Source organism: Lissotriton helveticus, chromosome 2_1, assembly GCF_964261635.1.
Source record: "Lissotriton helveticus chromosome 2_1, aLisHel1.1, whole genome shotgun sequence".
In the NCBI taxonomy this organism is placed as follows: Eukaryota; Metazoa; Chordata; class Amphibia; order Caudata; family Salamandridae; genus Lissotriton; species Lissotriton helveticus.
This window is the reverse complement of record NC_136059.1, coordinates 1724873281-1724945369: the sequence shown is the minus strand read 5'-3', so window position 1 is coordinate 1724945369 and position 72089 is coordinate 1724873281.

Genomic DNA, 72089 nt, shown 5'->3' with positions numbered 1-72089 from the left:
TGTCAGGAGGCACAGTAGTGCACATAGAAAACAATGTGATGATCAGTCAACTGTGTAGTGTACAAACAGTGAATGACACACAGCTAACACAAAGCTTGCGGGGTGCACCATAACGACCATTTCCCAATTGACCCACAGGTGACCAAGAACTGACTGCAGAGGACAACACCAGCAACCTGCAGAATTAGTCTCCCCCTCCGGAACATCGACTCTCGGATGTGGATTCCCAGGATTCTTTGGACGAGGAGCTCGAAGCCGGTCCATCTGGTGTTCCATGGCGCAACAGGTCCAAGGACCCCATCGTCCCACCCACCACATCTGCTGCTATAACAACCTCCATGCAGACCCCTGCTGTTACGGCTGGTGTGTCCTCCACCACCACCACCAGAGCTGCCTGCAACAGTCTCCATGCCCCACAGGACAACCACCCCATCCCACCGACTAAGGAGAGCAGGGAGAGGATGCGGGTGCCTACAGTGGAGAGGCAACAGGACCGTGGCAGAATGGCAGGTGGGAGGGGCAGGATCACCCATAGATGTCCAGAGCCTTGCGCCGAATCCCTGGAGCACATACACAGAGTCCTTGGGGGATATGAACGGGCCCAGGGACGAATGGGCCGGTCAGAACAAGATTCCTGTGAGCTCCTCCTGCTGATGAGGTCCATGGACACCCTCATGGGCCAAACTGTGGACCTCTTGGGCCAGCTAGTGGCGTTACTGAGGGACAGGACTGCGCCACAACCAACACCTCCCCCTCCCACTGGTGGTCCACAGGATGACAGTTCACCATCATCCCCTGCGGCCACAGAGAGGGGTGAGTACTCAGACCCCCATAGCCCCAAGCAGAGGCCCCCCTGCCAAGCAGCGAAGGAGCCATCTGAACAAAACCCTGGGAGTATCTATTGGCAAAGCACCTACCAAACGCCAGTCACAGAGCCAGCCATGATGGCAACCCTCTTCCCCACTGCTTTGACCTTTTGGACTGTCCTTCCCACACTGCCTTGTGAATGGCATCTGTCTGTTAGACTGGGTCACCACATCTTTGTGGCGACTACTCGATTATCTAATTTACCATAACTGTCAACTCATTGCTTCACTAATCGCCTCACTGTAAATGTTCACCCCCTCACATGTCACTATTGTAAATAAACAACTTCTTACACACATGTTGTTGTACCTGCTCTGTCTTTATTCCAGGATGTACAGTCTTCACCATGATTACAATGTACCAGGAGTCTGGAGTGTATGTAGACAAGAAGAGGTTTAAGGCACCTAGGATAACACAACAGAACAACATTCACTAGTCTGGGTGTGGCATCACAGACATCACACAACACTTCACAACAATAGAATCCCACATGCACACATCACAATGGGCAACTAGTGCCAACATACACATCCTGTAGATGTTCCTAAATGAACTGTCCCAGAAACATTGTCAGCCACCACTGAGTCTACAACCGGCTGTTGTCACAAATCTCACATATACCTTCACAACAACAGCAACATCATCTGACAGTGGGTATATTGTACATTGTCACCCACCTTCAAGTAAAGTAGCGGGTGATGAGCTGTTAACGCAGGTCAACACCTTCCTCCTCTCCACTGTCCTCATCACTGAACACAAGTGGTTTGCAGGCGGGGGCCTTGGCTGCTCATCATCATCCAGGATCAGGGGAATCGGTTTGTGAATGGCTAGGTTGTGGAGCATGCAGCATGCCACTACAATCTGACACACCTTCCTGGGCGAGTACATCAGTGCACCTTCCGTCTTGTCCAGTCAGGAGAAACGTGACTTCAACAGACCAAAAGTACACTCCACCACACGACATGTCCTCCCATGGGCATCATTGTAGCGGACATCAGCTGATGTCCTGGGATTCCGCAGTGGGCTCAGCAACCAAGGACGGTTGGGATATACAGAGTCACCTAGGTGTGACAAACACAAATATACATTGCAATGTCGCTGAGGCAGAGGACAACCGGTCACTCACACAGCACACCATAAGACTAGGTATACTCACCCACAATCCATGGACACTCAGGAAGCAGATTAGACATCAGTGGGGGTCCAATGCTGTTACGCAGGATGTATGAGTCATGGGCCGAGCTGGGGAATTTTGCACACATGTGGGAGATGATAATATCTGCCTGGCACACCACTTGCACATTTATGGAGTGCTAATGTTTATGATTCCTGTAGATGTGCTCATGTGCCTGTGGGGGCACAAGGCCAACATGGGTGCAATCACTGGTACCAACAACATGGAGGATGTGTCCTGGGGGATAGAAATCTCCCTTCACAGCTGCCAATTCTAGCCCCATGGGGAAATGGATATATCTGTCCTTGTAGATTATCATGGCAGACAGTACATCACGCAGCACCATGCTGAACCTAGGTTGTGACATCCCACCTGCACTGGACACTGTGTGCTGAAATTATCCAGTGGCAAAAGAATGCAGGGCCGCCATCTACTTATACGATGGGATAAAAGCTGTTGGATATGTTCTGCAAGGCTGCAGGTGGGGCTTCAACATCTCACAAAGGGATTGTAGGGTGGCTCTAGCCAGACGGTATTTCCAGATGATCGCCCCATCCTTCCTGTCTGCCAGCACTGTCAAGTGATGAAGCAGATTTGGTCTCCTCCTAGTTGAGATGAAAGTGGACACATGTCAATGCAATACATCATGAGAGGGCCACAGCATCTCAGGTTCTGGCTGACACAACGCCAACAATGACTGTCATCAAAATTGAGTTACAGACCAGCTCACATGTAGTTTTACCTGCTTTCAGCTGGAGGAAGTTATTTAACATCTAGCCAGTAAAGGCCTTCATACCAGCCATAGAACGAGTCTTCACTTTGTCAATTCTCCCTCGAAAGAAATGACCAGCTGATTGTCATCTGTGTAGGACACAGGGTCAAACCTGTAAGCTCTAATAACTTTATCCAGGGGTGCCATGTAAATGTGAAATACATTGGGGCTCAAACAGGACCCCTGCGATACTCCTTTACCAACAAGCCTGGTTTTCGGATTTAAAGGTTCACAGTGAGATGCATTGCCTTCCGTCTTTCAAAAAGTCCTGGAGCCAAGCTAGAGCCAACCCCGGAATTCCAATCTCTTGTACTTGTATGAGTAACTTGGCATGGGACACAGTGTCAAATGCAGTAGATAGTTTTAAGAACACAAGCATGTCTGAATCCAGTGAACACCTGATGATATCAGTTACGGCAGCCAAGACTGATTCGGTTCAATGCTCGGTTCTGAAACCAGATTGTGAGCGGACCAAGATCTTATTAGCTTCAAGATACTTTGCATGCTGTTTGCTGATTAAACCTTTGAGTAGCTTACCTAAGAGAGGGAAATTGGTCTGTAATTTGAAAGGGTTAATGGGTCCACGTTGTTCTTCTCTTGAATTGGGATAATCTGTGCTGATATCCATGCTGGAGGAATAGTACCTGATTCTATTGAAGTATTGAATAGCAGACTTACAGCAGGGGAGAGCTGAATGGCCAATAAAGCTATAATCCTGGGCAGACACGGGTCGGTTGGAGATCCAGATTTGGCTCTTACAAGCACTTGCTGAATTTACTCCAAGGTAAAGGGTTGGAAACTGTCCAGCCTACAGTCTCTTGACTCAGGAAAAAGGCAGTCATTAAGCTCTGCACTGATGTAGGGTGGACTAGTAGGAAATGCTTGATAGATTAGTTTGATAGTCTCAAAATAATCTGCAAGCGAGTCATATAGTTCCTGCAATGCTAAATGTGGTGATGAGCAGGCAGGAGGATGGATGAATTCCTTTAGAGGTTTAAACAATAATTTTGTGGAGTTGCTCGCTAGCTCAATTTGCTCACTGATGCACTGTTTACACGCCTGTTTGATATTTCAATGATATGTCGTCAGAGCTGCCTTCAATTCAATTTTGCTTACTGAGCCATGGCTCTGGTGCCACTGTCTCTCCAATTTTTTGCATGCGACTTTTCCAGCGTTAAGCTGTACCAAGGAGCAAGCCATCTATGCATAGTATTGAGCTAGATCCTTAGAGGCACAGCACTATCATAGGTGGAATTTAGAGCAGATTGAAACTCTGTCAACATTTGACTGACTTCTAGGTCCTGTTTGGGCTGAGAAAAATCAAAAACATGTAGAAGGAGACAAAATGTCATTGCCTCATAGTTCTCCTATTCCTAGGCTAGAATGCCTGTTTGTGTTCCTTGTAAGCGCATTAGACACAAGGAGGTGCCTGGCTCCCCTCCTGGTCAGCGACCATTATAGGTTCAGGGCCCACCAGTTTTTAATACGTTTATGCCTTCTCTTATTCACTTTTTCTTTGCCTTATTTGTTTTAATTATTTGACTGTTATTTTTCTGGCGCTTCACCTGGGAGCGTAGCCTGCCAGGCTGATGGAGAGCTCTGGAGCTCCAGTTGCTTCTGGTTGCCCACCATCTCTTTGTGTTTCATCAGCCATTCCCTCTGAGAGACCAGCTATTTAACCCTGGCAGAAGCGTGGCCATCAGCAGGCGCACGCAGTGGGTGGCACCAGGGGTCTGTCCCCCTGTGAGTTTAAAACCAGGGTATATGCATTATACGATGGAAGAATTTCTCCAATTGGCTACTAATACTGTTACATGCCGTAACCACTCCATCAACATTTCTGAGTCTGATAAGAGCTGCAGTAGATACGGTTTTGTATTTACAACCCAAGTCTGTCCCACAATGTTAACTATTAACATTTATTTTCCTCCTTGCCTCTCTACCTCTGCTCAGTGCGGCCTGCTTAACGAAGGCCATTCCAGAAAACTATAAGAATGGATAAATGTGACGAAAGGGGTGGTGGTATTGCAGTAGTTTTTAAATTACATATTTCTTGCACTTTGGAAGTAGTGGAGATCACTGTCTGTGAGGCAGCTTTCTTTTCAGTGACCATTTCTAGCTAGTTTGCTGGTTTATCGCCCACTTGGCCATGCAGCACCTTTTGCCACTATCCTGGCAGACTATGTGCTGTCTCATGTCTTACGCTACTCTAATTTCCTTATTCTAGGTGATCTGAGTTTGCACTTTGAAGACCCCACATGTAATGTGGCAGTGTCTCTTATCGAAGATCCAAGGATGCTTCAGTGTTTGCAACCGGTTCAGACTAAGACACATAAATGCGGTCATATTCTGGATCCTATCTTTTCTAATTCTTCAGTATCACACAAAACATAAGACAAAATCCTAATTTAAGACAAAATCCTAACTTAAGACAAAATCCCAACTTAAGACAAAATCCTAACATAAGACAAAATCCTAACTAAGACAAAATCCTAACTTAAGAAAAAATACTAACTTTACTCCTACTAAATGCCTTCTGTGAATACCAAAAGTAGTAAGTTTAGGATTTTGTCTCAGATTAGTTCTGTGAAGCGGCCCCCATGTGTATTAATAATGGACTGTTTAAAGGAACCTGGACAAGCTGGATAGGATGATGAAGAATTTATAATTGAAACATTAGGGGGTTGGATATTTTGACATTTGGGGTATAACTGTTACTGAAAGAAAGAATTTGGTAGTAGCTGTTTCTGTGAGAAGAGAGGCCCTTGGTGTTGTACTCTCTATTCTACTCTGGCTGGCTCTCCTTTCGATTTCCTGAAACAGACTGTCCTGAGAACTTTGCACTTGATCAGCTGGTGGTGTTGCTCTAGCTAGACCCATTTGGCCAAAGGGTTAGCTATTTTTTTACTTTTGCACACTGTGCTTTAGTAATTCTTGATCTAGGTTCGTATGAAATCAAAATTGCGTTTTTATATTGCAAAAAGTTTTCTTTTGGCTCTCTCTCTCTCTCCTCATTTGTTATTGATCTAATGTATTTTGAATTTTACATTGTTTACATATTGTGAATTGCCTGTATTAATGTATAACAGAGTATGAAAATACTAATGTACTGAAGAAAGTGACCATTCGGACAATTTGGTATAATAGATAAAGGTAACTTGAGAAGTAATTCTGAGTCTGTCATTACTAAAGTACATTTACACAATATGTATGATGACAAAACAGTTTAATTAGGCTATTTCTTCATAGTAGACCCTCATGAGGGAAATAGCATCTGTTTCATATTTGCCTAGTTCCTATTAGCTCTACTAAAAGATCTATCAGAGGACAGAATGTCTATGTGGGCCCAATCCTTGTAATTAGGTAAATAGTAAACCAACCATTGCTAATAAAGATTGCACCGCTTCCTTTGGGTCACTTTCTAGTAGCAGAGGATGGTTAGTTTTGGACTGAATTATATTGTGTTAGTTTGAGACGGAATTTAGGGACAGATGTTTGTTAACTATGTACCTTTATGTTTTATGTTGTGGTCCGCCGTTGAACTTTCATGGAAGAAACGGATCCGCCGCTGGCTTAAGATCCCGGGATAAGCCAAAGGGCAATCTTAGAGTGGCATACAGTAAGTAAATGTGCGTTATCTGCCGTTGATTCAGTATTGAAAAAACAATTGATGGACCGAATGTTGCACAATGGCAAAACATTCACCCCCAGTCACAGATCTGGGTTTAATCCATCTTTATTTTGCTCAACACACCACCCCAGTTCAGACATGGCCATATGCAAATCAGTCTTGACCCAGTGCCTCATGGGAACATTCCAGCCCGAACTGCCAAGCCATGTCTTCCCTGGACCGGAATCAAGCATCCTAGGACCGGTTTCTGGCTAACAGCCATCATCAGCCAGGATAGCTTGATTCCAGTGGCATGGAGAGCACGGGACTCACGTCTGAGCATACCCGTCCTACTCGGGGAGGCAAATGCAAAAAGAACAATTGATGGACGGAATGTTGCACAATGGCAAAACATTCACCCCCAGTCACAGATCTGGGTTTAATCCATCGTTATTTTGCTCACCACACCACCCCAGTTCAGACGTGGCCATATGCTAATCAGTCTTGACCCTGTGCCTCATGGGAACAGTCCAGCCCGAATTGCCAAGCCATGTCTTGCCTGGACCGGAATCAAGTAGCCTAGGATCGGTTTCTGGCTAACAGCCGTCATCAGCCAGGATAGCTTGATTCCAGTGGCATGGAGAGCAAGGGACTCACGTCTGAGCATACCCGTCCCACTCGGGGTGACAAATGCAAAAACAATTGATGGACGGAATGTTGCACAATGGCAAAACATTCACCCCCAATCACAGATCTGGGTTTAATCATTAGTTATTTTGCTCACCACACCACCCCAGTTCAGACATGGCCATATGCAAATCAGTCTTGACCCTGTGCCTTATGGGAACAGTCCAGCCCGAACTGCCAAGCCGTGTCTTCTCTGGACCGGAATCAAGCATCCTAGGACCGGTTTCTGGCTATCAGCCTACATCAGTAAGAATAGCTTGATTCCAGTGGCATGGAGAGCACGGGACTCACATCTGTGCATACCCGTCCCACTCGGGGTGACAAATGCAAAAACAACAATTGATGGACGGAATGTTGCACAATGGCACACATTCGCCCCCAGTCACAGATCTGGGTTTAATGCATCGTTATTTGGCTCACCACACCTTCCCAGTTCAGACATGGCCATATGCAAATCAGTCTTGACCCTGTGCCTCATGGGAACAGTATTGAGCAATAGCAGTATTGTTAGTACTTGCACAGGGAATCTTGAGAGAGTGAAGAAAAGTGGGAGCTTATTTGTGTCACTTCAGAAAGCACATCTGGAGAAGTCCTGAGTGTTTTTCACTTGATAAAGGGTAAAATCTCACTGGTTGAGGATTTGCTGGAGTGAAGAGAATTCTTAGAGTGTATGATTCTATCGTTTTTCTTTTAGTGGAGCAGACAAGGAGTTTTTATGTAGTTTTGTTTTGTTAATGACTTCAGAAAGACGTTGATATTGTTTTGTAAAGGGAGGGTCATTCGCAGAAGTTAAACTGATGGTGTCACCAAGTGCAACGCTGATATTGGTTGGTTTGTGTAATCGTCACGCAGTGCCGCGCTGGTATTGGATGGTTGGTGTGAGACGCGCTGAGATCGGATAAGAATAGCGTGACTCGTTTTAATTGGTAGCAGAGAAATCATAACACGGAAGGGGTATTGTTAGATTTCGACGTATCTAGTTTAGTAATAACGTAGAGAATCATGAAGTTATTTAAATTGTTGAAAACTTTATTTAGAATAGATGAGCCAATACCTATTAGGGAAGAAATTCCTGTGGCTCCTGAAGGAATACCTTCTTCATTTATGTCATTAGAAAGGGGTTATCATGAGTGTACGTGGTTAGAAAATTGAATAAAAAATACAGACAAAGATGGTGATTTAGCATTTCCAGAAAATGGTAATTTAATCCTAGAGTTCTAGAGAATTTAAGGAGACAAATGAATAATTTGAGACCTAATCCTAGACCTATGCAGCATGAGGTTCTTGAGGAATGGGAGCATGAGGAATACAAGACAGAAAGAGATATATCTCAGACCAGATATAGGAATATTGTGAGTAGATATACAGAAGCAAAATAGGATGCTCAAAAGAAATTGTGGAGTCGGGGCATAGATGAAGGAGCAAGGATGTTTCCGGTTATTGTAGCTGAGACTAGAGAATCAGAAAATGGTAAAGGGACGAGGAAGAATGTTGAAGAACATAGGTCCAGTAATACTGAAAATAATGAAGAAGATGATAATATAGATGATGAATTCTTGAATGAATAATTAATGAATAAACCTCCACCTTACCAAGAAGAACAAAATAGGGTAGAGACAAGAGCTTTATCGAGTGCTCCGTTAGTTCAAATAGGAGCGCCTCAAGAGAAAACCTCAGCATGTGTTTTTTTTCTCAGAATCAAATATGGTTAGGGAAGATTTGTCTAAAATGAATGCACAATTGAATCCAGATCTTTGTCAGTTCCAGTGACTATTGGTCCGATTGTTCCATCGTACAATAATGGACAAGGAGTTTCCCAAGTTCATGCTTTGACAGTGCGGGATAGAAAAATGAATGAAATTCATATAGTCTACAGGAGTGAGACTAATCAAGGATTAATTGAAAATACTGGGACAAACGTGAGTGTAGGGTCCGGAGAATCAGAACATTTGATTAACATTTCAGAAAGGTTTCTTGAAACTCCAAAGCGAGGTCTACATATATATCCAAAGAGATTATTACAGATTGAGGGGAAAATGACACTTACATCAGGATCAAAAAGCGGAGCGAGTGAAAATATTCAGAAATCATTGGGTCCTTCACCAGAAGAATTAGATGAGTGGATGAAAGAAATAGCGCCTGGTTGTAGTGTTCAGATTAATAATTGTGTTGATGTGAGTAAATTAGAAGCGGATTTGTAAGAAATGATTTTAGGTACGATTAGTCCAGAGAGAATAGGAAAATATCAGGATGACAAGTTGCTTTTTATGTGTAAGAATATTACAAGGCAAGGAGAAATTTGCAGAAATTGCCCAAAATTATGGAGTTGTCATAAAGAAGTCTTAAGCTTTACAAAACATATGTAGACTAGATTTCATTGATTGAGATTTAGCAAGTTTGAATGTTTCAGGAAAGCATTTGCAGATTAAAGAGTTAATCAGTACATTGAAATGATGGGGTGAATTAGATCGATGGAAAGGAAGATGGGCTACAAAGAAAGAAGCAACAATAGAGACTTCAGTGGTCCTACCATTGTATCCTGTGAGAGAGTCAGGAGCAGAAGCAGCTAATGCTACAGTATATCCGATGAGAGAAGTACCAGGAGGTGAGTGTGTCCATATTCTCAGGTCAAAGCAGGATATTTTGTAATTTAAACATAATTTCCCAAGATTGAGAGAAAAAACTGTGAAGTGGTACAAACACATTGGGGCCAATTCACAGAACTAATCTGAGACAAAATCCTAAACCTACTACTTTTGGTATTCACAGAAGGCATTTATTAGTAGTAAAGTTAGGATTTTGTCTTAAATTAGGAGTTTGTCTTAAGTTAGGGTTTTGTTTTAAGACCAAAACCTAAGACAAACTTAAGTTTAACTTAAGACAAAATCCTAACTTAAGACAAAATCCTAACTTTACTACTACTAAATGCCTTCTGTGAATACCAAAAGTAGTAAGGTTAGGATTGTGTCTCAGAATAGTTCTGTGAATCGGTCCCATAGAGAGGTGTGTTAAAGTTTCAAAAGTTTAGTGGAAGGATTTGGATGGCTTATTTGATATTGTCGTTTCAGCTGATTTGTGGGCTGGGTGTAAAATTGCTCTGATTGGCCGAAAGAAGAATATCCAAGAGATCCAAAAATAGGAGCACCTTCCAAAGAAGTGATTAAAAATATAATCAGGGTATTAACTATCTAAAAGTGAAAATGTTGCCAAAAGAAACAGATTGGGTCAGAACTGACAGGACTACTCAAGAATTGAAAGAATCAGTACATGCACACTATGAAAGACTCTTACATGTGCTTAAACAGTATAGTGTAAGTGAGAACATTACTGAAAAGGATATGGGACATTTTGTGTATAGATTGTGTATGGTCTGAGACCAGAGATTAGTGCTATGATTCAGCAGCATTTGATCTGTTAGCAAAGTATATCATATTGTTGTCATGATATTGAAATGAGACACAAAAAGTTCAAAGAGAAATTGATGTTGGTTCAGATGAAAGCAGCAAAAAAGGGAGTATTTATTAATGCAGATTTTACAGAGGTTTATTAAGGTAATGGTCAGACTACTACTGGAATGAGAAGTGTAGTGTCAAATGGAAATACTGTGACAAATTTGATACCGAATCCACAAGGATGAGGCATAGGTAATAGAGATGATTTAAAGAAGAAATTTTTTTGTCAAGAGTGTGGAAAATTGGGTCATTGGAGGCGCAAGTGTAAGAGTTTGCTAAACACAGGTGATACAGGTGTAAATGCTATAAATCAACGGAATCAGAATCAACAAATATCAGGTGGTAGAGGACAGAGTTTTCAAATACCTCAAGCTCCTATGCAGAATCAGAATGAAAATGGTCAAATGCCAGAAGTACAATGTGAATATGGGTTTTCATACAAATTATCAAGTGAATTCAAATGTACAGGTGTCTTGACAATATTTGATGCATTGGGAGGAAAATGATTCAGATACACATCAGTGACGGTGCCTGAGGGGGGAGGAAGAGTGTGTGCTTGTTGCATCTTTAGAGGTAGATCAGCCCGCTCCCTATGTGGATGGCAAGGTTGACGGAAATTCAATTACGTTCCTCGTAGATCCTGGTGCTACCCGTTCCACTGTGAGAACTGTGGAAATTCCCAACCTATCCCTCTCTGGTGAAATTATCCAAGTTGTAAGAGTTTTGAACACATTGATTAAAACCCCAGTAACAAATCCAATCAAAGTACAAATTGGGGATTTCCAAGATTTGCATAGATTCGTGGTGTGTAACACGAGTCCAGTTAATTTGTTAGGTAAGGATTTAATATGCAAGATTAATTTCTCAATCTATTGTACGCCAGATGGAATAGCATTCAATCCATACAAAAGATGAGGATGTAGTCTTTAAAATGGCAAGACAAGGTACAGAAGTGAATGATTTATATCCTCTATATACAGCAAATAATTTGCCTGTTGAACCGAGAGAAACGGTGTTGTCTGATGTGTGGGATTTCTCAGGTAAAGATATTGGATTAATGAAAGGCGTTGCTCCTATTCAGATTACGGTTAAACCAAATGCAGAGTTTCCAAGAACATCTCCTTAAAAAATGAGTCCTGAACAATTGCAGGAGTAACACCTGTGATTAAAGTGCCAATTGAACAAGGTATCTCAAAAGAGATTTTAGGGGGTCCATACAATTCACCTATTATGGGAATTCGCAAACCTAACGGAAAATACAGGATTGTGCAGGATTTGCGAAAAATGTATCAGATAGTAATACCTTGTCTAGTCGTACCAAATACAGCTGTGATGCTTTATCAAACTCCTTGTGAAGCAGAGTGGTTTTCAGCACCAATCACAACACCCAATACAGCGTTGGAAAGGGCAGTTACAGCAGAAGGACATAGGCTATGCAGACGGCTACCATATACATTTAAAAGGTAAAAGAACCGTGCCAACAAAGTAGTCCCTTGTGGGCGTGTCTGCGTTCTGCTGTGGGCGTGTTCTGGGGGCGTGACAAATGCTGGGGTCATGTGGTACGTTCCGCCCTTCATGCCATGTGAGTCGTAATTGCGTCGCATCAAGAGGGTGTGGGGGCGTGACACGCTGGGGCCGTGACAATCGCTATGGGCGTGTGTCCGCACTGTGGGCGTGTGTCCGCCCTTCATGCCATGTGAAGCGCCAATTACACAATTGCGCCGCATCGAGGGGCACGCTGGGCGCGTGACAAACGCTGGGGGCATGTGCTACGTTCCACACTTCATGCCATCTGGGTCGTGCATTAATCAAATCGTCTGCTGTGGCCGGGTGCTGGGGCATCACAAAGGCGTTCACCTCGAAGCGTGGTACATAACCATTCACAAGACTCCCTTAGGGGACTGCCCGTTGTCTCACACATACTGGGGGTGCCGAATGTAGTGTGTGCCTTGGCCTGGGTGCGTCTGAAAGGGCCGAACGCAGTGTGTGGCTTGGCCAGGGTGCGTCTAAAAAGCACTTGGGGCCAAAGAGCGTCGGTGTGGGTCATGAAAAAAATAACAACAGCGGGAAACAATCATTCAAGACTCACACAATTCTAATTGTTAGACGGTCGCCGCTGGCCCTCAAGCGGGGGCACACGCGACTAAGCGGGTCTGCGGGGACAATTACTGCAGCCTCTCATGCGCGCAGTTACTGAACTATCACATTAAACCAAATTACACGCGCCTGCTAACATCAGCCCGGGATGTAGCCGGGCTCAGGCGGCAGATCACTACACTAATTACATGCGCCTGCTAACATGAACCAGGGCTGCTGCTGGGCCTCAAGCGGGGGGATACGCGCCTGCTAACATCAACCAGGGCTGCTGCTGGGCCTCAAGCGGGGTAACAAGCGAATGACAGTATCTGAATACACACATTACACACATTCTATTTTATACCCAGACAATGTCGGGACGGGCTGCTAGTATATATATATACATTGAAACCCCTCGGTTCTTTTTCACCAGAATTTGCAGCGCTCTCTCGCCAGTTCATAACTCCCGCGGCAGAACCCCGCCGCATTTAAATCAACAACCAATTCCCCCAGCTGGGAGAAAAACGGGACAAACTCGCGTTTGTCTTCACTTATGTGCTTTTTTATTTAATCCTCACAGCATGGAGTTTCTCAAGCAGGCAGGCTCAAATCTACACATTTCGGGATAGCATATCCCTTGTTCACAATCAATTTGGCTCCAGGCTCTCAATCTCAATATAGTGAGTCACATTATTACATAATTTCCTGTTTGATGTTATTTTGGCCCTCGGCCTTCTGGATGATGTCGTTTTTTGCAATTTTTTTAATACTTTTTTTATCCGTCTGCATAGCCTATGTCCTTCTGCTGCAACTGCCCTTTCCAACGCTGCATTGGGTGTTGTGATTGGTGCTGTGGTTACTGAGATTACCCGCCTCAAAGGTTTGGGCTTTCTCTTTATAATATTCGTACTAGCAGCCCCTCCCGACGTTGTCCGGGTATGAAATAGAATGTGTGTAATGTGTGTATTTGGCAAGGGCAATTTATTTTAAAATCTCGCGCTAGACAACATTTTTTGTTTCATTAGAATAGGGACGGAGAAGGCCCAGCTGCAGCCCTGGTTGATGTTAGCAGGCGCGTGTAATTGGTGTAGTGATCCGCCACCCGATCCCGGCTACAGCCCTGGTTGATGTTAGCAGGCGTGTGTAATGTTGTTGAATGAGAGAGTTATCAGCCTCGGGTAAATCCGTTTAATGAGAGAGTTGAGTGACAGCGAGTAGGAGAGGCTGCATTAATTGTGCCCGCAGACATGCTCATTTGCGTGTTCCCCGGCTTGAGGCCCAGATGCAGGCCTGTTTGATGTGAGCAGGCGCGTGTTCCCCCGCTTGAGGCCCAGCTGCAGCCCTGGTTGATGTTATCAGGCGCGTGTAATTAGTGTACTGATCCGTCGCCTGAGCCCGGCTAGAGCCCTGGTTGATGGTAGCAGGCGCATGTAATTTCGTTGAATGAGAGAGTTCAGTAACAGCGCACAGGAGAGGCTGCAGTAACGTTACTTACCAGGCATCCAGGTGAACGCGTTTGTCACGCCCCAGCACACGGCCACAGCAGACGATCTTCTGATTAATGTATGACCCACATGGCATGAAGGGCGGAACGTAGCACACGCCCCCAGCGTTTCTCATGCCCCTAGCGTTTCTCACGCCCCCAGCGTGCCCCTTGATGCTGCGCAGCAACGTAATTGGCGCTTGTATGTACGACTCACATGGCATGAAGGGTGGACACACACCCCCAGCATTTGTCACGCCCCCAGCGTTTTTCACGCCCCCAGCACACGCCCACAGCCCACGATGTGATGGCCGTACCACACGCCCCCAGTGTTAGTCACGCCCACGCCCACAGCAAACCGCAGACACGCCCACAAGGGACTACTTTGCTGGCACGGTTCTTTTACCTTTTAAATGTATAGAGGAGTTGGCCTAACGGCTAAGGTGCTTGACCTCAGACCTGGGGATCTGTGTTTGAGTCTTGGTAACGACGCCAAACATCCTGTGATTCTGAGCAAATCACTTAATCTCCCCGTGCCTAACAAAAATGAATGTGAGCCCTCATGTAACATAACTGGTGCTATGTAAAGCGCTCTGATACCTGATTCAGTTCGGGTTAAGTTTGCACTATATAAAACTCTGCAAAAAAATATATATATATGGTGGCCGTCTGCATAGCCTATGTCCTTCTGCTGCAACTGCCCTTTCCAACGCTGTATTGGGTGTTGTGATTGGTGCTGTGGTTGCTGAGATTACCCGCCTCAAAGATTTGGGCTCAGTCTTTATAATAATAGTATGGATGGATTACCAACCCTCCCAATTCTGCTCTACACATACCTCCATTCAGGAGCTCTGCCTAGAATGTATCTCTTCTTATGATTTCCTCTCACCCTCACTGACACTGATCTGTGTACAGACATCACAACTCCAACTCCATGCTAAGTCGTTTCCTCCGATCATTTATAGCCTCCTCCCCTGCTCAGTTATTACTCACACTATTTGGAACCGAAAACAACCTCACCACTGAGACTCAATGAAAACTGAAATACCATTATATTAATGTGTCCCAGGCTTGCAGCACAATGGCAGGGGGCAGGGCTAATTATTGCGATTGCACTAGTAATGCAACACCCTGATGGTACGCAGCACAGATTGGCCAGATGCCTACATCTGACCAATCTGACCTTGGCACTTCAGAGCCTGCAAGGCCTAGAAACAGTTGGGGGATTGCATCTGCTAATATCTCGATGGTGAGTGTGAAGAGGAGGGGGGAAGAGGGCAGCCTTGTCGGGTCCCACTCTGAATCTGGAATTCCCGTGATAGTCTCCCATTCACCCTCACCCTAGCTCGTGGCGTGGTATAGAGGAGCCGGACCCAAGCCTGAAATTTAGGACCAAAGCCAAATATATGCAAGACACCCTCCAGGAACGGCCAGTGTACCGGGTTGAAGGCTTTCTCAGCGTCCAGGGAGAGAAACCAGTGCGGTAACTCTCTGTCCCGCTCCTCCTGCAGCCAATTGTGGGTGCGTCTGAGGTTCAGCTTGGTGGCCCTGTCTGGCAGGAAACCGGTTTGATCCAAATGTATGAGGTCTGGGATCACCGACCTCAGGCGTAACGCCAAGATAGTCGCAAGGAGTTTCACCTCTGTGTTCAGGAGGGAAATGGGGCGGTAGGACGCACAGTCCTCTCGAGGTTTGCCCTCCTTGTGTATGGGAACGATCGTCGCCATTGAGAGGTCTGGAGGGAGCCTCCCCTCCTGGTATGCCCCCATGAAGAGGTTCCTCAAGTGGGGAGCCAAGAGGTCAACCGTGCATTTGTAAAATTCCGCCGGGAAACCGTTTGGTCCCGGTGTTTTACCCGGTCTCAGTCGAGCAATGGCTACAGAAATGCCCTCTACTGTGATATCAGCCTTCTGAATCCCTAACCTGGTCCACCCATCTATCTGCCCGTTCCCTTCGACTAAGCCACGCCAGGAGTTTGCCTGATTTATCTCCTAAATCATATAGGCGGTGGAGGGTGGCCAGGTGTTGAGTCTTGTCTTCCTCTGTCGCTAATTCTCTATTTTGTTTTTTTTTGTCAACCAGTCTCCGAAGAGTCCCGACATTTCTCGAACTCAGGTAGTCACTCTCTAAGTCCAAAATAGTCCGCTCTACTGCAGCTACTTCTTCCTGGAGTTTCCTCCTTTCCTCTCCCAGTCTATTTTGTATTCTGTCCCGCATCACATGTTTCAAGGCTTCCCAGAGGGTCACCCCTGAATCAACTGACCCTTCATTCTCGGCAATGTAGACCCTTACATCCGCTCTCACACCTCTCCGTATAGGCACCTTTTGGAGATCCCAGGCGGCAAGGTGCCAGGAGGCCACTCCGGCACCCCGATACTGTCCCAGACTCACTAGCAGAGGTGAGTGGTCGGAGATTCCCCTCGCCTGATATTCCGCAGATGCGTCTACAGTCAAGTGCTGTCTGGACATGAATATGTAATCTAATCTTGAGAATACCTTGTGGGTAGCCGAGTAGAATGAGTAGGCGGTGTGGCCTGGGTGCAACCATCTCCAAACATCAGTGAGGGCTATAATTGCCATCTGTCAGGCTAGGGGGGTCCGGTTCTCCCCCGCAGCTGGCGTCCCTGATCGGTCCATACCTATTTCCATTACATCATTAAAGTCACCACCTACTATTTGAATGCTGTCAGCCGTGTCGAGGAGTGTGTTGGCCAGTTTCCTAAGTGTGTTTGCCTGTAGCTTGGGCGGTGCATAGACTGATATAATCGTGTAAGTGTGTCTGTGCCATGTCCCCTGAACCCCGACACAAGTCCCCAGTGGGTCGACCCAGGTGCGCGTAGTACTGAACGGGGTGGTGTTCTTTATAAGGACTGCCACCCCTCACGTATCAGTTGTGTAGCCCGCGTGTGCCAGAACTTTATGACGCCCCCTGGCTATGAAGGGGCAATTATGTCCCTTAAGATGAGTTTCCTGTAGGAAAGTAATATCTGGGTCTAGCCGTTTTAGGTAGGAGTTGACCAATCCTCTTTTAATCTTGTTACCTAGTCCGTTTACGTTCCATGTCAGGACACTAACTTTTCTCTGTTCTGTGGATTTTGCTGCTACTGTATTCGCCATTCTAGGGTAGAATTAGGGCTGTATAGATGGTCTCTGGTGTAGGAGTGTAAAATGAAGCACCAAGGCACATGACTGTATTCAACCAATTGTTTCCCCCCCAACCAATTTCCCCCCAACAAAACTGCTCGTGAACCCCTATCCCCTCCCTCCCCCTCCCCACCTTTTCCTCCCGTCCATCCCCTCTGTGCAACAATTGACCAATAGGACTTTCAGGTGGTGAAGGTCTGTCGCCCTCCCAGTGGTAACCCCAACTAAACTATCTCTAGCGTTCTATCTGGAGCTCCCGTAGGGCCTCTCGTGTGTCAACCACCCCACACACAGTGGGCCGGGCCCACCCGTGTTGTGTAGGGCAACGGGAGCACCAATAAACCAACAAACAATGTTATGAGTCAACTCAAGAAGAAAAGTGCTTGTAACTTGCGTGCCCCCAGGAGCGGTGTACTGCTGTTTCGGATGTCAGTTCCGTACTTCCTCAGGAGTGGGAATCTTGCGTTTCAATGTCATGATCGTCTGATGTGCCAGTCGCTCCTTGTTCCAGCTCTCGGATTGCTGTGACTAGAGGATGCAGCGATTGGTCCGTCAATTCTTCCACGTCTGACATACGGTCACTTTCCTCGTTTTCCACCTCTGCACCCGAGTGGTGTGCCAGACAGCTGAACCTGGACCCCGGCACCGGGTTTACTTCTGTAGACGTGGCCCGGCCCGTTCCCCCGGGCCCTTCGCGGGGTGATCCGGATAGGGTGTCGAATGTGGGTATCTTCTCGTCCTCGGATTTTGGGACCTTTGCGCCTTGGGCGGGCTCCCCCGGAAGTTGGCTGCCGCCATTTCTGATCGGATTCTACGACCTTCCTCCTCAGCTTCGTGGAGCAGGGGGCCCTCCTCCAACCACTGCCAGGCCTCCTCAGGTCGATTGAAGAAGTGGGACCTGCCTTTGAAGAGTACCTTCAATTTTGCCGGGAAGAGCAGCATGTATGATATGTGCAGATCTCGCAGCTTTGCCTTTACTGAGTCATAAGAGCGTCGCTGTTTCTGGACATCCTGGTTGTAGTCCGTGAAAATCATGATAGTCGTGTTTTCCAATCTAAGTTCACCTTTTTTTCTGGCTTCTCTCAGGATGAGGTCCCTGTCCGCAAAATTAAGGAAGCGTGCAATGATCGGACGTGGTCGTGCCCCCTCCGGTGGTTTCATCAGCAGTGCCCTATGCGCTCTTTCAATGACAAAACAGGTCGAAAATTGGGCCTGCGGAAACGTCGTCGTAAGCCAGGTACGCAGGAAGGCCGCTACATCAGTCTTCTCGATGCCCACTCTAAAGCCCACGAAGTGTAAGTTGTTGCGCCTCGCCCTGTTTTCGGCATCGTCCACCCTCCACAGCAGCTGTCTGTGTGATGCTTGTAGCTCCGCCATATCTTTTCGGAGGGTGGTGAGGGAATCATCCGCTACGCCGATTCTGGTCTCCGCTGTAGTTACTCTCTCAGTTAAATTTCGGAAGTCCTGGCGCAGCAAGAGGACTTCAGAGCCCACCTCGCCAATTTTAGTCTCCAACGCCGCTCTAGAATCCTGTATATCCGTCCTAGAGGCTTGGATTGACTCCAGAAGCATGGCAGTGTCAATGCGTGCGCCCGGCACCACCGGGGTCGCCTCCTCCTGTGCCCGCGTCATGGCATAGCTCTCGATGGTTTCCTGTCGCGCCGGTCTCGCCGTCGGATCTCTTTTCCCCATTCCGTCCCTCTGTCGTGGTCAAGTGCTGCTTGGGGCAGCCAGATTGGGGAGGGCAGGGTGGGCCAAGACGGCATCCGTGCGTCCCTTGTGCACCGTCAGTAGGGCCACTCCACCAGCCCGATCTCGCCGTCGGTAGTGGGCCCCCTCCCCAGTAGTTAGCGGTGTTGGAAGGCCCTCAAGAGCACCGGCTCGCAGGAGTCCGGGAGGGTCAATACCCAGGCAGCTAAGGCAGTTCGTAGGCCCGGTGGGGCCCCTTGGGCGCTCTCAGGCGCGTCTCGCAGTGCGTGCCTCTCCGGGAGGGGCGCAGGGCAGTCAGAGTCGGGACGTCGGGGCAACAAGCTCCTCCGAAGGCCAGACACCGAGATGATGGAGGCCAGGGCCTCTCTGTGTGGCGGGGGCCTCCTCCTCCTCAGCGCGCCTCCCCCTAGGCATTCGTGTGCCGCCAGCAGCGTCTCAGGTTGGGGGCCCGGTTGTAGCAGACGGGGGCTCGAACCAGCTCCTCGTCCATGCCGGAGGGGGGGGAGGGCAGGCGGTCACTCACCGGCCGGTGTAGGAGTCGCTCAGGCCAGCGGCCGTCTGTTGGCAAAGCCCCTCGCGGGAGGCGATCTCCAGCACAGGCGGGGCCCCTTCCGATCAGCAGAATGTCCCTCCGGGGCTGGTCTCAAATGCGCAGGTGGTGTCCGGACCCTGGTCGCGGGAGGCCCACCGCCAGATCTTTCGGACGTCTCCGACTCCCGGCCTCTCTCCACCCGCAGATCCAGCCGCCTTCCTCAATGGCGGCCCACCCGCCGCCTCTGCACGACCCGCCGCCAGGCCCCGACCGGGCAGCAAGCCTACGCCGGACTTCTCTCCTGGCCGCCGCGGTCACCGGCCTCCCCGTTCCCCCGGACAGCAGCTGACGGGGGGGGGCACAGGGGCCACTCCGGAGCCGGCCGGGCTCTCCCTCAAGCCCCGGATGCGTCAGAGCTCCGCAGGCAGCAGGCTCCGAGGTCGGGTTGGAGTCACACTTGGGCCGGAGGAGCACACCCGGCCGCCATCTTGGGGAAGGGATTCAGCGCCAGGGAGGTTTTCCGCAGCCGATCACTGACCGCAATCGACCGGATTGTTCGAAAACCTCGGCGGTACAGATGTCGGAGCTGGTCCGGTCTTCGATTTTTCGGTTTTTGGAAGTTCTGGCAGCGTTGGAATGTCGGATTTAGTGCAGGACACCGGGAGCCGAGCAGAGGCACGTCCTACCATGCCATGCTGTTGGCCACGCCTCCGTCAATCGCTATTGTTAAGATTTGAGTCTTTGCTGGAACTAGCTTTAAACCATAAGGGTGACGGCCTAATTTGTATATTTGAGTGCACAGGGGGTGAAGTTCTATACTCAAGAGACACTAGGCTTTCCGCCAGAGCCATATTGTCCAAATGAATTTCGATACAATCGGTTGTTGAGTTGAACAGGGACAATCTTGAAACTTTAGTCAGGTCTTCCCTGATTACTGACCTGTACCCTCTCACATGGCACAGCGAGTGGATGGCTTCATTGCAAATGGAATCCCTGCTCTCATTAACATTCGATTTTAGCCTTGGTACCCCTGTCATATAGATGGTGGTATTTCTGTGTTTGTAAGCTGTAATTCCCTGGACATGGGATCCTTTGGCCCCTCTCATTGCCAGAGCATTTCCCCCCCTTGTGTCATTCTCATATTGTCTCAAACCCGGGGGCACCTTGGTTCCATTTAACAAGCCCTGCTACTTTGCAGCCTCTACATAAGTAGAGGGCTTAATAATTTTACACCCCACAGCTGGCCTGATGATATTATTTTGTGGAGCGCTTCTCGGCCTCTGGCCTCCTAATGACCTAAACCCAACTGGAGTGGCTACTTGCGTGGGTGCAGGTTTTATCGAATTAGGCATCCCCCTTGGTAACTGAATGTTTTGGGCGCCCGGCCACCCCATGGTTTTAGGGCCAGCGGCTGGTTTGGATGTTCCTGAGGCAACATTTTTTGGGGTTACTGCTGGAGCTAACAACTGGGGCATGTTTTCTGCTTGCTTGCCCCCCCGCTTGATTAAATCTGCAAGCATTTTCTTAATTTGGGCTAATTCGGTTCCCAGGGACCCCATTTTCTTTAAAATGCTTCCTTTAAAATTTTGGCAACTTGAGCATTCGACTGTGTTCTCTAATGTTTGTTTCCTAAGGTCGATGCCTTGTTGTACAACATCGGACAACTCTCTAGATTCCCCTTCTAGCACAGCAAATCTATTGTTACATCGAACCTCCTCATCTCCTACCAGCTTATCCCCACCCGGATCAGGAACCTCAATTATTTCTGGCGTATCATCCCCTTTTCTAGACTCCTCGCAACCCAGTGATGTTTGGTCAGCCTTGGGGGATGTTAAAGCAGGAGGGGGGGAATGAATTACTGCCACGGGGTTTTATGTTGTGATTTTTTGGAAAACATGTCTGGAATTACTTTGTTCTGCTTCCGAGTTATGCCCTTGATTGGGCTATCTAAGCTACCTAGCTCTTCAGCATTCGGGGCCCCCTTCAATATCTCCTCACACTCCTCAACAATTAATTCAATACTCGAAAGCACACAATTTGATGCCGCATGTTAAGCTTTGGATTTTTTAGACTTTTTCCCTTTTTTTGGATGAGCAGCATCGTTGCCCCCATCAGTTGCTTTCCTTTTACCCATTGCTGAGAATAGCACCTTTCCGCTATAGATTAGATCAACCCCCTTGTGCTAACAATCCCGCAGTCTGTGCCTTGATAGCGTGCACCCCCTTTTTTGTTGAACTATCAATGTACCTTATTACAGGGTGGTGGCCCTGCCCTTGTCTGTCCCGGACTGTCACAGACTGTCCCGCCCTTGTCCCGGGCTTCTCCCGGTGACGCGGGGGCTCGGCCTGATTTTCAAAGCGCCTCCTGGCGCGTGATTGGCAGTGTCGGCTGATGACGATGCCGATAGGGACTCTGGGCCAGGTAGTCCGTTTCCTCCGCTCGGTGGGCGCTCTGGTTGACTAGTGGCGGCAGCGGGAGGGAGACCACTCGAGTCCAGCACAGCACACCTTCGGGAAGCGGGTGGGGGTAATGACAACCCCCCGAACACGCAGGACAGCCCCCGCTCCACCGGGGCTCGGCCTGATTTTCAAAGCGCCGCAATAGGTTAATTTGGGGTGTGCTTGTGCCTTACCCTGACTAGGATTGTGGTTGCTGCTTGACCAGGGATCGCACCCCACCCAAACCTTGAACAGGAGATATACGTAGCACATAGAAAGGGAAAGTAGACCCTTCCAGCACATATAAGATTAATTCCAGCTTACTTTCCTTCTATAGCTGCAATATCAAACAGAGATACTCCCATATAAACAAATGCTACCATATCTCTGCTTGTTATAAATCCATGTTGAAAGGACAATCTTATCTCTTTAATGATGACAGCAAGTCTGTTCAACAAAATGTTGGAATATGTTTTATCATCAATTTATTAACAATATCCTCATAGCTAAGTGTCATCATATTTGTTTATGAACATTGTAATATTAACCTCCTGCCACAAATGAAGGGGCACTTCTTTATAAAGGAGACCATCAATTCGATCAAGGAATAATGGAGCCAGCAGCTCTTTAAAGGTTTATAGAATTTGGGATGGAATCAGCTTGAACAGCCTCACCATTTGGATGGCTTACTATACTCTTATTGATTTCATTTAAAGAAAAACGTTTGTTTTAACCTAAGTACCCTCTCATTTTCTAAAATGTCATCCTTTATTCCACATCAGTATCCATTAGGTCCTCATGCATCCTGGATAATTCAGTAGTGTAAGGTTTTGCATACAATTCATAGAAGACCCTTAATATATTCGCTAATTGCTGGATCTCTCACCTCAAATCCTGACATGTCATACTCCAAAGCTGCTGTGTTCTCTGAAGTATGTTCCATAATTTTGAGAGCAAATATAATTCTAGAGACTGCCTTTAGTGGTTGTGTCCTGGATAGTGGCTCGCAGTTGCCCCAATTGATTTTGTATCCTAAAAGGGCGTGAGAGACTATCTCAATGACAAGGATGTAACTGGACTAGACAGTGTAAGCAATATTTCATTCCCATACATAATGTATTTGACTTAGCCTATTGGAACAGTCACCCCCTTTATGTCTGTTGACTGTTGGATTGTTGTAGAGAATTATTCCAGCACTGGAAGGAAGAGTATGGGATACTGTTGGGTAACAACAATGCAGTGTTTACTTTGTAGCCCACACTGATTGCTTCACAGGGACGATATGGGCCCCACTCCGTGTACCCTACTTTTCTGCCCATGAATGTAATTGCCCACGAGGGAAATCGTTAACAGCGTGGAAAGAGGGAATCGGTTTGACATCATCATTTGCGTCCACATGAGGGTAGTTGTTGAATCTTCAAAAGAAATGGAAGAGGTTGTGAGACGACTGACAGAATTAGTTTTTACCCTTTCCCTGTAGAATAGCAACCCTAATAATGTAAATGCTCTCTTTCTGCCAGCAGTCAACAACTTGATGTGTGACGTCCATGGCCTAAGAGATGCAGACTGATTACACTGCAGTGCACGTCCAGATAATTTTCTGGAAGTTGATTTTGGTGTAAATACCAGCAAAACATGTACATCTATCAACGAAACAGTATTATGTATCCTCAGTTTCTAGACCCCATAATATGAGCGCAATCACTTCACACGCATCACACAATGTCTACATGCTGCACAGTTTGATATCATCACTGTGTGTGCATTTCTTATCTGGCTTACATTCCATGATGTCTCGAAGATTCGATGATGGTCATTTACCAACTGCGTGTTGTACTGGTTTCGAAAAAGTCAAAATGCCAAACACCTATGGTTTCAGGTATTACTAATGGTTTCACGTATTACTAACAGTTTAAAGTTTACAATGTTCTCAGAAACATTTCCTTAGCAGCACTTGACTGTTTCATTCAAGTTAACAATGTTCATAAAGTATGGCCTTTAGGAGCACTTGACTTTTACTAAAGTTAACAGTGTTCGCAAAATTATTGCCATTTAGTGCGCTTGCCCGCTTTGGGTACCTTAACTTTGTGGATATTTCCTATGTTGCAGGTGTCACTGTTCTTTGTTTACCCTTTTTCCATATTCAGGGGTGGCCGAGCGACAACACTTTGAGTATCAAGGAATCGTGAAGAGTCGAATGTGGCACCATCGCCTAGGCCTTCAGGTAATTGTTGAGGTTGATGGGTGCTCCAATGCAGAGATGCTAACTGTGGAAATCTTCTTGAGGCAAAGCGATATCTTGATCCTGGGAGCGATTTAAATATCCTGACCGTACCCATGATGGCCACCAGGATTTGTCAACATCTCGCCAGAGTTCAGAAAATCCCACGGTATGGCAAGACTGCAGTGTCCGACCAACACAGTGTTGGGAGCTGTGATATATTCACGAAATGGCATGCATTGCCGGGGGCTGACTTCTTCCAATGTTAAATGTTACCAAAAATTATGATTTTTTTTTTTATCCTCATATTGCGATTTTATGTTTTTGGGAATTCCCGGGTTTCAGCCTCTGCAAATAAAGGTACCAGCACTGCCCCCAAATACGAGTGAGCAAGGGGAGTTTCCCAATCAATCGGGTTTGCTGAGGAGTCCCCTTTGGAGCCAGAACATAATTAGCTTTTCTGTTTTTTCGTTAATGGGGGAGAGATAGCCACCATAGACTACTCGATGAGTATTATACCCATCAACAGAAATTACCATCGCTTAATCATAGGATCTTCATTCCGTCTCGACCACTAGTTAGGGTTAAAATGACTTTCCCATATTTCCCAAAATTTGTTTCTATTAGTATGTTTTCCCCTTTTATCTAGTTTGTTTATTTTCAAAACTGAATTCATCCATTCCCCAACCGTAGGGGGTACTGGACCAATCCACTTTATACATATCCTTCTTCTTGCGAGGAGAATCAAAACAAAAACCAAGTTTTCTTGCTCTTTTGTTAGCTTACCCGCTCCTATATTGCTCTCAATCCCAAAAAGTACGAGAGAAGTACTTACAGTTAGTTGCTGTTGAAGGATTGAACTTAAGGTCTTACCCACTTCAGACCAGAACTCGTCGAGAGATGGCCATTCTTTAAAGATATGTATGTCGTCTGCCTTCTCCATTCCACATTTCGGGCATTTCCTAATTTGAGCACCTTTAAATTTGGACAGTTTTTTAAGGGTCCAATAGGCCCTATGGATCGTGAAGATATGATTCCTTTTTAGAGCTGCTGATTTTAGTGTAGCCCAGCATTTCTCGATTGATTTTAGCCACACCCCTTCAAGGTCTGGAATTTGTAGGTTCTTCCCCCAAATTAGTTCTGCAGTCTGAACATTTTCATCTTCTGATGTTATTAGGGCCCAATACCATCTGGCTATCTCTTTCTTTATGGGTAATATTTTCTGCATTTCTTTCTCCAGTTCTTCAGTGTCATTTTCCTGAAGTGTAATAGTTTTTGCCCAGCTGGATAGTTGATAGTATTTAAATTTGGAAATAGTAGAGTTAGTGATAATTTGAAGATTCTCCCAAGTAATCAATGATGACCCAATTAGTAGTTGACCCCAGTGCACTATGTTAGCTGTTTTTAATTGGTTTGCCAGACTATCTTTTAAGCAATCTGGGGTTCCTGGGGAGTCCCATATTGGAGCCAGGGGGCTGTAGTATGAAATGTTTAGAGTGCTTCTGATCTGGACCCATACTCTGGCCGCATCCTTTAGAACCTTTAATTTTATTTTTTTAAAGAATTTTGGGTGGCCAAATTTATATAGGAAATGGTCAACTTTCATGGTCATTGCTTGAAGATATTCAGGGTAGTAATGATGGGCTCTCAGCAGTGGTCTCATGTTTTTAAAGAAAAAGGCTCTATAGTATTCCCACAGGTCTAGGCTGGCTATCCCTCCGTGTTCTTTTCTTCTTCTGATTTTTTTCCATGATATTCTAGTTCCCTTAGAAGCCCATATAAAGCTCGCAATTTCTACCTGTAATTTTTTTAGTGAGGTCCTTTTAAATTCTAATGGAATTGTGTTGAAAAGGGAAGTATATTTGGGTAAAATAGACATTTTTATAATGTTTGATCTGCCTATGAAACTTAAGGGGAGGCTAGTCCAGGTCTTTAAGAGTTTTCTTGTTTTGTCTGCCACTCTTTTTAAGTTAATCTGCGGTATTTTTTCCAGATCGTGAACTAATGTTATTCCTAAGTATTTAATTTCTTTCTTGGTACTTGGATTGGAGAGATTTGTATTCCATGTCATGATTTCAGTTTTAGAGTGATTAACCAGGTAACCTGAAACTTTCCCAAAGTTCTCTAGAGTGATTTTGATTTCAGTTATGGAGGACTGGTAGTCGTTGGAGAAGAGCATTAAATCATCGGCATGCAAGGCCACTTTTTTAGACCAGTCCTGATGTTTGAATGGGAGCATTTTTTCGTTTCCCCTTAACATATTTGCTAAAGGCTCAATGTACAAATTAGAAAGTAGGGGCGAGAGTGGACAGCCCTGCCTGGTGCCTCTTTCAATTCGTATGTTATCGGTTAAACACCCATTCACCAGTATTTTTGATCTTGGAGTCCTATAGATCTCGTTAACTGTATGTAAAAAGGATTCACCCAGATTATTCCTTCTCATAACCCTATTCAAGAAAGCCCAGTTCACCCGATCGAAAGCCTTTGCGGCATCGAAAGTGAGAATTGTAAGAGGGATTTTTTCGGAGATTGCAACGTCTATTGCCCCAAATAACTCATGCGTCAGATCTTGAAGTTGTCTTCCTCCGATAAATCCTCTCTGGTCAGTATGAATCAAATGAGTCATCACTTTCCCCAGCCTTTTTGCCATGATTTTTGTGCAGATCTTATAATCACAATTAAGCAGTGAGATTGGTCGACATGATTCACATAGTGTTTGCTTTTTCCCGGGTTTTAGGATTATTGTTATAATAGCATCATTCCAAGAGTCTGGGATCTTTTCGTGTTGTTTATACACCAGATTGAGTAGGTCTGTGATTTGTGGCGACAGCGTTTCTCTAAGCGCCATATATAGTTCATTTGGAAGGGCATCTGGGCCCGCAGCTTTCCCTTTTTTCAACCCCTTTATTGTTTCTTCCACTTCCTCTTTAGAGAATTCTTCATTAAGGACTTTTTTCTCCTCCTCTGTTAGGGCAAGGGTGGGTAGAGTATTCAAATAGCCTTCTATTTGTTCTTGCGTAGGGTTTACATCTTCCGAGTATTACTCTGCAAAGAATTTTATAAATTCCTGCCTAATTACTGTTTCTTCGATTGATGGAGGTGACTGGGTGTCTTGTTGTATACTTATTCCTGGCTTGATCTGACTTTAGTTTCCAGGCCAAAAGTTTCCCACAGCCTTCTCCATACTCATGGTTTGCCAAATTGCTCGCTTCCCACTTCGTTCTTACTCTATCTTCTAAGATATCAGCCAGGCATTCTTTTTGTCTTTGTCTTTCCTTCTCCGTCTCTTCTCTTTTGTCTGTTCTGTGCTCAATTAATATTTGTGTATCCAGCAGTTTTATTGAGTTTTCCAGATCACTTTTCTTATGTTTTATTGTTTTTAGTCTGAATGCTCCTTGGCTTAATAATTTCCCTCTTATGACTGCCTTGTAGGTATCCTTTTCTGTTCGAGACTTGGGAATAGGCCGTACCTTCTTGGGCTTTTTACCGGACTTCTTCGGTGTTATGCCTTTAATTGCGGGGGGTTGTAATCCTGCTTGAAGTATTGTCTGCTTCTGAGGCTGTAGCAAGACCTTGTAGGTCTATTTTGGTCTATTTGAGGGTCTGTTCCCTCCTTCGACGCCCCCGGATTATAAGCGTTTAAAGGTGTAGCTGCTATCTTAACTTCCTTCCCCCCCCTGCTCTCATTTTCTACCCTGGGGGGTTCAGTACCTTCAGTACCTTCAATACCTTCAATTGTCTTGTGTGAGTCAGAGTCAGTGGAGTTAGAAATGAAGTCCCCTTTTGCTCCCCCCTCACTCAACACCCTACTCATGAGATGATGCCTGCAAATATGTTCCTCTACTTCTGGGGATTTAAATCTTTCAGGCACCTCAAAATAGTCCACACTGTTAGGATAACACAAATAGGATGTTTTTTTATCGCTGGATCACTTACTTCTACTGTAGCCGCCTCCGCTGACACAGCATCTGCCACAGTTTCTGCCTCTACCTCTGCTTCTTTCTAATTCTCACCACAAGCGTTATGACAATTGCGGGGGTAGCTGTGGGCGCTCGCTTCTATTGCTGCTGACTCCGCTGACACTGCCCCAGCCTCTGTTGCTTTGAAGTTTCCTCCGCAAGTGGTTTGCCAGTTACAAGGATAGCTGTAATCAAATACGTTATACGTGCTTCTCCGCGAGCCCTCTGTTAGCGCTGCCTGCCCCCAGCGAGCTCTGCCGCTTTCGCCCCGGAAGTGGAACCCAAGTCTCCCGGCGATGCTCCGGAGACTCTTCCTCGCTAGAGCGGCGGCCGCCCAAGTTCTAAGAAGTGGTCCGTCGGCCAAGTCTCTCGTCTTTCTCCCCTTCGAACCTGGAATCGGCCAGATATTCTTATTGTCACTGGTGAGTTGGGATATCATTTCATGCGTTTTATTAGTTTTGTCGTCGTTTCCTCATTACGAAGTATGTTTGCTGGCGCTTTTCATGCGGGAATTACTGAGTCTTGAGTCAGGAGCCTCCGACCGGACGTCCTATCCGGCCGCCATCTTCCCCCCAAAAATGTTATTAAACAGTTCTGCAGTGCCAGTGCACAGGTTTCTCTCTAGTACAATAAGACTTACCAACATTACAATAATATTAGCCACACCTTAGAAGATGAGTATGTTCATGCACCTGCATGAGATTTGTGAGTTACAGTGTATCACTGATATATTTTTCCTGAAATGTCACAAGCACTCTGGTGTCATGTACAAGGGTAGGTCGGCGGGTTTAGTATGCTACGTGCTGGGAATATGGAAACCGTGACAGATACATAGGGCAACCCTGCTTCTGCATCTGGCTATCTTAATCGGATGCAATAAGAACTCTCCAAATCTGACTGATATGTCTACACAGTAGTAATTGCCAAAAAAGTTCTATGCATTTGTTTGCACTCTATAACAAAACAAATCAATGCAAACTAATGTATATAGGGCCCGATGTAGGTAAATCTTTTTTACCACTTCTTAAATACCGATTCATACCGAATCGGTATTTAAGAAGTGGTAAAAAAGAGGAGGGCAGATGTAGGTAATTTTATTTTTATAATTACCGAATCGGAAGGAATCGGTATTTACCGATTCGGTAAATACCGAATCGGTAATGCCCATTGATTCCTATGGGCATTGAAGCCCATAGGAATCAATGGGCATTACCGAATCGGTATTTACCAAATCGTAAATACCAAATTTTGCAAGGGTGCAGGGGGTGTCACTTTGACACCCTCTGGCACCCCAATTACAGGCATGTGTGCCATGTGACACACATACATGCCCTAAGGGCATGTCTGTGTGTCACATGGCACAGGTGTGCATGCACAGATGTGCATGCACACCTGGATTCGGTATTTTACCACCCAATTGGATTGGGTGGTAAAATACCGATTCCTAAAGGCCTGTGGCACTGTTTGCAGTGCCACCTACATGTGAGATTTACCGAATCGGTAAAATTACCGATTCGGTATTTTACAGAATCGGTAAATTTACCGATTCGGTAAATTTACCAATTCTGTAAAAAAGGTCCCCTACATCTCAATGACCCATTTACTGGTCGGTAACGGCCGAATTCGGCCGTTACAGACCGGTAATGGCCACCTACATCGGGCCCTAAGTGTACAATATTTTAGTGGTTAAACACTGAGCATAAGTAATACTTTCAACATCTTGTGAGATTGGACCATATAGTCTCATAACACATTACATTCCTAGTGCCAATCTTCTTCAATGTGCAATATCTCTCTTTAGGCATAAGAGACTTTGTAGTAAACAGCAGATGACTCTTCACTCCCACAGTTGCTTGGATAAGTAATATGACTCTGCAGAGTATTTGTTCAGAAAGAAATGCCTTGTTTAATAAAATCTCCAAGTATTGGGCAATAAATATAGTTTATGTTTTAGACTTCACTTGTGAATTTAGTTTTAAGCATGGCCAGATATTTCCAATAGGGCATATAATTCGATTCAATTCGATTAGCTTTATTCGATTTCAGAAAAGAAAATCATAAAAGCAACAACAATACAAAAAAATACACCAAAACATTAATACTTTTCATTTCATAAAAGAATTAAACGAATTTAAAAATAAATTAAAATAATAAGTTGAATCAGCTAATCAATATACAAAATGCCGCATAAACAAGTTAAAATACAGGAGAAAATTGACCACACAATACGAGACCCCTTATTGCCATCTGGAAATTACTCCATATTCTCTGACATTTAATGGCACAAATAATGTTCTGGGATAAAAGTCACTTAGAGACCAAACTGATATGGGACCATCCCCTATTTGTGGCTGCCAGGATTGCAGGTATGGTACGACATATTTATTTCTAAACTTCACGAGTACCAAATCGCCCGCAGTGTTTTTTACGAGAGGTCCTAACCAGCCCACCCTTCGGACATTTAATATGGTCCCGTCTAAATTGGATGGCAGAGGTCTATTTTTGGTGAGCCAATACACTACCTTATTCCTTAGGTCCTGCTGTCTCTCGAGTTTTCCTTTTGAGAGTTCAGGTATTCCTGAGAGGACACACATAATAGGAGCTGCCTCAGGTGGCAAGTGTAAATGATTAGTTTTGTGAGGAGGAGTGCCATGACTAGACACTATTCTTTTATGATCTAACTTGTCTTTATTCCGCCCAGCCCTAAGGGGAAAAAATTGTGATGGCCTAGCGGCTTTAACGATTTTTGGGGTATTTATAGCTTTCATGTGTGGGGCAAGTGGTGGTATACTGGGGAGCGTGCTTTGTGTGGTGGAAATTGGCGTATCTCTAGGGGCTGGATGCTGTGTTAGTACAAGTCCTCCCATAGGTTTAGAATTGACTTTTATAGCTTCCTCGACACCCCTAAGCCTGTCGTCTAGGCTAGTTATTTTATCAATCAACGGAGTTATGACTGACTTCATCATGGTTTCAAGCTCCAACAATGGGAAGGCCTGTGTAGGTGTTTTCGAAGTCGCAGTGCTGGAAGTTTTACATGAAGGTGGATTACGATGTGATTTTTGTAATTTGGCCTGGCTGCCCGTGTGTATAGCCTCATCTCTCTTCCTTTTTGCAGAGAGCACCTGGTTGGGGGTGACCAGTGGGAAGTTAGCTGTTGGTTGTATTAAGTGGGGCGTTACCTGTGGAGTGTGAGTTAATTGAAAAGTACAGCTAGACCCATGATTAGGCGTAGAAAATGAGGCAATTGGAGCTTTTTCTGGCACCAAAGGGACGTAAGAGGATTTGCACAATAGATTAAGTTCATCCAGTAATGATATTGCCGGGGCTATATTAGCAGACTGGGGCGGAGAACCCAGAGCGAAAGAGCTGTCTAGAACCGGGGATCGTTCTATTCTATCTAAATCATTTGCAATGGGCAGTATAACACGCTTAAAGTATGTATCCAGTTTTCCCTTAAGCAGATCACCCTTGAAGGTAAGATTTATAAGGTCCGCTTTGCAAGACATAGCGTTGGAGCTATCACCATTAAGGACGTTTTGTAACCCTGAAAGGTGCCTCTTAGGTGGACCGGAGATAGTCAGTGGGTAACAGTACCTTTGAATCAGGAGCTAAGGGGGGTGACCCGACCCGGCCTCCTCTGGCCTCTGACGGCCGCAGACGGCCCCGCCCTTGTCCCGGGCTTCTCCTGGCGTCACCCGCGCGCGTCCCGCGACGTGGAGGGAGCAACTCCAATTAAGTAGCGCCTCCAGGTGCGATGTGGGCGGGAACCAGGAAGTCCTCGCAAAGCTCGCTGGGCGCTGTAGTCCCCCGGCCGCGGTGATCTGGAATGCTGCGGCGGGGTGACCTACAGCGTTAGCCCCCCAGGAGCGTCCTGCCAAAGCGTGAGTGTCCGCACCTTGGACCACTGGGAAAATGCCCCCCGCTCCACCGAGGAAGCAACTCCAATTAAGTAGCGCCTCCGGGCACGATGTGGGCGGGAACCAGGAAGTCCTCGCAAAGCTCGCTGGGAGCTGTAGTCTCCCGGCCGCGGTGATCTGGAATGCGGCGGCGGCGTGACCTACAGCGTTAGCCCCCCAGGAGCGTCCTGCCAAAGCGTGAGTGTCCGCACCTTGGACCACTGGGAAAATGCCCCCCACTCCACCGAGGGAGCAACTCCAATTAAGTAGCGCCTCCGGGCGCGATATGGGCGGGAACCAGGAAGTCCTCGCAAAGCTCACTGGGAGCTGTAGTCCCCCGGCCGCGGTGATCTGGAATGCGGCGGCGGGGTGACCTACAGCGTTAGCCCCCCAGGAACATCCTGCCAAAGCGTGAGTGTCCGCAACTTGGACCACTGGGAAAATGCCCCCCGCTCCACCGGGCATATAATTATATCACTCGCCCCATGAAGAATTATGAAGTCCACTGAATTTCCATGCATTTCTTGTTTCAAAATTGTTTATTGACAAACTGAAGAAAAGACTTCAAATTAGTGGGTAAAACAGACCAAGAACTGTTGATTCTCTTGGTAATTACCCCTTTTCAATTTCTTCTAATTCCAAACGCCAGTATTTAACAGGAGCCCCAGAAACAGCAATAAGGACACTTCAGAGGAAGACATGAAACCAATAGGAGTATTGTCCTGATTGGTTTCCAAGACTTCTTACAATGACAAATGTTTAAAATAAATAGTTGACTAAAATATAAATTCGGTATGAGATTAAGAAAGCAAACATCATAAATTTAATTGTAATAGATCTATGGATGAGTTTAAAGTCTGTTCATTGTTTTTCATAGCCTTTTGTTTAATTTCTCAGTAGGAACTCTATACTGTGCACTATATTTTCACCTTCAGGAGTTCATCAATCCCAGAGATTCTAATTGTAGTTATACTCACTTCCAATCACACTTTGGAATGCCTAATGGGGTTTCCATTGTAGCGATAAAATCACCCATCCAAATTAACTTGTCTCTTTCCAACTTTGACTTTTGAAAATAGATAGCTACAGAACATGAATGTTGAATATTATTGTGGACATAAGGGATACAAAGATTAGTATGCAGTGCTCAACACATACCTTTAAAAAAAAATGTTTCCCAATCCTGAAGATTTTGCATAGCATAGTAGATACTCCCATATTTTTAGATGCTAATATGCTTCAGAAATATTCAGAGAGGGTATTCCATTTTAGGAATGGCACGTCCATTTATTTGTAATGAGAATGTTCAAGTATGTTCACACTTGAAAACTGACGGGTATACTGTACCCAGAAATACTTTAACAGGCTGATGTCTTCATGAGTGTCACGCTACTCTCTGGAGAAATGAGTAGTTTTTTTAGTTGGACCCTCACTCTATTAGTGGCATGCTTCATCATCATCGGCTTTTATCCTAATTTGTCAACACCAGGATGGGCTGGACAGAATCCCACAGTGAACTTTAGATATGATTCCTGCTGGGAACTTAGGATAATAAGAAATACCCTGGACAACCAATGTATCCCTGTGTTGCTGTTCAGGTATGATTAAAACCCAATATGGGGATAAGGTGGAGGTATAATGGCCCTATTACCCTGCTAGTCTGTCAACATGTCTCAGCCCTCAAAATGATGTTCATTTGGGGTCCTGGGCTTACATCAGGACAAAAACGGTGTCCTGTGATCTCCTTTCTGTCTACTTCTCTATATCAAGAAGGGGCAGACAACATGCAACAAGGATTTCAAGGGTATATCTCTTACTCACACAATCCAGAGAATTAAATGTATCTGGATTTCTGTCATGGAAAATAAAATAATCATATATATATAAAAAAAACATAGGGGCCGATTAGGATGGCAGATGGACTTTGCCTGCCGCCATCCCTGTGGAAAACTGGACTGTCCGCCATGTGGGCGGCGGTCCCGCCATGCCAATTATGATGTGCCCGCCACACTGACGGGCGTATCATGCATTTTTAACATTGCGACGGACGGTGCTGAATGCACCGTCCGCCGCAATGTCAAAAATGCAGGCATGCATTTGCATACACAAAGCCGTGCCTGCCGCTTTGTGTATGCAAATGCAGGGGGGTACCACAGGTACCCCACATGTCCACCCCCCTCTCACCTTCACCATGGGGGGCCCGCAGGGGGCCCCCAAAGTAAAGACTGCATGCCTTTCCGTGGCGGCATTGCCACCACAGAAAGGCATCTGCATGAGGCCATCCTAATATGGCTGGCGGTGTCTGGAAGACACCGCCAGCCATATGAACCCTTTTGCGCCCCGGCCGGAAGGTGACCGGGGCGGTAAAGCGGCAGACGGTTTTTCCGTCCACCGTGGTCCCCCCGCCATTGTAATATGGCGTGGGGAAATAGGTGGCGGACGGGCACGGATGGCAGACGGATGGCCACCGCCTGCATGGCGGTGGCAATCCGTCCGCCATCCTAATGGGCCCCATAGATGGGATCATCATATACTAACATATATGTGAACAAGTGTCAAAAGCACATACTCTATTTGAAAATCTCGTAAGCAGCATGGAGAAGGGAGGGTCATGCTCCTGTAGTCATATTTTTGTTCAATAATCTTAGACATTGTAATTGCAAGGTTGAAAAACAGCCTCATAATGAACAGCCACAACATAGCTATAAAGACTGATATAAATGGCTAGCAAGAAAAGTAGGTCAAGCCATAAATAGCTAGGACACTGCTGAACTGGGGCTACCTATATTGTCAAGGGTGCCATGTCGCCCGGAGGCACAACTTTGCCCCTTTCTACTTCTGTCTCAGTCTCCTGAAATATATGGACAGATTCTGATATGAGAAGGCAGGGACTCAGAGGCGCAGTGATGTTTTTTCATCATCGTGGTACGTAACCTAAGCATTCATGGGAAGTATACTCCCACCATTGTTGGTATGTCAGGATCATAGGTGGGATTGTCTGGTTTACAGGCAAACAGTAGCAGTTTAAAGGTGCACATGATATAAGCAGTGATCTTTATTCACAATTAACGCAAGGTAATGCTGCCCAAAAATATGTTTTTTATATCTGTGATTTATAGCCTGAGCTTGGTATGTTTTTTATTTTTGTGAATTATAGACTGAGCTTGGATCTAGCTACATATTACCGCACAGAGGAATGCTCATAGTACGTCCTACTGGAGGTTATACATGTTTTTGCTATAGAAGGATGGTACTAATGTATTATTCTTAAACTACATTTTTGGTTGTCTGTATTAACACAAGATGTTAAATAATCGAGAGAGACCCCTTAGCACACCAGGGGAATAGGATACTTGCAAACAGTGAAAAAACAGGGGAATCCCTTGGCGGACACAACTCGAACGTTAGCCCATATATTAGCACAGGTCTCTAACACATGTAGAACACAAACAGAAAATTTGTTTAAAAGAAAGGGTTTTCACTTTTTATTTTTTTGTTAAAAAACATGTCATAAGCAATACACTTTTTTAAAAAGATGCCACAAAATTATAATTTCATTAAAAACATATACAATGTTATCACAACCATATTCATCTGAAGTTCCTAAATCTACTACTAGCAAACAATTTTACAGACACAGACTGGTTTTCATGCTCATCAACTAGATAAAAAAAAGGGGGAGAGACAAACACAGACAGTACTATTTGTCATAAAGGTCGCACATCTAGACAGACCAATATTAAAAACTATATCCTGGACCCGCTCAATTTATCTTGTCTGCAGGATAAGCTTGGTCACGTGATTGTGCAGGTGTAGGCGTCGACGCGTTTCGATGGATTTTAACAGTAATATACCATCTTTTTCAAGACTGATTGATGGATCTCTCTTAGTAAAGGGTACTGGTTGGTTACCACTTTAGTAAAAATCCTGTAGATAAGCATATTTGCATAAGTATCATGCATGGAAGCCATATTTTTATAGTCTTACATTTTAAACACCTAGGATTTAACTGAAAAATGCCTCCATCTTATCCAAGTACATAAATGGGAGATCCTTATGCCATTATCCATCTCATTTGCATGTTCTAAGACAAGTGACTGGCCCTGATTAACCTGCCTGAAAGATCTGTATTGGTTAGAAACTAGTCACATATTTCATTTTATGCAGTACAAGCAGTGTTCAGTTTATGACATCTCAGCATATCTGTAACATTTTATTTATCCAGTTCTAATATATGGGCTCATTGGATCATGCTATAAAATCCTAACATGCTCCTTTCAAGGTGGTCCCATGTATGAAAGCAACATAGGGTGCCATCCCCTCGAGTTAACCATGGTCTATTCTCAATTTTCGCTTGTACTGCATAAAATGAAATATGTGACTAGTTTCTAACCACTACAGATGCAAGACTATAAAAATATGGCTTCCATGCATGATACTTAGGCAAATATGTTTATCTACAGGATTTTTACTAGAGTGGTAACCAACCAGTGCCCTTTACTAAGAGAGACCCATCAATCAGTCTTGGAAAAGATGGTATATTACTGTTAAAAGCCATCGAAACGCGTTGACGCCTACATCTGCACAATCACGTGACCAAGCTTATCCTACAGACAAGATAAATTGAGCGGGTCCAGGATATAGTTTTTAATATTGGTCTGTCTAGATGTGCAACCTTTATGACAAATAATACTGTCTGTGTTTGTCTCTCCCCCTTTTCTTTTTATCTAGTTGATGAGCATGAAAACCAGTTTGTGTCTGTAAAATTGTTTGCTAGTAGTAGATTTAGGAACTTCAGATGAATATGGTTGTGATAACATTGTATATGTTTTTAATGAAATTATAATTTTTGGCATCTTTTTCAAAAAGTGTATAGCTTATGACATGTTTTTTAACAAAAAAATAAAAAGTGAAAACACTTTCTTTTAAACAAATTTTCTGTTTGTGTACTACATGTGTTAGAGACCTGTCTTAACACAAGATGTACCATAATCAGGCCTCATAAGAATCTGTCATCTAATCACAGTTAAATTAGGAATTTTAGAAAAGGAGCCCTAAGATTCTTAGGGGTATATTCACAAGAAGGTGTGATAACTACTGCAAAAGTAACGTAACACAACTTTCAACATCGCAGCCCATCGCGGGAAAATAACCCCGTGGCAACATGGAATTCACAACACTGCAGTAGCATGCGATAGACACCAGACAACGCAGTGAATGTACGCGTGAAAATCAACGCCATGCCGCAAAAATGCGATACGCGAACGCAAAAAAAATGCAATGAGGCCAACCGTGGTACAAAAAGTAGCAAAAACCAGCCACAGGCCTGAAAATCTCACGCGTCTGGGGGGACAATGCACCATAAAATCCCTAGGAAAAACACACCAGAGACATGCCAAAGCACCTAGCAACATGGATGCACTGTGACCCAGTGCAGAGCCCAACTCGAACCCCACAACACCCACAGACTACCAGAAAGGAACAACGGGGTCGGGGAAAGCCAAGGAGCAGAGGGAGAGGAAGACGGGGTGCAGACAGTAGGAAAACAATACCAGCGTCATGGAGGTGACAGAACACTATCAGCAACTGACCCACAAGCAGAGGAATTCAGCACCCCCAAACAGACACAATGTACGCCGCCATACAGTCTGCATGGAGACTAGCACAATGCACCAACATATATGCCAAAACAAAGGCAACACGCTCCTCCCCTACACATCGCAGAGGGGCACACAACTGCTGCAGAGCACATAATACAACGCATCAGTGATGCCGGTGAGGACCACCACACCATTGACACCGATGCCTTACAACAGCCCATGGACATCCCACGCAACCCCCCACCAGGACCTGGACAGCAAAGAGACCCAGAGGAGAACACCGAGCCTGCAACAGACCACACATCAGGAAGCACCCGCAGGCACAGCTGGCTCACAACACTTCACCCACCCACACATGGCACCACAATGGCTTGTGTCAGCACACCAAAAGGAGGTGGCCCAACAGGTGTTGGAGGGGACCGAACCCATGGAATGCGAACCAGAACACATACATAGGGGTCTAACACCCTACAGGGCCCACCCACACCCTACCAAGGAGACACACGCTGCCATAGAGACACATGCAGATGCACATGCACAGCACAGAACCATGCCCAGGGGCGTGCAATTAGTCACACACCCATGTTGGCTGTGCGTACGACGGCCCTGGCACTCCCCTCACGAATGAAGTGGGCGACGACAAAGCTACATGTCCAGGCCCCAAACTGATGCCTCCGGTGACATGTCTGCATGCCTGGTACACTGCACAATGTAAAGTCGTAGGGCCAAGGGACCGCATGTATACTACAAAACCACAGGGACACATGCAGAGATCATGTTGAACTGGCTACAGGCATGTGCACCGGGCCCTTTTATTGGCAGGGCCACATATACAGTGACGCCTGTGCTGGAAGTGTGTGGGGTGAGTGTAAGCCATTCCGCACGGAATGTCTAGTGTTGGCAACCCCATGGACATTGGACAACAGTTCAATGCAAACAGAAAACACATGCAATACAGAGTCAACTGCTGAGCAACATGGGGTGATCTGGATGAAGTCCAGAGGACAGCCAACATGCAAACAGAAGTGTCCGTGAGTCGCAGTGCACTGGGCTGTGGACACTGGAGATGAGCGCGCTTATGTGCAGAAAAAGACTCAGATTGTGTCCCTACAATATATTCCTGATGCAGATGCAGTGGGGTGTGTCAGACCTGCATCCTCTTCACCATCCACGTCTCAGGGCCCCCAGACTGTTTGAGGTGACATACCTGCGTAACCGCTTCACAGCACAAAACACAATCCGCTACGGACAATGGCCTGCGGTGCACTGAGTCACAGGCACTTGGAGTGCTGAGCAGGGTAACAGGCTAATGATGGCAGCCACGCAGTCCTGAGCAACCACAAAGTCCGTTAGGACCACAGCTTCAACTCTGGCAGATGGCATTTGGAGGTGGTACTTGCGGTGGTGGTGTGTGCCTCCTGCGTTGATGGGTCATCTAAGCTGGTCTGGACTTGCTTTGGTGTATGAGCCCTGGTGAGACGCATGTGGGCCCGGAGGCTGCCTACAGTGCAAGGCCACAGAGTCATGGCGTTGTTGAGCCCAAGGCCCACGCCTCAGGGCCCAGCCTATGACTCCATAGAAGGGGTCGCGTACTTGACCAGCACAGAGTTAGTGGCCCCGGATGAACTGCGGCCGGCACAGGCACCCAGCCACGGAATGGGGACTTGCAGTGCAGTCAGATGGGCCATGCGACCTGAGCGGGTAACCATCATTGTCCGAGGAGTATGTTTTGGAGTGTTTCGGGGGACAGTGGAAGGTATCCTCCAGGTCAAGACGCCAAAAGGTTTGATTTTATCCGTAAGCAGCAAATGGAGGAGTGGAATGTGACAGCCCGTTGCCACCACCAATTCCGTATCAGCTACATGGGGTGAAAGCGTCCCCCAGTCCATAGGCTCAGACGCACCACTGTTCGACCAGAGAGTGTCCATGAATGTCGGGGAACAGACTTAGTGGCACCGGGGCTGAGTGGGGATGCAGACTGTGATGCTGCCGGTACACTGATATAGACTCCGCCATTGGTGAATCATTACTCTGTGACCTACTGGACCGCAGTGTAGGTTGTAGACAGTGGTCAGCAGTGGCCCACAGCCACGTGTCTTTGTCTCATGATGCACAGTGCTAGTGACACCAGGGCAGTTGTCGGTAGTGTACGAACACCTCCATAACGATGATCCTTTTCCCTCCGCCAAGATGCAAGGCAACATCCTCTTAGGTCTCCCCTTGCGTGCAATGATGTGTAATCAGCATTAGCACACTCGAAGTTTTATTTATTTATTTATTTTAAGAGTTTTATATAGCGCTGGCTAGACCCAGAGGTATCAGAGCGCTTTACATGAGGTTCCACAAAATTACAAAATTACATCAGTTACAATTTACATCAGTTGCTAGACAAACATTACAACAGTATAGAAGAGGAGATAAGTAAGGTGTAGAGGGGAAGGGGGTAAAGGTAAAGGGGTAGGAGGGAGATACGGCAGAGAAAGAAAGAAAAGTCTGCCCAAAGTCTGGCTGGGTAGGTGACGGTCGAGGGGGAAGTCCCAAAACCCATCTCCTCTAGAGCTATCAGGTAGCTCCGCCGGGCATTGGCCAAATAGCTGGGTCTCAATGGGAAAACATTTAAAGAACATAGAGGGCAAAATAAATGGAGCATAGAGGGGTAATGGGGTAGGGTAAAGGAGTAGGAGGGAGCATATGACAAAGATACACAGGAAAATCTGCTCAGCGTCCAGCTGGGTAGGTGACGTCCGAGGGGGAAAGTCCACAGCCGATCTCCTCTTTAGCTACCAGGTAGCTCCACCGGGCGTTGGCCAGAAAACTAGGTCTCTACGATCGGGGGTAAGTTCACAGATTCAATGTCCGGATGGGGAAAAGGTCAATGTCAAGGTAAATATCCCATAGTAGGAGCACAACGTGGAAGGGACCACTGTGGCAGCCATCTTGGGGTCAGGCAAGGGGTTCTGACCATGGTGTAAACAATCAGCCGGTCCCCATTTTTATCTTTTGCTCAACAAGGGGGGGGGTTGTTGTGCAGAGGAGCAGTTTTAGGGCAGAGCCAGTGTCCACTTGTCTACTGAGGTAAGTATTTCCGAGTTATAGTTGCTAGGGGGAGAGACAGCCACCATTTTAGGATCAGGCGGGGCGCCTCAGGTGTCATACTCGGTTGATCTTAAAGCTGATCGTGGTCTTCCCTAGAGGTCGGAGCTGTTGCTGCCATTACCATCCACCCTGTGGCCACTATGATGTAGGGGCCAAAGGGGGCCTCCCTGGAGTGTCGCCCCTGACCCCTGGCAACGATCTTCTGTAGGCGCCATTTTGGGGTCAGGGGCGTTAAATAGAGGCTCTTGAATTCAACTTCATGCCCAAAAAGACCAAGGAGGACAGTGTTGGGAGCACCAGCCACGCAGGCTTACCACCAGGACCCCTGGCGCTCCCAGCGATGTCAAGAATGTCCCCGCTCACTGTCTCTCATCTCGCGGTGAGTGTTTGCATTGGCCGGCAGGATCCCCATAGGATCGGTACTATCTCCTCCCCGTTCTGTGTGCACCCTCTTCACACCTCTCAAGCACAGCCTAGGCCAAGAGCAGTGTAGGGCCAGAAGCAGCAGACAGCACGGGCCATTCACTGAGTGTCGCCGGCATTGGTTGATGGCCCCACTGGCTTGCATAGTTCAGGTTCAATGGCACCACATGTTCGGTCACCTCCGTGACAGTGACCCGCCTTTTGTTCGGACTGAGCCGCATCTTTCTCTTATTCCTCTCTGTGCGTCCACTGGTGTGGACTTAGCCAATCGTGATTCGCAACTAGGTGCTGGATGTGAGACCTAATGGTCCGCAGGGTTGTCCTGATTCCTCATACATGGTTCGCCGGATGGCATTAGACACGGTTTGTGGCAGCACGGCTTGCCAGATGGCGTTGGACAGGGTTTGTGGAAGCATGGCTCACTGGATGGCTTTGGACAGGGTTTGTGGCATGTTGTGTTGCAAGAAGCGCATATGGCGCTAAGCCTCACTAATCAAAGAGAGTCTCGGGCTTGGAGCATACACTGGCATGTGGTGGGCCCTCCATGACACATGCCGGTGTCGGATGCTGATCAGTGTGGCCTGGCTGCGTACGGTTGGGCCTTCCAGGTCCGTGATCCAGCGAGCCGGGGTATGTCAGGTTCACGGGATATTAGGCAGTTTCATTTACGAGGATGGCATCGGCCTCATGTTGGGGTGGGAGGCGCAACCCTGGCAGAGATGTTGGGCTTTCTGTAAGAGGACAACACCAATGGCTATGTGCTTTTTATTCACACCCCGACGCTGGCCTGGCGTACGCTGGTCCATCCCATTTTGCTCATGCCTATGGGTGGGGTGTATCTGGCAACATTTCCGCAAGGTCCCCCACTGGCTGGGGTGACATGGTTGCGTCCACTGTCCACTACACTCCATTCACTAGAGGTGTATGTCTCCGTGGATCTGAGTGTGTTCTGCATACTGCGGTTTGTTCAGTACTTTGCCGCCACTCTTGGCATTGTGTACTCTCACAATCATGTTTCAACTGCATCCTAAACACATGCCTCTCCCCACATTTGGCTATTGTGTGGCTGAGGTGCCACGTCATTGATGGCTCATGATCACAGCTTGCCCAGGTTACAATTGTGAGTTGTTATGTCGTGTTTGGTGTGTGGACATATTGTTTTTCATGTTGGTTGTGATTTTGTGACGTGTGCATTGGCAGTGTTGAGGATTGCATGGTTGTGGAGTTGAGGTGAGTGGGGTGTTAATTGGGAAGTTGACAAGGGACTGTGCATTTCCCTTTGTGCGATCTTGGGCCGGCTGGGTGCTGTTGGACGGTTGGAGGGTGGATCCACTCTGGCTGTGTATTTGGAGGCTACAGTGGTGAGGGTCCCACGATGTTTGGGTGTTGCCTGCACATTGATGTGTGACATGGGCTTTCTGTTGCCCTGATTGTGTGCTGTGTCACCAGGGGGCACAGGTGGGACATGTGTGCAGTGGATTGCACCCTATATGTGCGTGCATCCGGCTATGGTGTATGGTCCTTGCTTGGTCACCAGCAGGTCCTGCACATTGTGTTGGCTGTACGGGGACTTGGGTGCCAGGATGATGGTGATGTCAAGGACAGGTGTGGGGGACTTGGATGTGGCTGGCTGTGGGACTCCGCCAACTCTGGCGGGTGTTGTTTGTGGTGTGCCAGGGGCCAACAGGTGGTGCACAGCCAGCAGCTTGGTGTGGGGTGGGATGTTGGTTGTCTGCTGTGATGGTGCCGTAGGCCTGTTAGGCGATGATAGCCAGGATGCGTGGAATGGTTGTCCCTTTCAGGCTCTAGTGGACAGTGACATTGTCAGATGTTGGGCCTGTGTGGCAGGTGCATTTCCTGGGGGGCCGCTGTATTTGTCTGCACTGCCCCTGTGGTGATGCCAGGGATGGGTGGTCCTGGGTGTGGTGTCGGTGAGTGTTGTGCCCCTCTTGAGTGTCCGGGCTGCATGTTCAGTTGCTCCATGGCATCTGTTGCCCTTCCGATGACACCCTTGGCAGGGCTCCCTTTTCTGGTGCAGACTGCAGTCCAATTTTACACCAGGTCAGAGCAGGTGTAAAATTCCTGCTGCTAACGTGTCTTATCACGTGTTTTGTGTTCTTATCGCCGATCTGTCTGGTCGCTGTGAATGTTGAGGTGTGGTGTTGTTGTGGGTGTTTGCACGGGAACACCTACTCTACATCTCATTAGCAATAGTTGCGGGCGTCCTCTTTGGCAATGTTTTTTGCGGCTGCTATTGCGGGAAAAGTGGTGCTGTGGGCTGTTAGCACCTGCTTGTGAATGGTGGGGTAAATTTATCTCAACTTTGGCTGCGATAAAGTGCAGTTAATTCCGCTATAGCTCCTTGTGAATATGCCCCACAGAGCGTGGAAGGAAGCTGGTTAGGCCATGTTTGTGGTACCAGGCCTGTATACCCAACCATTGTTCTTGCTCAAGAAGGGTTTGAGGCATGTTATTACTGTTTGATATATTCTCTATTACTATCCAGTAGAGATTGTGTCACTGTGCCCTTTATTAATATACTGTTTGGCAAGTTTGGTTGAGGATCTTTGACAGCGAATATTGGTGTGAAGTTCACTTATCCTTGCCTTGACAAAGGTGGTGCCATTGTAATCAAGTCTGAAGAAGACTATATGTAAGCGTGTTTTACACTACTAAGATACACAAGGACGTACAAAAAATTTGATCAATTATTGATTTGTAGTTTCTAGTTATGTATTTATGATTTGTTTCCATTTACATTTTTGGAGCACGAATGATTGTAGAATGTTGTTTTGAGCAGATGTCTGCCTAATAGTAATATGAACATCTTCTATAGAGACATATTTCAAGCTGCCATATTTTTGTTTGATATTAACAAGGATCTGAAAGAGTGTTGGTAATGGAATTTTTGGAGGCTTAAATAAAGTTATCATTCAGTATTCTTTTCTTTTTAACTGTATTTCGGATTGGTTCCTAAGGCAGGCATTTTTAATACCAAAAGCAATATAATTCTGAGCAATTTGTTGACGGTTTTTGGCATAAAGAAACTGTTTGTGTGTTTGCACTTGGGATGTATTATTTGGAATTTTTGGAGTAATATTTGCTCTTGCTAAGGAAATAATACCTGTAGTAGTAACATTGGTGTCAGAAGTCATAGATACAGACTGTGATAAGAGAGAGCATATAGTGCGCAAATTATATTGATGGATGTATTGTGTATGTGCATGTGTAGCTGGGGTATTGATTTTTGTTTGTGATCTTGTCATTTTATTTTGTTTGTTTGGATGACTAAGAATGCTCTGTTGATTGAAATTTTTAATATACATATTTGAAAGGAATTTGACTCTACTATAATGAAATGGGTGGAATCTGAATTGTTCTAATGTATGTATAATGCTTCTAATGTACCCCCTTGAACTCCATGTATTGCTCTGCCACAAACTTTTCTTAAGGGAAACTTTTTCTTATTATTGTGATAAATATTTGAGTTTATTGAAAATAATAGTGATACAAATGTCAGTGTTCCATAATTTCTTCTCTATTGACAATGTCATCAAATGTCATCAAATGTAATCATACTGATGTCAATTGTATCTACATATCAAAGCATATCTGAAGCTCCATTTGTGAGCTCATCACAGGCTGAGATGTGAGATGTTAAGTCTTGATGCAAGAATATTGAAATGTGGAGTGTGTGAAATGTCCCCTTGTCATTGTAGAACCCTTAGATACTTCTTCTAATGGATTTTGCTTTGCATGTTCTGGGAAGCCAGCTATAACTTTACCAATTGCTATGTTAGTATAAAATGGGTGTGTTTGGATATTAATACGGAATTCATTCACTTCAATATTGATAGCCGTAATATATGGATCGATGGGTAAAATAGTCTTGCTTGGTTGAGTTCCTTATTCCTTGATTCTTTGCATGTCATGTTGTGTGTCCTTAACTTCATATAATCTATTCAGTAATTCTGTTAAGGAAAGATAATCTTGTTAGCACATAACTGTTGTGAGCTCATAAAGTTAAAAATTAGTTGCCTATAGGTTTGTACCAAGTGATCCATATGAGTGTTTTATTTTTTCAAATGTATAAGTGTCAAAAACAGGTTTTAATTGGAAAAAGTCCTTAATTAGTATAATTGAATTTTTCCCAAATGGTAGGTTTGAAGATGTAATGTCTTGCAATCTGTTTTTATTGTATTGCAATCAGTTTGTATTGTACACTTCGTGACACCGGTATTTTAAATAAACAATGCTGCATCATGGCACACTGACTAGACTAAGGGGGACACCAGGAGGCGGCTAATGAGCGCTTCCGGCCCCTACAGCCCTTTTAAGGGCAGACTTAATCCAACGGGATGCAGCATCTTGGCACACTGACTGAGTGGGGACTACACTTAGCAGCAACCCTTGCTACAACACCCGCCAGGATGTGGCCTGGCAGTGCTTCCGGCCCCTGCAGCCCCCTTAAGAGTAAACTTAATCCCGCGGCGCAGGACGCAGCATCTTGGCACACTGACTGGAACTACACTTACCGGCAACCCTAGCTGCAACACTTGCCAGGAGGTGCCCAGGCAGCTCTTCCGGCCCGCAGCCCTCTTAAGGGCAGCTTAATCCTGTGGCATAGGATGCGCCTGTCAGAGCCCGGGGGAGACTGGGCTGGGCCACACCCCTAATGGCTAGATCTGAAAACCTAACAGGTACTGTTTTATGCTCATTCCACGACTGTTTAGATGTGATCAGCTTTGTCATTGCACCCTAAGGAAGCCTTAGTGTGGTGTTTGCTCTCATAAATCTTCACTTGGATTTTGTTAAATTTAAAACAAGTGCATTCTTGTTCATATGGGGGAAAAGGAAGGCTTTGAAACGGTGGGCAGGTCAGGCCAAAAATAAAAAAAAATTAAAACACCAAACACGCAGCTAAGAACTGCATGCTAAAATGCATTGATGATTTACTGTGTGAATGTGCATTTATCTTTGCCCGCATCCCTGCTGTAACTTCTCCTCCTCTCGCTAGCATCTCATCCCGTATTATAGTCCTTACAACACTCCTTGAAGCAACAAAGTATACCTGGGTTATTAAAGCGTTTTAGCAAGAGAGCTCAGGTGCGATCTACAGAGGTTATAGTCCATTCTCTACCAGCCCCCAGTATAGTATCCTGTGATCCCGCTATTGACTTACAGTCTTCATTAAAGGGAGATTTATTATTTAGTAATCGCTATGCACCCCTAGCAGAAATAAATGAGGACTAGCACCAGAATGACACCGTTGATGAGCTTGCCTATGCTCATACTGCAAAGGCTGCTTCCTTTAGTATACAAACTGATCAAGACTAGCAAGCCCCATTAATTCTCGTCCTAAAGGCTGAAATTGGGGCACTTAAATCACTGGTCCTATCTCTGATGGACACTATGAGCCAGCTTCTAGTCTTTATCAGACAGCAACCCTTACATAAACAGTTTACTCCATCCATACCGAGTTTAAGTCCCAAGGCTTTAGGACCGGTGCGTAAGGGCCCCTATCTACCTTTGAGCAAACCTGTGACTACTAACTCTGAGCAGTGCCCTTCAAAGCTCTTGGCCACCTAATTTCACCATTCAAACCCTGTGACATCCTTTTCTCCGGTTAGGAACTTTTTGGGAGGCCAAGAAAAACACCCTGCTGTGATCAGTCCCCATTTTCCCATCCCAGTCAGGATAATTTAATATCTACCTTTAATATCAATGCACCCAACTTGCTAAGTGGGTCCCCAAGTGCTAATAATATTGTGATGATAAACGTTCCTAAGTTGACTACGACAGGAAGGTATGAAGGGGAAGAATCATTGAAGAACAAAGTGACCCACTGGATACGCCTTGTTAGAGGCTGCTGTTCCTATATTTGTGATAACAGCTATAGCGTTAAAAGATCCACCTCTCCTTCTATGATACTTTAGAACTAATTCTCACTTCAAAGGTCCTAGTTGACAATTTGGGGGCCCTGGTTGCTAGGACTAGTCACCCTGGCTGCTCTAGTATTCAATTTAAATACCCCTGGCTATGTTACCATATGACTAAAGTTGCTAGCATGACATCTGACGATTTGAACACAAGGCCTAACAACATAGATTTACTTCGAGAGGTGACTGTTTCACCTTATTGTCCACCTTCCTTGCGGCCAACATTTTCTATAGCAACAGGTCCTTCATTGGACACTGGAGTGTCCAATCATTCAACCAATTTTAGGTTCAGTGAGTGCTACCACACAAGTGTCTTTTGTTCTAATGCTTTGCTTCATAACTACTCTACTTCTAACGCTGGCAATGCTTTGCATTTTGTGGCACCCAGTAGTACATTGCTTCCTTCGCTCGAATCCACAATCTCCCTGCTGGGTCATGTATTTTTTGACCTTACTAAATTCCATCTCATCTTTTGGAATATAGCCAGCCTTAGATCCAAAATACTCCTCCCAGATTAGAACATTGCAATGGACAAACATGACATCTGCCTCCTTCAAGAAACCTGGTCCCTTGATCCTATCCATAGACTGAGATATCTTAATTTTTTTGCTCCTGCTATTTTGAGCCCAAGGGGTAGGGCTGCTGGGGGTTTGGTCATTTGGACCCGTGCATCACTAAACTGAAAAGTCCACAAGTTCAAAATTGACTCCCTTGACATATTAGGTATCCAATTGGACATTGTTAGTACTTACCAAGTAACTATACATAATATAATGGAAGGGGCAAGGAATGGGTTGGTTTCACATACTCTACAAGCACTCAAGAAACTTCTTGATCAACATCCTCATCAATACCTCATCATCAATACTTCCTAATTCTAGAGGGCAATTTTAACCTCATATTTGAGCCACAAGCTGATGAGGATGCTCATTTAACTGAGGATGAGGCAGTTCTCCTCCTAGACATTTCACCAATCTGTAGCTGGACTCGCTCAGCAGTTTGCTTAAAAGCACTTACAGTCGAGTGCGGTTTGAGGACTCTCAATGGCTGTACTAAATATGACACTAATGGCACCCATACTTTTAACAAGCCTCTCCACACAAACCGCATAGATTATATTCTTGTTGATTTAAACCTTTGGCCAGTAGTCATTTATATGACTCTGTTAGATAGAACTTAAAGCAACATATATATATATATATATATATATATATATATATATATATATATATATATATATATATATATATATATATATATATATATATATAGCTTTATTTGAGAGTATCTCCTCAGATTTTCACCTTCATTCCTTTACCAGGGAAATTGCTTTGACCACAGATACATGCCATTTGAAGTGGCGAGTGGCGGCAGATTGTCATGCGTCCAGAAATTTTGGTGGTCATTCATAAGGACCTTAATGCAGTTCTTAGCCTCATTGTGGAGGCCCAAGACAGCTCTCCTGAACAATCGGTGCTTTTGCATAGAGCTTTCTTTGAGTAAATTCTACCCTTCTTCACTATTCCTAATGCACACACTTTTAATAATATAGGTAAACATCAGTCTTGGTACAACAAAGAAATGTTGCACAATAAACTGTTCTTTAGTTAAAGCTATAAAAAACAAAGATATGGCAAGCATTCCGGTCTTAAGAAAGGAACACAAAAAGCCCATCTCACAAAATTTTTAAAAAATGGGACGAACAAAGGTGGGCGGCTCTTCGGAACGCATGTTCAGTCAGCAATCCTTCCAAATTTTGGTCATTGGTTTCAAGGGGACTTTCCACAGCTGCAATGGATCCCACTAATAATGTTGCTGCTACTGACTGGGTCAACTACTTTCAAAATCTTTACTCTAAAGTGCCTATTGTTATAACAGAGACAATAATTACTACTGTCTACCAGTTGAACAATAAAGCTGTGCCTCTGTTTGAAATAGTTGATATTGCGCAGCCAATAATGCTGTCTTGCATGGCCATGCAGCTGCCCCAGATGGTATTCGAACAGATATATTTTTAGCTGATATAGAGGCCTCGTCGTGCTATATTTTAGCACTGGCTAATGCTATAGTGGCTGGGACACTTGCCCCAGATTCTTGGAAGGCGCCAGGGTATTACCTATACACAAAAAAAGGCGACCGTTCTATACCCTCCAATTATAGGCCATTAAGTCTCATAGATTGCCTTAAAAAAATTGGTAGTTGTCTTCTGAATAAAATACAAGACTTGATGGGGGAAGCAACATTCCCAATCCATTTCAAGTAGACTTCTGTTGCAGGTTCTCAACTATTGATCTGGTCTTCCACTTTGTGTTGATCTATTGGAGAATGCTTTTGATCGGTGGGGGCAACCGTTTGTCGCTTTCGTTGACTTAAAATCGCCCTTTGATTTAATTCCTCAATCCGGCCTCTGGAGTGTTTTGGCTGACTTGGCAATGACCCCACATATTTTATCCCTTTTAATTTGTCTGCATGACAACTACTATGCGCGTATTCGCTCGAGGGGACCAGGCTCAGTTGACGCAAAAGATACCAGTTTGCAAAGGCGTTCGCCAGGCATGTGTCCTGGCTCCCACTTTGTTCTCACTTTTTATTAATGACATTGTTTCCTGTCTGTCCAAAGTGAAAGTAGATGCCCCATCTCTGGCGGGTTCCAAATCTTTGATTCTACTTTTTATGGATGACATCTTGTTGATCTCCAAGACTCTGTGTGGGCTTCAGAAATTATTGACTCACTTTAACGAGTTTTGTGTCACACGTGGCCTGGAAATCAACACTCTTAAAACCAAGGTGATATTCTTTAACCAACACAGATACATAGGCTACTGCCGGGCTGAGAAAGATGGCCACCTAGGCTGTGAGCTCCGCCATGCCAGAAATCGCAATCGGCCCATGCTACCGCCAGAGAAATCTCATTGATCCTGCTGGGACAAATTCCTGGCTCAGCTGGCATGCGGTGACCCCGACAAGCTGTTCAGTGCCTATTTAGCGGAAAGGGTGATTGTTTTTTAGGTCTCGCCTGATCCAGCGCATGCGTTGTTCTGGCCGAGACATTTAGTAGCTTCTTTGAAAAGTGCTACCAAAGCGGCCACCAACTTACTGTCACGCGCACAAGCGCGCGTGCTGCTGCTCGCGCATCCCTTGCGTGCTTTAGCCGTCATCGCGATCACTTTTGCTTACAGAGTGATCGCGATCGCAATGACTTTTGCTTTTACGGCCGCGCAACATTACTTTTACTGTCGCGCAGCCAATGCTTGTGCTTTGTAGACATCATTTCAGATAGGGGTTGCATTGAGTATTGCGGAGGGGGGGTTGAAATACACTAGTTATGGTTTCCGGGGCACGCAGTACATACCATAACATGCCACATGCAATGCTTAGAACTCCAATTAGCTTACAGCACAAAAACAAAAAATAGCTATAAAAAATGGTGAGCTGTGCCAGTCATTTGTGTTATGTACATATGGAAACAATAATCGCAGCACAAGCGCGGGTGCCGCTGCCCAGCATTGGGGAGCATCGCTAGAAACCTTTGGCAAGTAATTACCTTCTTCTCAGCCTCTTCCTGCTGAACGAAGTGCTTCAAAATGGTGAGTGACGGAGGACTGTCAGTGGGTTAGGAGAGGCCGCCTCGGACACAGTGCAGTTTGTCTGAAGTTACCCAGGGCTGCTTCCGGTATGTCCGTTACCTTGCAGAATGCATTGTAGAGAATCAGCAGGAAATCGTTTCTCTGAATCAAAGTGTGTGTATATAGTTTGCATCCTGTCAACGTTCGTACAAGCGATGTAATGCGAGGAACATTCACTATATTAGCATTTATTTTCAGTAACCGTGTTTTGCATTTTGCGCGAGGTCATGATTTATAGCATGCTGACTTTACACTTGCCATCTTCGCGAGTGGTGCACGCGCACCCCTGCTTTCACTTTTGCCGATTTCGCGAGTGGTGCGTGTGGTTTCCACCAATGCGCGATTAAACTTGCAGCGCGAGGCGCGCTTGATTGCCAGGTCTTTCTTCTGCGCTGGCCACCAAGGAGTCCCCGGTGACCGTCACCCTGTTGCTCTCTGCAAACTAGAAACCAAAATACTGAGGGGAATCTGCCATCACTCCTTGTTTAAATACATTTGTTCCCACAATGTGTTATTTTCATTCCCAGCTTTTTAACCATCACATATGCTGAACATTCCTCATACATTCCCCTCTGGTTTCTCTTTTCCTTGATAGTGGTGGACCCTGACCCTCTTCCCACCATCTCCCAATCTCTTAATGGCAGCGGTCCTCTAAGGCTTCCTTGGGTGGTCCAGTATGACATAAACATGTGTTAAAGATTCCTGGAATCCCACATCACAGCAGCTGACTGCAAAAGCTTCTATTGGGGCCAGACCCTCTTCAATGGCCAGTTTCCTCGTCTTTCTTTTCTTGATGGGCCAGTGGCCCTATTGGGGTGCGCTGCCTTGCAAACGTGACCATAACTATACGTGACCTCTACTGCACTCTTTATTTAACTGCCAAATGAATAAGTCCTGGCATTGGGTGCTTCCATCAACCCCAATGACCCACCTTTCCATGCAGAGTAATATTTCAGTGGACGACTCCTGCCGAGGGGCCCAACACTGGATGTGCAGGACTCGCAATCACCGTGCACGCTTCTTTTCCTAGTATGTTCCACTTCTTTCCGGTCCCAAAAACCCTCCCCTCCCCTCTCTACCCTCCCTCCCCCCTCCCTCAGAACTTCCCACAAATGCCTTTGTGAGTCCCACCTTGTAGTGTCCGCAGTTGTCTGTCATGGCCTGTATGCGTACGCCCCTTGGCTGCACCCTCCGTTCCGAACACCTTTCGAGTTGTTTGAAGCCTTCCCAGGTCATTGGCTGGTGATGCTCCTCCGTATGTGTGGGGGAAGGAGGGGTGGGAGGGCAGGGCTTTGGTGCCCTTCTTGTATGATATTCCTTTCTACCCCAGCTCCAGCACCACAGCTGACGCAAGGCGGAGAGGGTCGTCATCCTTGTCACTTTTACCCCTGCCACCGCCCTGGACCCCCGACTGCCCTTTGAACTCTGCGCTTCCAGCACTCCACCTTTTGGCCGGTTCCACTCGTACTCATCACCCCTTGGTTCTCCGGTCACACTGAGAAGATCTGAATCTTGGGAAGGGTGCACCTACCTGTGAACCATGCAAGCAACTGAACCCCAATCACCCTGCCCCCCCTATCCCCTCTTTCACTAGCTGCTGCAGTTATTGCCCATTGTGGGGTTAGGGACCCCTGGCTTTCATACCCTCTCCATGTCGGAAGACACTTTTCATCCCCCATAGGCAGGACTGCAACTGATGCAGGAGACAAGGCTGTTCATGGATTGGAGTCAGCGGTAACCCCCGCCACGAGCCTTGCCTCTCCCAGTGCCTTTTCGAGTTTGATTTGCTTTAGTGGACTGACCCCCGACTCACCATTAGCACTCTTCTTGTTTTCTTTGCATCCTGGGATTTGTGGCCCTTTTGATCACATTCATAAAGTCAGAACTACAATTCCGAGAATGCAAAGAAAAAACCTGACCCGAATGAGCAACTCGTACCTGAACCTGCGAAATTTGAAAACTTTGTTTACCCTATTTCGCAGGTGTGGAGGTCATTTTAGGTTGTGCCTTTGGCAGCCGTGGTCCACCACACCATCAAACACACCTTGAAACAATGATATCTAAAAGAACACCACACAACTCTTAAAGTGGCGCTGGAGTGACTTGGAGGGATGTATTTGCATAGCTGCCAAGCGTTTGCATGTTAATCCCAATTTTAACTAACAGCAAGCTGCATTCTGGGACTTGTAGTTTCTTATGTGACGTTGTAAGTATAAACTCAAAAATCCAAGTAGTGTGGGTTAAAACGTAAGAAGGCACCTCACATTGCATGTTGCTACTTGGTATGCAAAAGGTTTACTTTGATTTTATCAAAAATCAAGCCTTTACATGTCACATATGATCCTCTTAAGTAGCTCGTGGGTACTTTGGCCATGTAGAAAAAAAATCGTACATATTGGCTCTATTAATTCGAGCACCCACTTCCTTCCCATCAACTAAAAACAAGCATTGGCATAGCCACTAGGTCTCGCCTTTTGTACTTTTTAAGTGTTTAGCCATGCAACAGTTGTTGTTGCACCAAGAATATTGTGCTGCATAACTAAATACTTAAGGGCAGATTTATGTTAACTGGCGCATCCCCAGGGATGCGCCAGTTAATGTGCGCCACAGTGCGCCACAGCTCCGCCACCCATGGTGCGCCGCATTTACAATGCGGCGCACCATGGTGCAAGGCAGTGAAGATGCGTGACGCATCTTCCGGCGTACGGGCGGCGCATTGCTGGAGTCATGTGGCAAGTGCGACATGACTCCTGCAATGCACAGGGGCCACCCCTACATTGCATGGTGTATCACCCTTATGCCTGCTTCAAGCAGGCGTAAGGAATTGACGTAGAAAGTGACTGAGTGAAATCTTATAGATTTCACTCAGCCACTTTTAGGAGGCGTTCCTGCGCAGGAACGGCCTCCCCTGCACAGGAACGCCTCCTTATGGCGCAGGGCTTTACAACGTGATGCATCTCCTAGATGCATCACGTTGTAAATAGGGCGCATTGTTTGCGCCGCCGTTGGGTCACATAAAGTGACGCAATTGCGGCGCTAAGAGGCGCAAGGGTCTCATAAATCTGCCCCTTTGACGGTCCCAAAAGCAAGACCTTTTGGCTTTGCCAATGCTTGTTGGACAGTGCTTCTGAAGTATTTTCGTCCCTCATGGTCTACTGCCGGAGCCAGCCTGACCTCGAAATGGCTGACATGGGGACACTACATTAATGAAGGTTCCTCCGCTTTGTACAAACTTATCGAGCCGTGACCAAACTTAAGCGCAAGTATTCTCTGTTCTACCTACTGCACGCCAGATTTGAATTTGAATTTGAATTTAAAAATACTTATAAAGTGCACTTTTACCTGGCGGTTTCTTGGCGCTGGGACCTTAAACATCGAATGGCAGCTAGGAAGAGACTAGGCGGGGAAGGCTTGCAGGAAGAGATGAGTTTTTAAGGTCTTACGGAAATCTTGATGAAGTGAGATGGAACGAACATTGGGGGGAAGAGAGTTCCAAAAGATAGGACCAAGAACCGCAAACTTCACCCCCCCATCCGCATCTTTCTAAAGCGTGGGACGGAGAGAAGGGATTGAGAAGAGGAGCGAAGCTCTCTGGCAGGTATGTAATTAGAAATTGCCGAGTTAATAAAGTCTGGGGCGGTACCAGCTCGGGCCTGAAACACGGTGCAGCCCAATTTAAAAAGAGCCCTCTCCCTAATGGGCAGCCAGTGCAAGTTCTTAAGTACAGCAGTGGCGTGATGGAACTTGGGGAGGCCAAAAATAAGGCGTGCCGCTTGGTTCTGTACCAGCTGTAGGCGTCGAAGGGCATAAGCTGGGACGCCGTTATAAAGGATGTTACCGTAGTCCAGCCGGGACAGAACCATAGCCATCATGATGAGTTTAAGGGCAGGAACTGTAAAGAATCTTGAAATTTTCCTAATAGTACGGAGAGTGAAGAAACAAGAAGACACCACCGTGCTGATCTGGGAGTGTAAAGTTAAATTTCGATTTAACGTGATCCCAAGTGTCTTAACAGAAAACGAAGGTAAAGGAGGGGAACCAAGTGCAAGGGGCCAAAAGAGAGGGGACCAGGGACTGGTTGCTCCACCTGTCAAAACCAACTCAGTTTTGTCTGGGTTTAGTTTAAGATGGTTAAAGTTCATCCAGTCCCTGATGAAAATCCTAATTGATTGAAAGTTGGAAATAGATTTAGAAGAGTGAGAGAGATTAAAGATCAACTGAAGGTCATCCGCATAATTAAAGACGGTGACCTCCAGCTGTTGAAGAGCAAAAATGAGAGGAAATATATAGAGGTTAAATAGAAGAGGAGACAGAGAAGAACCCTGGGGGACACCACAGTGCACCTTGAGTTGAGGAGAAGAGAACCCATCAAGATGGACGGCCTGGGTACGGTCCACCAAGAAGGAAGTCAGCCAGGTCAGGGGGGCCCCCTGATGCCCGCTGCCCTGACACGGGTAAGAAGGATGGAGTGGTCTACCGTGTCAAAGGCAGCGGACAAATCAAGGAGGACCAAAGCCTGAGGCTGGCCTCTGTCCATTCCCTCCCTCAGACTATCCAGGACCGAGACCACAACCTTCTCGGTAGAGTGGCGGGGGCGAAATCCTGCCTGGCGGGGGGCCAGGTAACCGCTGTCCTCCATGAAAGAACTGAGGACAGCGGCGACGTGGCGCTCCAAGATTTTACCCAGGTAAGGGAGAAGGGAAATAGGACGGTAATTCGTTAGGGAAGTGGGGTCAGCACCGGGCTTTTTTAGGAGAGGGATGATTATGGCTGATTTGTGAAGTTTTGGAACTACGCCAATTTCTAAAGAATCATTTAAGAAGGTCAAAGGAGGAGCAGGGCAGGCCTGAAAGATTTCCTTCAGGATGGGTGCCAGACAGACATCTAAAGGGGAGCCAGATTTGACTTTCACTGCCAAAGAAGACAGTGATTCTTCAGTCAACAGAGGAATGTGGTCCAGGTAAAGCCTGTTCGGGGGGGGGGGGTCCGGGACCGGAGGGAGTGGGGGAGGAGAAGGTATGTTGTCTTTGATGGCTTCAATTTTCTCCACGAAATAATTATTCAAAGAATCGCAGAGAGCTTGGGAGGGCAAAGGTTTTAAGGTCGTTCTATCAGATAGAGCCAGCTCATGTACAGTAGAGAAAATTTCTCTGGACTGATTTCCTGCAGAAAGTATTTTTTCAGAGAAATAATCAGTCTTAGCAGAAAGGATTGCCTTTTTGTATGCATTGAGCAAAAGTGAATACTGGGTTTTAAAAATAGGGCAGTAAGAGCGCCTCCATGCACGCTCGGCCTGGCGAGCAACAAGCTTCTTACCTTTAAGTTCATCAGAGAACCAGTGGTTTACGTTGTGAGCTCGTTTTACTGCAACGCGTTTCAGGGGGGCAACCTGATGACAGGACCTGAATAACCAGGCATTAATCGTAGCAACCTGCGATGACGGGGAGAGTTCCTCCAGGGAGGGGTAAGAGTTTTGCAGAGCGGAACAGAAGGCCGGGATGTCTGCCTTGTTCCAGTTACGAGCCTAGATGTTCCTGGGAAGGGCTGGGCGTTTGGGTCGGTGTAGGTTTAAAGTAAACAAAATAAGGAAGTGATCTGACCACAAACAGGGGGTGATAGTAAGGGGTGAGACAGGAATGTTCAAAGACCAAATTTGGTCTAAAATGTGGCCCTTACGATGGGTGGGAGCAGATACATGCGGAGTAAAGTTAAGGATAAGAAGGGAATCTGTGAAGTTCCTAGATGCTGTGTCTTCTGCCGGATCAGAGGGCCAAAAGTTAAAGTCACCTAGGACTAATACCGAAGAATTGTTAACTATTAATGTGGCCAACAGCTCCTCAAATTCGGCTAAAAAATTAGGGGTAGAGGCAGGAGGGCGGTAGAAGAGGACACAGGTTACGGGGGTTTGAAAGGACGCAGACCGAATCACCAAACACTCGATTCCCTTGATGGACGGACAGGAGAGGGTTTGAAAATGGAAGTCCGAACGGACGATCAAAGCCACCCCTCCACCTGCCCTGCCTGGTGGTCGATCCGTCCGTAGTGCGTAGTGGGTAGAGGGGAGTAGTGCAAGAATATTAGGAAGGGAGTCGAGACAGAACCAGGTTTCCGTCAGAAATAGCAGATCAGGTTTATAGCTATCTAAAAAATCAATGAGTTCTAGTTGGTGCTTCACCGCTGATCTGGTGTTTAATAGACCAGCCGAAATGGTGATTCCTAAACTAGAAGTCTGGGCAGGTTCCAGGGGGTGATAAGGCAGGGAGGGGGTAGGAGGGCAGGTGAGGGCCATGAGAGGGGACAACTGGGGTCGGGCAAGGCCAAGGTTAGATATAGTAGAGACAGAGGCAGGACTCAGAGCACCATAGTTTTGATGGGAAAAAAGCTCATCAAAAGGGTAGGTTAAAATTTGGGCATAGCAAGGTGCCCCTAGCCCCGGCCGGCCACGGACGGGTGCAGACGGGCTTGCCTTTGGCGCGCCGCCGGCACGCCCGCTGCGCGCGTCCGCTGCGCGTTCGCATGGGGCGGTGTTCTTATCTGCCTCAGAACGCGATAGCTGGCGCGCTGCCCTGTAAGTCCCGCCGCCTCACCCAAGATATTTACAACAAGGGGTGGTGAGGGACAGAGTCTCTGAATTAAGCAGAATACTCTCACCCAGTCAAAAGATCAGGGCTAGATCCAACACCGTTTTTTAGCTCATTGCACCATCCCAGTTTCAGAACCTGGCTGTATGCAAATTAGTCTGTTCCTGTCCCAGTGCATGATGGGAACAGGGCAAACCAAACTACAAAAGCCAATTCTTACACTGGGAAGGAAACAAGCTTCCGGGGACCGGTTTCTGGCATTACAGCCGTCTTCGGCCCGGCATGCTTGAATCCTGATGGTACAATGAGCAAGGGACTCATGTCTGAGTATACCCTTCCACGCTTAGGGTGGACAAAAATATTTACAACAAGGGGTGGTGAGGGACAGAGTCTCTGAATTAAGCAGAATACTCTCACCCAGTCAAAAGGTCAGGGCTAGATCCAACACCGTTTTTTAGCTCATTGCACCATCCCAGTTTCAGAACCTGGCTGTATGCAAAATAGTCTGTTCCTGTCCCAGTGCATGATGGGAACAGGGCAAACCAAACTACAAAAGCCAATTCTTACACTGGGAAGGAAACAAGCTTCCGGGGACCGGTTTCTAGCATTACAGCCGTCTTCGGCCCGGCTTGCTTGAATCCTGATGGTGCAATGCTATGCTATGCTATGCTATAGTGATTTATATAGCGCACGGCTGCCTCAGCAAAGGGGCGTCCCGGCGCTGCGGAAGGACAAAATACAGTGAGGTGGAGACGCTAAGGAGGGAACTATTGTTGAAAGAGGTGTGTTTTGATAGCCTTTCTGAAGACTAAGAGATCCTGAATCCCGCGGATAGCTACAGGGAGACTATTCCATAGCTTGGCCGCTAGGAAACTGAAAGAGCGGCCGCCCACTCTAGCCAGTCTGGTGCGGGGGACGATCGCAAGATGCTGCCCCTCTGTCCGGAGCAATCTTCTAGGGACGTACTCTGACAGAAGTGGGCGAAGCATTGGGGGGGAGGAAGTTTTGAGAATTTTGAAAGCGAAGCACAATGCTTTGAACTGGACCCTTTTGCCCACCGGGAGCCAGTGCAGTTTCTTCAAGGTTCCTGATATAGAGGAATGGCGCGGGAGACCAACCAGAGCCCTGGCGGCCGCATTCTGAACTCTTTGCAATCTAGTGATTTCAGCTAGATTCGCTCCCAATAGAAGGGAGCTCGCATAGTCCAGTCTGGAGAGAATGGTCGCCTGGACGATAAGTTGGCGCGTGCGGCAATCAAAAAACTTCAGAATGGGCCTGATGTTACGCAAGACGCCAAAGCATGTGGCGGCAACTTTTTTGGTGTGGTGCGTGAACTTTAAAGCAGAGTCCACCCAAACTCCCAGATTTTTGACACATTCCTTAGGCGTAGGGGGGGGGCCTAGCACATCCGGCCACCAGTTGTCACCCCAGGACGAGGTGTTTTTGCCCAGGAGGAGAATCTCCGTTTTCCCGGCGTTTAGTTGGAGAAAATTCGCCGTCATCCAGTTGGTGATGTCAGTGAGTGTCTGTTTGAAGTGTTGCGCCTCCAGACCAAGGGACTCATGTCTGAGTATACCCTTCCACGCTTAGGGTGGACAAAAATATTTACAACAAGGGGTGGTGAGGGACAGAGTCGCTGAATTAAGCAGAATACTCTCACCCAAGATGGCGCCCGCTACCCCGTCAGCCCTCCGGAGCAATCGGCACAAGCCGTGCCGGACCGGGGCTAGGGGAGCGGGAGGAGCGAGGAGCGAGAAGGGCGAGCAGCAGAACAATAGGGCACAACAAAATACGGTGAGATAAAAAAAAAAGCAAGCCTTTAAGTTAAGATCGTTAAAAGCTAGTGATCAGGCAAATAGCGTTAGAGTTATCCAGGCGCTCCCATGTGCGAGCACAGCCTCTATGACCCACTGCCACTGGGTCTTTGGAGTCCGCTGCGGGTTCGCATGGGGCGGTGTTCTTATCTGCCTCAGAACGCGATAGCTGGCGCGCTGCCCTGTAAGTCCCGCCGCCTCACCCAAGATGGTGCCCGCTACCCCGTCAGCCCTCCGGAGCAATCGGCACAAGCCGTGCCGGACCGGGGCTAGGGGAGCGGGAGGAGCGAGGAGCGAGAAGGGCGTGCAGCAGAACAATAGGGCACAACAAAATACGGTGAGATAAAAAAAAAAGCAAGCCTTTAAGTTAAGATCGTTAAAAGCTAGTGATCAGGCAAATAGCGTTAGAGTTATCCAGGCCCTCCCATGTGCGAGCACAGCCTCTATGACCCACTGCCACTGGGTCTTTGGAGTCCGCTGCGTGTTTGCATGGGGCGGTGTTCTTATCTGCCTCAGAACGCGATAGCTGGCGCGCTGCCCTGTAAGTCCCGCCGCCTCACCCAAGATGGCGCCCGCTACCCCGTCAGCCCTTCGGAGCAATCGGCACAAGCCGTGCCGGACCGGGGCTAGGGGAGCGGGAGGAGCGAGGAGCGAGAAGGGCAAGCAGCAGAACAATAGGGCACAACAAAATACGGTGGGATAAAAAAAAAGCAAGCCTTTAAGTTAAGATCGTTAAAAGCTAGTGATCAGGCAAATAGCGTTAGAGTTATCCAGGCGCTCCCATGTGCGAGCACAGCCTCTATGACCCACTGCCACTGGGTCTTTGGAGTCCGCTGCGCGTTCGCATGGGGCGGTGTTCTTATCTGCCTCAGAACGCGATAGCTGGCGCGCTGCCCTGTAAGTCCCGCCGCCTCACCCAAGATGGCGCCCGCTACCCCGTCAGCCCTCCAGAGCAATCGGCACAAGCCGTGCCGGACCGGGGCTAGGGGAGCGGGAGGAGCGAGGAGCGAGAAGGGCAAGCAGCAGAACAATAGGGCACAACAAAATACGGTGAGATAAAAAAAAAAGCAAGCCTTTAAGTTAAGATCGTTAAAAGCTAGTGATCAGGCAAATAGCGTTAGAGTTATCCAGGCGCTCCCATGGGCGAGCACAGCCTCTATGACCCACTGCCACTGGATCTTTGGAGTCCGCTGCGCGTTCGCATGGGGCGGTGTTCTTATCTGCCTCAGATTGCGTTAGCTGGCGCTCTGCCCTGTAAGTCCCGCCGCCTCACCCAAGATGGCGCCCGCTACCCTGTCAGCCCTCCGGAGCAATCGGCACAAGCCGTGCCGGACCGGGGCTAGGGGAGCGGGAGGAGCGAGGAGCGAGAAGGGCGAGCAGCAGAACAATAGGGCACAACAAAATACGGTGAGATAAAAAAAAAAGCAAGCCTTTAAGTTAAGATCGTTAAAAGCTAGTGATCAGGCAAATAGCGTTAGAGTTATCCAGGCGCTCCCATGTGCGAGCACAGCCTCTATGACCCACTGCCACTGGGTCTTTGGAGATGTATGGTAGGTGCACTTACACATGCTATCCTGCCCACCTCAAGCTGTATAACATAGGGGGTCCCTTGATACTATGCCTGACCCTAAGATGGCCACCAGTGAAACACTGTGCTTTTTCTAGAAATATCCCAGATTACCTGTACTCGTCCTCCATCAAGTAAAATATTGAAGGCATTACTCATCCTTACAACCAGCTATCAGGGACATCAGTAAGTAAGTAAGTAAGTAGCGTATTTGTAGAGTGAACGAATGCCGAGGTGTCTTGGTGCTAGGGGTGTAGTGTCCTAAGTACCCAGGCTCAGTACCGGAGTTGATTTGGGGGCGAATAGCCAGGACATGACCATTTTCCTAAAGTGAAGCCTGTTAGGCTGTAGCCTAATAGTAATCAGCAGCCTGTTCCAAAACTCGGCTGCCCAGTGGGATAGGCTTTCCTTCCCCTTCTGGCTTTTTGGATTTTGGGAATCTGAACTAGCCCTGTATTGGCTGATCTAAGATTCTGTCGCAGGGAATATCAGAGAAATAGTTTCTGAATATCCATGGCTCCCCACCATACAACGTCTTATGTACCAAACAAAGGGCTTTACATTTAACATGTTGTTGAATCGGGAGCCAATGGAGCTGCCTAATGCTAGCAGAGAAGGTGTGATATTTAGGGATGTTAAGTAGTACTCGTGCTGCGGCATTCTGTAATAACTGCAGTTTGGCAGTCTGATACTTGTCGATGCCAAAAAAAAAATGTGTTGCCGTAGTCAATTTTTAAGAGGCTTAAAGCTCCTATTGGAGTTATCCTGAGGTCCTGAGGAATGAAAGGCATGATCTTAAGCAGAATCCTCAATAGAAAGAAGCATGAAGAAGTCAGTTGACTGGTCTGTCCTGGAAAGTTTAACTGTTTGTCAAATATTAGTCTCAGGTTTCTTGCCTTAGCAGATGGCGGGGGCCAGTTACCTTTCTTAGTTGGCCACCATGTTTGATTCCATATAGATGGACCCTGCCCAAACTCCATGACCTCTGTTTTATCTGTGTTAAGCTTGACGAAATTTAAATTCATCCAACCCATGATAACTCTTCAGACAATTGTGGAAGCTAACAGTTGTAACTTTAACCCTCCACAAGATAGATATAACTTCTGGGTGTCCTTCGCCAATGAGATAAACGTGAAACCGTGTTCTCTGATTAGTTTGGCCAGAGGGGTAACATAGATTTTGAACAAGGTTGGTGATAGAGGTGAGCCTGGCGGTACTCAACATGGGAGGCAGAATTTCTCTGATTACAGATTGTCCCAACAGACACTCTGCTCCCTGGATGCCATGGAGGAGGAGAGTAGGGTTAGAGCCGTCTCTTTGATACCTCTTGCCTTGAGCCTCCGCATTAGCACCGCATGGCTAACTGTGTCAAATGCTGCTGATAGGTCAAGTAGGATAAGGATGGCTCTTCCCCCCTCTCAACCAACTGTCTGCGAATCTAATCTGTGACCATGATCAGGGCAGACTCTGGTGAGTGGGTGGTCTAAAGCCATGTTGGGAGGAGTCGATGAGGTTTTTGCAACCTAAGTAGTGGGTTAGTTCAGTGTTAATTGATTTTCCTAAGATTTTAGCCGGTGTTGGTAGACAACATATTGGACGGAAGTTTTTCACCTCAGTGGGATCAAAGGAGGGTTTCTTCAAAATAATGCATGCCTTTTTCCAAGACCGGGGAAAAGTCCCAGAACTAATCACCTCATTTAGAAGAGGGGCTAGATTTATACTGATCTTTTCAGAGACGAGCTGTAAAGTGGCAGGAGGACATGGGTCAGTGGGGGAGCCTGACTTGGTCAGTAAGAGCAGATTATTAACTTTCTCTATTGTTAGAGTTGAAAAACTGGACAAGTTACCGAGGGTTGAATTCTCATCAGTGGTATTATCATTCATTTCAGTCAAATTGGGAGATGTTCGAAGGAGTTTTTATAGTTCTTTGGTTTGAAAAAAGTTGGCAATCTTATTACAGAAGTTTTGGTCTGGTGTGAACTGGTTATCCTGCTTTAGATAGGACAGTAGCCATTTTAAAGAACTCTTTAGTGGACTTTTTGGCCACTTCTATTCTTGTTGTAAAATAATCCATTTTGGCTTTATGGATAGCTTCCTTGTATTCCTCTAGGACTAGATTATAAAGCTTTTTGTGTTCCTTGCAGTAGTCGACCCTCCATGAATCGTCTTCATTTGGACTTGATGTATTTGAGATATGAGTTATACCAGGGTGAAGGCACCTGGCTTCTTCTGAGTTTCTTTGTTTTTTCCCGGGCCTGCTGATCTACTGATGACCTGATCCAGTCATCAAATTTGTTAGCTGCCAGATTGAGGCCAGAGACATCCATAGGGGGGGTTCCTTTTAAGGAGTTCTTCTAACTCTCTTATTTGCATTCTGTGCCAGGGGCGAGTCTTAACAAGAGGTGGTCTATTTAAGTGGGACCTGTTTCTTTCCGGGTTTAGTAACTTAAAAGAGATTGCTTTATGATCTGTCCATGGTAGGTGAAGAATATTATATAATATGATGTTAGGATTTTTGGTAAAAATGCCATCCAATGTATGGCCGGCCCTATGGGTGGATTCAGTGATAATTTGGGTCAAACCCTATCCTGCAAGATTGTCTAGCAACATGGCTGTATCTGTGTTATTATTAGATTCCAGGTGGAAATTGAAATCCCCCAAAATTGTAAAAGTAGGAGATTCTAAACAGGATTCTAAAACAATCTCGAGTGACTGGGTATAAGGGGATCTTAACCCTGGTCAGGGTGTTGTAAATTGTAATATTAAAAATCAAGGCCTCAGCTTCAAGTGTGGCACTGGTGGGTCAATTTGTGACCCTGAACTAATTGGGTCTCCTCCCCTTGCCAGACTCCAAGCACTGCTACTGCCAATTTATATACCCAGCCAGCCTCCCAGAAAACCTCACGAGGGAGGTCTTACGGCACACACATGGCTGATCAAGGGGTACATGATGCAAGGGGGAGCTCTTAGGACCTTACACTGGCGCAAAAGTGGTTTAAGAAGGAGTCTTCCACCCTAGACACCCAATCAAATCAAAAGCTGACAACAGTAACAATAACCTCCGCCCACCACCACCCGGCCTTCTACCCCTATGGCCATCATCACCTCGGGGATCCCTCAAGGCCGAAGACCACCGCCTGTGAAGGCACCAGCACCTGAAGGCCTGGCTGAAAGATGGCAAGAAGTTCATGCTCTATAAATATGTGGGGCCTCATTTATGAGGCCTTTCGTCAGTTTTGCGCTTCCGATGCGTCACTTTTTGTGACGCATCAGCGGCGTAAAACATGCCTCCTGTTGCACACTATTTACAAAGTGACGCATCTAAGCAGATGCGCCACTTTGTAAACCCCTGCGCTACATTATACCTGCGTCAGGTATAATGTACGCAGGGGGGGGTTCCCCAGCAAAAAGCCTCGTAGAAGTGATGCAGTGAAATCTATGAGATTCCACTGCGGCACTTCTAGGACGCCGTTGCGTCAAAATCTTGCGCCTGCCTCACAGCAGGAGTAAGACTGACGCAGGCCCTTTCACATGGGGCTTGCCCCATGTGAAAGGACGCATTGCTGGAGTTGCGTCACTTTTGTGACACACTCCAGCAATGCATCACTTTTGCGCTTACAGATACGTCAGAAATACTAACGTATCTGTAACTCCTTGCGACATGATGCGTCATACATATATATGACGCATCAGGTACGTCACAAGGAATGCACACTGACAAGTGACTTTCACGCAGCGATGCGTCATTTCTCATAAATGAGGCCCATGTAATATATAATTGTTCAACCCTGCATCTTGTACATAGGTGACTCTAACCGTCTGTAGTAATCTGTAATAGACTTTTGTACTTACAACTATTGCTGTGTGAGTTTAGAGTTTATCTGTTTGTATCTTTTCCATGATTGAATTTGCAGCTTGTATGTATGCAACTCTAACCACTTGTATCCGTAGTAGACGTGTGTACTTACTACCATTCTTATGTGAATTTAAAGTTTTTCTGTTTGTATCTCTTATGTAACTCATGTACTCTGAAGTCCTTATGTAATTTAACTGGTCCTTTTGTAAAGCGCTCTGATTACATTGGATAAAGTTTGCGCTATATAAAATTGCAATAAATAAATAAATAGATCTTTTAAGGGCTTATGTCTGGGGGAGTTCCTCTTGAGAGGGTTGATTCTATTGCATACTAAGGGGTCACTTTTGCAGACGGTATGTCCTTGCATCTTCATATCAACAAGATTTTGGGTGTGATTCTCAAGGAATTCTCTATTTCCCACACAAAACCTATCCCACCCACACTTCTATGATGCAAAGGCATTTGGTTCAGCTCTTTATGGGGCTGAACTATGGGGTTCTCTAAACACGAGGATCTTATAAGAGCTGAGAACAAATTCTTCAGGAATCTTGTATCTCTGCCACCCAACACCCCATTATACACATTGTTTAGTTATTTGGGATTTACAGTGGTGGTGGGTAAAATCCTTTTACGGCCACTGCTGTTTTGGAGACACCTATGGACCTCGTCAGAGCTTGCCCACTATATGGAAAGTGTAAAGGACGTTATGAAGGCTGACAAATTTAATAAAATTCCTTGGTTTACGAATTTGTAGTAACTACTGTACACGTTAGGGCTGCGTGACCTGTGGGCCCATCCAGCAGTAACCGTCTTTCCATCCAAGACCATGTTGAAAAATAAATATTGGTCACAGGTGGTGGCTGAGGAATCAGGGAGAGACCTTAGCTCTAAATTGACTATTGATTTCCTTGATATTAAGTCTGTAAGTGGGTTTGAGAATTTTGGGATCTTGTGACCGTCCCATTACACAGGAAATTATACTTCCAGTTTCATATATAGGCACCCTACCATTAAGATTGTTTACTTCTGGATGGGTCGGTGAAGGAGACACCTGTTGTCCCACTGGTAACCTTCCAAAAGAGAGTCTTTGCCATGTATTGTTTGTCTGCCCGGGCTATATATCAGCTCGTCATATCTGGTTCGCACCGGTATGCAGGCTATTGGGAGTACACACCCATCAGGAAGCTCTACATCTCCTTAGGTTGGATCCTCGCCCAGTACTAGTCTAGTTATCTCTATTTCTAAGATTTTGGGATTCCAAGTGGGTGCTCCGCAGTAAAGCTTTACGCCACTATGTCATTTGATTATATTTAAGTGTATTGTTATCATGCCCTTTTTTAGTCAACCTGCTATTAGGTATATTCTTACACCTTGTTAGATAACCCATGAATTGAATTATGAACTAATGCATTCTTCTCTTTTATCTAATGTTTGTAAAAATGTATGTATTTTTATTTCCGAAATCATTCTATTGGTGATGTTCTTAAGAATTATATATCAATTGTATGTTTCTTATATTGTTTATACCTTTATGGCCCTGGTGGCCGAAATAAAGTGATTTGAACGGAACTGAAACAAACAATGTCACGTTTACCCATGAATTTTTTGGGCAGCTCACCCTGTTGGAGCTGGAAGTATTATGTGCATATGATCTGTTTTCTTGTGTGCTGTAATATCGTAAACGTGTTTTTTAAAGAGCAGTATTTATAATGTGTTTAACAACTGCAACTCCAGCTCTACCAGTTTAGAAAGCATAGCTTGTTAAGTCTTGCGTTTTAAGTCAATGTAAATTATCGTAAAGAAATTGTAATTGTTCAGGCATTAAATTACACATAATAGTAACATATCTCTCGTTAAATATTTTGAGCGATATGAAGGTATCTTTATTTGTTAACGGACAAAGCCCAAAATCTAATGATAAATCATATGTTCTGTTTCTGTTTGAATTGTGGTATTTGGTGATTGCATGCTGTATGCATTAGAAGCAATATCAGCTAGTGGTGAAAAAGATGAGGTGTTAGCATATTACTATCAAGTGCATTTTCTAAAGAGGAGATTATTATATTGATAAATGCTATTGCGCTTTTGATCCACAGCATATTTCACTTCCATGTAGTTTTCATAATATGTTTATTTATTTTGCAGTTCACCAAGGACAGTATAGTATTATGCGTTATCTATAATAAGCTTCAGTGTAATTTGTTTAGTTAAAGTGTCAATATCAGATTCTTCTTTTGCTCTGTATTTCTTTAGAGCAGTAGGTATATTAAATATTTTTCGTTTTAGTTGTCCACTGGAATTTCCTCATCATTCAAGCTATACAAGTTATTTTTGGCCAGCAAATTATCTATATCTGTTTTAATTGTTTTCTTTTTGGTGTGCTTTTTAAGGTTATACCATGCTGAATATTCTGGAAAAGTGTATAATGCAAGGCCAGAAGAGTGTCTATTGAATTTTGTATAAGGTTGTCACATTATATATTTCTTTTATTTAAAAAAAAATCCGTTGGGCCTGCACTGATACACATAAAGGAGTTAGAAGATTTGCACTATGAAATTTTCGAAATGAGGCAACAGCTTCTTTGGCACTTTTTTCAGTACTATGTTACAAATGTCTGCTAATGTATTAGCAGATTGGTTACTCCGTCACAACGTTGAAGGATATCTCTCCAGCCGAAATATAAATTTCATTACATTCTTTGGGATTTATATTTTGACGGACGGGATATGTGTCACCGTTGTGACGGAGTAACCCATCCTCCGAGTTCTAAATCAGACCCATAATATTTGGATTGTGTGCACATCTTTATTTGCTTGAGCGAAGAGTTTGCTAATACCACTTTGAGATAGGTTTGCACAGAAGGTAAAATGCAGTACATGCATATACATTTAAAACATACTGCACAGCTATATTGGCTCTTTGTTTGAATTCTGCTCAGTAATACTAATACATTTTGTTCCCACTTCATTTGATTAATGTAATAGAGTACACTTAAACAGCTTTCATACTTGATAATCTTAATGACGAGAATATGTAACTTCATCCTTATCATTAAATTGCATTTATGTTCCCAAATAATATTATGAATTTTCTTTGCAAGTGTACTTTGTTACATTGAGTTCTGGTAAGTATATTAAACAAATGCTGTCATTTTATTTCTGCAGCAGATAATGTAAAAAATAATTAAGGTATTGTGATTTGACATATCAGAGCAACTAAAACCTTTTTAGTGAGGAGCTTCTAATTATTTTTAGCACTTTGGAACTTTGTGTAATGGTAAAATGGTTTCTAAATTGCATTTGTATATATATCATGCACCAATACTTCTAACGTTTGTTGTATGTTTCCATAAAGAAATAGCAATGTTGCCTTGAATTTGTTTAATGTGCAGCTTTTATGCTTAAACAGAGATTTGTAATAGATTTTGCAACTCATTTATTGCAACTTCACGTTTCCCGTTTACATATGGTACTATTATGTCTTGTGTGTAATTTTCTTAATTATTCTGATTTTCTTTTCCTCATATAAGACATATGATGTAAACCAAGATTCTGAGGATTGAATCATCCGGCCATTGGGTAATGCTCAAGTAGGCACTGTGAGGTCCTGACTGTAGACCTTCCCATGACAGTACACTCTACAGCACATGGCACACCTTGCTCCACATTGCGTTCCTGTCCTTATTTACACCTTAACATCCTGGTGCACTTTGGTACACATGGGGGGATTTTCTCAAAGAAGTGGCGGTGTGAGGCGTTAGCTTCCTTGGCCTAACTCCTCTCACCGCCACTTTGTAAACTCGAGGCTGCACAATATTCTCAAGAATGTGGTGCAGCCTGGCGTTGCCCCCAGCGATGGTGCTAAGTTTCATAACTTAGTGCCAAAGCTGGCACCCTTGCACCAGATTGCAAGGGTGTCTGTGTGCAAGGTGCCCCTTCATGCACATGAACATTCCTGAACTACCATTTTGATTTTTCCATGTGTGCTGCACAAGGCAGCAGACATGGAAAAAACAAAAACAAGGAGAAATTAAGCATTTCTCCTTGTTCCCCAACTTAAGACCAGGATTTTTCTGGTCTTAAGTTCGACGCTGCTACCTATTATCGCCGCCCTTGTCGATCACAATGAGTGTTGAGGTGGAATGCCCACCGCAACACTCACTGCACGCCCCTTTCACAGTATATTTAGTGTGAAAGGGGCCTTATTCTTAAGGCAGCATTAAGCCATTTACCGTGGCTTAAAGCCACGTTAAGTGAGTTACCGCTGCCTTGAGAACAAGACGCTGATCCTATCGCCACTGGAATGTCAGAAAAAGTGACGTTCTCCATATCAAGAGGGGCTTGAGAATATGGCCCATAGTACCTTCAGTTATCAGACATTTATCAGACATTGTCCAGGAGATGAAGTTCTGTCCAGCATCATTGTTACTGGCTGCTATAGTTATATGGAAACCTTCAGGCTTCCTTACTTCAGTTGTCACAATCTCTACTCCATTCTGCACTCCATATATGGTTTCCCTGTTCCCCTTCTTGTACCTTCTGACTTCTATAGATTTGTCTTCTCCTAGTTCTTCGATAGCTTTCCCATCATTGGTGATTCCCTGATTCCTCAAACCTGTTTGATGACTCAAACCTGGCTCACTCTCGACTACTGTGTTCTCCCCTGTGACTCTAGCTATTTAATACCTGTGAGCTCAGAGTGTAGCAGGTCATAACAGTCTATTTCTTCTAACGTTTCACTTGTTCTGGTATGTTTCGCTGCTCAGGTACCATGATTGTTCCTTGATTCATTAAACCTTGTTTTCCTTTATGTTGTTGCTCTCTACTCCCTGCTTTGCTACACTGCCTTCCATGGTTCTGTTCCCTGTTCTTGCTACCTCTTTGTTCCTCCTTACCTGTGATTCTTGTTCTGTCTGCCCACCCCCTCTCCTGCTCTTGTTGGTGTGCAGAATCCGAGTCTTGGATTATTTTTCCTTAACCTGTGTTATTTGTACCAGTACTGTCACTCTTCTCTGTTTGGTTGAAGCTTCCCTTTCTTGGCCTCCTGTGTTCCTATTTCCGTCAATGAGTTCAGTCCTCTCCTTGTTCTTGAATCCAGTCCTTCTTTTCCCTGAGCTCAATCATGTTTTCAAGGTGCCTTGCTCTATTCCCTTTTGTCCCCTCCTGTCCTTTTGTTGATCTTGATTAGTATTATCGAGGATATTAGTGAGACTCTATGGCTTGATGCCCCTTACACAGAGACTTACTCTGCAATCGTTTCACTTAAGAGCAACAGGGTGTGTTCCCAGATTCTAGGAGAGTAACTGCTCCTTGACTTTTTATGATCTTTTCCTCTCACAGAAAGATCACTTCTCAAGGAGAATACAAACTATTATTAAAGATAATTTGTTTATCATGCTTGTTTGTACTTTTATTTATATTGCATTCCTATTGTTTACAGTTTAATATATTTTTACTTTTGTTTTTGTAGGCATTATGCTATTCAGTTCCACATCCCAATCCCAGTATGTTCTAGTCAACAAACTGTCTTGTCTTTTCCTTTCTCAACAACATTCAGGTGTCTGTTTTCTTTATATTAAACCCCTTCTCCAGAATTACCATATCCTTGATCAGGTCAGACTTTCTGTAGTGGCCTGTCTCAATGGTCTGTTTCCCATGCTTGGCTGCGTGGGATGCTCATGCCAGGTTGTTCTGGTTGAGAGCATTTTACTGTAGAATTTGGATTGTTATTCAGATTTTACCTTGGCAGTTGCTGTCGGATGATGTCCTCTGCCGGTTGCTGCGAGGCACCTGTAAAGCAATAACGTTTTCTTCTTGTAAGTTAACTTCGTACTGCATCATTACTACTACAAATGTGTTGGCAACGAGTTCCGACCACAACTGGGAGGTACTGTCACTCTTTCAATTTTAAAGTTATGTGGCTCCGGCTTCATAGAGGAATCAATCTGTGACGCGCTAGTGACGTGTTGTGTGACGGTTGGGACTCAACCTTGACACAGCAATCTGCATGCTTGTTATTTTAGCACAGTAAGCATAAACGCCATTTTGGGAAGGCACGTTTCCCATATGTGTAGGCGCGTACAGCATGGCAGCCATTTTATAAACAGAACATTTTGGGTCATTTTATTTGACTACGTAAGACGTAACAGATGCGGTAGCCATTTTGTAAGAGTACATTTTCGAAACTTTATTTATTACACAATATCCATAGAGCTGCATCGCAACACAAGTCAAGTTGGATTACAAAGTTGCCCCGGAAGAAGGAGTTCGCTGTTTATTAAAGTTTAGTGTGTTGTAATACAGTAACACGCACACTCTCCGTTCTTGTCATTTCATACAAGTATTGCTGGTAAATCAGCTTGAGTGTCAACATACAGTGACACGCACACTTTTCTATCAGCCCTGTTCTTGTCATTTCATACAAGTATTGCCAGTGCATCAGCTTGAATGTCAACATGCAGTGACACACACACTTTTATATCATTCTGTAAACTTTGCTGGTGTATCACGTATTGCCGTATAATGTATTGCAAGTGTGTCAGCTTGCGTGTCAATATAAAGTGACACGCACACTTTCATCTCAGTTTATATATATTGCTGGTGTATCATGTAATGCTGCATTAGGTTTTGCCAGTTTGTCAGCTTGTGTGTCGACATACAGTGACACACTCTTATCAACAACCTATACGCAAAATGTTGGTGCATCAACTTGCAAAAAATACAGTGATACACACACTTTCATCTTCAAGGGTGTCGTAACACAGGAAAATACAGTTATATGTACACTTTGTGGTCTCTTGTCAGCTTGGAAACGCATTTTTAGTGCATATGTCCATCTTCACTGTGTCGGTGGCCGGCACACCAAGTGCGTCAGTTATCAGCATAAATGTTATTAGTTTCAAACTATTGTCTTCTTCATAGTGTAATGTTCATTATTTACTACTCCTTATTGAAAACATGTTTTTCATTTTACGGTTATATACGTACCAATTTCAGTTTATAAAAAAATGAGAGTTGCATTGTTTGTAGCATTTGATGCATTATTTTAAGCATTAGGATTTTGCATTCTCCACATTCGTGTCTTATGATATACATATTTTAGGAAAATGCATTCTGTTTCTCCTCCACCAACTTTTATTCAGTCACCAGGTAACCCACCATTTTCATGGAAGAATCGGTATGACACATTTTTTACCTATCTTGGCGTAATTGGTGCATTACGCTATAGAGCCGAAAGGAAAAAAATCTTCTTCTGCATTCCTTAGGCTTTGAGGGCGAGGTCTGTGTACAAACATTTGCCTGCCTTGCTACTTGCTCAAGATGAGTAAGAGCTAGATGAATATGGAGAGGATGTCAAGAAATTGGAATTACGTTTGATGTCCAGCCCAGCCTTGTTGTGATCAAGCAAACATTTTTCAAACGTGAGCAAAAAGCAGGGGACGATGTTGATACCTTCATCTATGCATTGCGAAAGTTGAGTGCGGACTGTCAGTTTGAAACTTTTACAGAGCAATTGATTAGAGATCAATACATATGTAAATGTTCTGACAAGAACATTCAGCAGAAA